This window comes from Amphibalanus amphitrite, unplaced genomic scaffold, assembly GCF_019059575.1.
Source record: "Amphibalanus amphitrite isolate SeventyFive unplaced genomic scaffold, NRLGWU_Aamphi_draft 000014F_arrow, whole genome shotgun sequence".
In the NCBI taxonomy this organism is placed as follows: domain Eukaryota; kingdom Metazoa; phylum Arthropoda; class Thecostraca; order Balanomorpha; family Balanidae; genus Amphibalanus; species Amphibalanus amphitrite.
Window position 1 is genome coordinate 1,929,518 of NW_024881510.1, and position 70,539 is coordinate 2,000,056.

The 70,539-nt window shown below is 51.2% G+C and overlaps 7 protein-coding genes across 7 annotated transcripts in view; 2 read left to right on the top strand and 5 right to left on the bottom strand.

The window, feature by feature from the left end:
- LOC122384972 overlaps positions 1-1,912 on the bottom strand; it is a 52,033-nt gene extending 50,121 nt beyond the window's left edge. The window contains exon 1 of the mRNA XM_043372845.1: positions 1,667-1,912. The gene's annotated coding sequence lies outside the window, so the exon portion shown is untranslated. The remainder of the gene's footprint in view (positions 1-1,666) is intronic.
- Positions 1,913-10,207: 8,295 nt separating this feature from the next.
- LOC122385000 (formin-like protein 20) lies at positions 10,208-17,664 on the bottom strand. The gene is made up of 4 exons (XM_043372901.1): positions 17,141-17,664; positions 12,922-13,805; positions 11,088-12,011; positions 10,208-10,753 (listed from the first exon to the last, which is right to left on the bottom strand). Exons 2-4 carry the CDS (start codon positions 12,925-12,927, stop codon positions 10,679-10,681), a joined length of 1,005 nt encoding a protein of 334 aa, XP_043228836.1. The 5' UTR covers positions 12,928-13,805; positions 17,141-17,664; the 3' UTR covers positions 10,208-10,678.
- LOC122384994 lies at positions 13,355-17,147 on the bottom strand. The gene is made up of 2 exons (XM_043372887.1): positions 16,962-17,147; positions 13,355-15,044 (listed from the first exon to the last, which is right to left on the bottom strand). The coding sequence occupies exons 1-2, from the start codon at positions 16,965-16,967 to the stop codon at positions 13,809-13,811; spliced, it is 1,242 nt and encodes a 413-aa protein (XP_043228822.1). The 5' UTR covers positions 16,968-17,147; the 3' UTR covers positions 13,355-13,808.
- A 5,749-nt stretch (positions 17,665-23,413) lies between the features above and the next one.
- LOC122385006 (microfibril-associated glycoprotein 4-like) lies at positions 23,414-26,532 on the bottom strand. Its single transcript, XM_043372915.1, has 2 exons — positions 25,096-26,532; positions 23,414-23,804 (listed from the first exon to the last, which is right to left on the bottom strand). Exon 1 carries the CDS (start codon positions 26,397-26,399, stop codon positions 25,296-25,298), a length of 1,104 nt encoding a protein of 367 aa, XP_043228850.1. The 5' UTR covers positions 26,400-26,532; the 3' UTR covers positions 23,414-23,804; positions 25,096-25,295.
- Positions 26,533-31,738: 5,206 nt separating this feature from the next.
- On the top strand, positions 31,739-34,809 carry LOC122385014 (adhesive plaque matrix protein-like). Its single transcript, XM_043372948.1, has 3 exons — positions 31,739-32,205; positions 33,560-33,877; positions 34,138-34,809. The coding sequence occupies exons 1-3, from the start codon at positions 32,020-32,022 to the stop codon at positions 34,588-34,590; spliced, it is 957 nt and encodes a 318-aa protein (XP_043228883.1). The 5' UTR covers positions 31,739-32,019; the 3' UTR covers positions 34,591-34,809.
- A 7,071-nt stretch (positions 34,810-41,880) lies between these two features.
- On the top strand, positions 41,881-43,095 carry LOC122385019. The gene is made up of 2 exons (XM_043372963.1): positions 41,881-42,161; positions 42,359-43,095. Exons 1-2 carry the CDS (start codon positions 42,150-42,152, stop codon positions 42,812-42,814), a joined length of 468 nt encoding a protein of 155 aa, XP_043228898.1. The 5' UTR covers positions 41,881-42,149; the 3' UTR covers positions 42,815-43,095.
- Positions 43,096-69,951: 26,856 nt separating this feature from the next.
- The window catches only part of LOC122385024, a 1,311-nt gene continuing 723 nt past the window's right edge, over positions 69,952-70,539 (bottom strand). Inside the window, exon 2 of the mRNA XM_043372977.1 lies at positions 69,952-70,539. This exon is cut by the window's right edge and continues 154 nt beyond it. Coding sequence (XP_043228912.1) covers positions 70,238-70,539 — 302 coding nt within the window. The 3' untranslated portion in view covers positions 69,952-70,237.

Consider the following 70,539-nt stretch of genomic DNA (forward strand, 5'->3'; position numbering starts at 1 on the left):
TGCTGCGGAGTTTTTTAATTCTTCAACTGGAGCTGTCCGTTCGGCTGCCGGCTTTTGGAGAACAGCTGACATTCACAAGTAGTGAAATGGTATTGGGCCGTCTTCCGGGCGAGGAACGATGCCTTCCGACCAGCCAAACGGCTCGTACCGACCGCCTTAGAGTCGCACCGGACATGTAATATGCATGTGCCACCGGGGTCAGACCACCAGCCTTTCCGGGCCGCCTATCCCCGTCCTCCCCGTACCAAGCTCGCGCGGGGTGGGTGGACCCGGCTCACAGCAGCGCGGATTAGGTCGTATATAGAGGCGGGCAATGGCAGGCCCATTGAGCCAGAGGCACCGTGCAGCGCGCCTGACGTCATTGGTGATACGATCTGCGCCACCTGTCGGGTCACAGGGCTGCCCGCGATCGCGTGAGTGTCGGATTTCGGCACAATCCGGGTAACTAGTGGGTAACTCTAGAAATAATTCGGCAGAGCCGTTCTGCATCTGTGCGCAAATGCAAAACAGGGCTGTGACTTAATTTAGACACGTAACCAATATCTCGACGCAGTATGGACTTTCAAATGGCAACGTAGCCCTTCAAGTTCAGACCCACGATGATGCAGGAGTCAAGAGCTGAAGCTTATATCAACATCAATCACCAAAATTGACCTCAACGTAGCCACGACAAATCAGATGGTAGACTGCTTCTCCTCATTCTCTCTTTAAAATGTGTCTGTTGAGTAGGTATAGGCTTCAGCTGTAAAGTCAGAAGTCGCATTCGCAAGCTGGTTCATAAAATATTTTTCCCATTCGGTGCCATTGACCTGGTATTATGACTTTTGTAAGCTTTTCATGCACTTTGTTTATGCTGGCTGTCCCCTTTTATTCGTCCGTCATTGACGTGTCCCCTCCAGTCGAGGTGTGCCAGCCATAACATTTCACTAGACGTGCGGCACTGACACAATCGTAGTGAGAGAGACCTGCCAGTGTCGGCAGACGGCTCTTCCAGTGAGCTGTCACCCTTACGGTGAACCGAACTCGGGTCACTTCTGCATCCCTTCCTCCGAGTCAGTCGGCCCGCCATCTCAGACACCCGGCGGTTCTATCAGAACCGACATCTGACGGTTATGATTCAGAGAAGGACGTATTTCTCAGTTGTTGTGAGTTATACAAGATGGCCATGCTGGGTATGATGAGTCGCGGCACTCCTTGAAGACATTACCTACTGTAAGACAATTCAAACCAGCTTCATCCAGTGCGATGAATCTTGGATGATGGTGAACCATGTGGCGTAATATTACTGAAGTTTCGCCTTCAGCTACATGCTACCGTCCCAGATATTAAACTGAACAGATACTAAACCACTGAAATGGCACTTTCGCCCCAAACATAGCGTTTACTCGGGTTTCATGTGTCGTAACTGACCATGGGCAGCCAAAGAAGTGCCGTTTAAAACTAGGTCATCTGAGAGCGATGAGGGAGGGGGAGAGAACAGTGAGAGACCACCCCGGCGTCGAGCCGTCACCTTCCCCTGCGGCCTGCACACACAGACACACAGAGACACGATCAGAGCTTCGATGGCCCGCGTCTTGCACAAGCGCTGCAGTCGGTTTGATAATAACAGACTATGGCTCGTCTCACCGCTTTACGGCATGTTCATCATGCTTTTACCCTCACTCACCTTCGCACGGCCGACCGCCGAGGACCTTCAGAAGAATCGACTATCGACAGTCCTGTCCTGGTAAAGTCCCATGTCAGGTGTGGGTCCTGAGGGTCCCTCGGCCTCCGAGATAGCACTGCTCCAACCTCACTGACGCACTGAGGGTGGAGCTGCAGCTCTCTCTCCCGCTCTCTCCGAGCACCACACACTCTGCCCCTCAGCGGAGCCGCCGCGCGCACCCTCCCCTGCCGCGGTCCGGCGCCTACTGAGCCGCCTACGGTGAACGTAGGCGGCGTGACGACGGTCCCGTCTGGGGAGCCGCAGCGCCGCCGGAACGGCTGACCCGACGCTACCGAGAGCGACCCACCGCGGAAACAGCGAGACGTCACCAGCCTGTTGTAGTTGAGCGATACAGGCTACAGCAATGGGTCGCTCATCTAATTTTTGTAGTGTCCAATGTTCAAATAGCATATAAATGTCACACGTAGCTATTAGTTATAACTAATGCAATAAATTGCAACCCAAATGCCACACTTAGTCTCCTGACTCCCAGTAGCCTATAATACGCCTTTCATATAGCCGTAAATATCCCAAGAAGCACAGAATAAATAAAAATTTTACATCCTATCATAAAAGTTTCAAATACAGCTGGCGAAGCTATCCGCTAATATTTCGGTGGGGTATTTTGAAGGAGGCAACGTGAACCCAGATTTATCCTGCAGACACATTGGGCAGGATCAAATCCGCACTTAGACTCAATTCTTCTCCTCTGTCCTGTTTATCTGATCGCCAGTAAACGCACCGAAGGGACGATGAGTGACGAATGGGTCTCAGACCGGTGGATGACGGAGCGCCTGCTCCGGGACGCATTCGATGAGTTATTCATGCGCTGGCACGACCTGCCGCCCCTCCCCTCCCTTCCTCACCGACCCAACGAGGACCAGTGAACTTCGCTGAGGCTCAGTCATGAGCGAACTTACCTACCTTTGTCTGAACAAAAACTATATCTCATTGTTGTCACTTTCAAGACCTTCATAATAAGCGTTGCTCAAGTTTGAACTTATACCTACCTTTACGTACGACATCGACGTATCAGATAAAATATATACCTATTTTTCAACATAGTCATGACATACTATGAATTACGCCTCGATAACACATCGCCTGGCAACTATAATTGGTGCTGACAGGGCATATTTTAAGGCACTTACTGCGTCCCATTCTGGGACGCAGCCCCCTCGCCTTGGGACGTAGCCCCTGCTGATTTGACCCACTGCGTCCCTGCCCTGTGCCCTGTCCGGTTCCCTGACCTGTACCCTGTAATGAAGTCGTCTGCCCTAGCTTGTTTATTCACAGCCCGTTGCTGAGAGGCCAACACACCTGAGGGAGGCAACACACTGAGTCACCGTTGAGGTCCAACACTACACCCCTCCTCAGGTCAACACAGGGAGCTGCAGCACAGCCATTAAGTGATGTGGAGCTTGAGGCTCAACACTACATCCATCCTCAGCTCCAACAACACAACACCAGCGGTGGCCGCGCACCTATATGAAGGGGGTTGAAGCGTGGCGAACCAGTGATTACTCGCAGCGCGAAATGTGGGCCGAACGAACATGCATGAGGAAGGCATGAGTACCACGTCTTCGAAAGCTATCCACAACAAAAGCAAAACAGAAAAGACGCTCCCTGAGATAACGCCGAACAGGATAACACCGCCCGACAGCTTGGCCGCGCCAGTACGGCCGTGGCCGCCAATGCCGCGGCGAACAAAATCTGCGCTTCTTAGGTTATATGTGTTGGAAGGGAGGGGGGGGGGGCGGTGCCGCACGCTCAAGAGAGATCGTATTCCGCGAGGTGTGAGGGCAGCCGGCGAGCTCGGGCCGAGCGCCGGCTGGGCGGGGCGGCGGCGGTCGGCGGCGGCGGGGGCAGTTCCGCAGGCCTGGAGGTCTCGGCCGTAGCGTGTGGAGGGCCTGCCGCGCCGTTGACCGTGGCTGGGGGGGTAGGCCAGTCTGATCCCAGACGCGGTTCGTCGCTGTTGCCATGTAGCGTCAGTGGAAAGCGCTGCCGTTTGTAGTTGGGGCGCTGGGGACGGACGATCCGTTTAAACTTCTGCGAGTCCCTGGTGAGGGTAGATCCACCGCGGGTGGCGGTGATCTGCGTTCCCTTCATCTGGACGACCTTGTAGGGCTCTGGGTCGTAGCGTGAGGCCGTCTTGGTAGACCGGCGCTGCAGAAGAACCGTATCGCCTGTTTGAATGTTGTGAGGTCGCACGTTCTTGGGGGTGTCCTTGTAGGCCTTCTGTACATCCTTCGCCCGTGCGTCGTGTTTCTGCACGTCATGAGACGGTGTTCCAGGTGTTGGCCTCTCAGCTGTCAGCAGCCGGGTGCGAAACGGCCGGTTGAAGAGCAGTTCCGCGGGGGGTTTCCCAGTGCTGGGGTGCGGTGTTGCGCGATACTGTCGTAGGAGTTTGTACAACTCCTGTTTGGGATTTTTCCCTTCGATGCGGGACGTATGCCATGTTTTCTTTATGGTTTTCATAAAGGCCTCTGCAAGGCCATTTGCCTCTGGGTCTTCGGGGCTGACCCTGCGGTGCGTGAAGCCAGCCCAGCGCGCGTACATGGCGAAGTCGTGTCCGTTGAATGGGGGGCCACCGTCCGTTTTCACTGATTCCGGGATGCCGTGGGTTGCGAATATCTTGTCGAGGACGGGGATGGTCGCCAGCCCGCTAGTACTAGAAGTGATCTCTACTTCAGGATAGCGGCTGTACTCGTCGATGACGACCAGGAGGTGCTCTCCACTCGACAGAAGACCCCAGAAGTCTGCTGCCACCCTTTGCCATGGGCGTTCAGGCAAGGGGGTCGGTTTTAGCGGGTCTCTGGTTGGAGTGAACGTCGAGGCTTGACAAGCCAGACACTTGGAGATCTTCTCGTCGACGAGCGCGTCCAGATGAGGGAACCAGACTTGCGCTCGCAGCAGCCTTTTGCACCGGCCAACCCCCTGGTGGCCCTCGTGCGCGAGCTCAACCACCCGCTGTCGGAGGCTCCCAGCCCCAGGTTCAGGCTCAGAGGCGGGGATGTAGAGCCTGTCTTCGCGTAGGAGAACTCCTCGATTGAAGCTAAACTCTCGGAAGATTTGGCGGAACGGGTCGAGGTCTGGGTCTCTAGTGATGTAGCCCTGCTGGATGCACTTGATCAGCTTTTGGCTCTGCGGGTCTCGCGCAGTCGCTTCCTGGACTTCCTTGATGTTGATGGCGTCCGGCGTGTCATCCGAGATGACCGCGTTGATGCAAATTTCATCATGACGGTACAGGATCATGTCGTCCAGCTGCGCTGCGTGGTACGAGGAGAGCGGCATCGGATGTCTCGAAGCGTAGTCGCATGGGTTCGCCTTCCCTGGAAGGTGTACCATCTGGTACTGGAACTCTTGGGTCTGCAGTTTGTGCCGCTCGACGCGAGCATTTCCTCGCCTTTTCCCATTGTAGACGGCGAGCAGGGGCTTGTGGTCCGTGACGGAGTCGAACCGTATTCCCAGCAGGTAGTGGCGATGGACGTTCATACCCCACGCCTGAGCCAGAGACTCTTTTTCGAATTGGCAGTATCTCTGTTCGCACGGCGTGAGTGAGCGACTTGCGTGGTCGATCGGTATCCAGGTCCCATCGCTTGTGACCTGGAAAAGGCTGGCGGCGATGCCATCTGGTCCCGCGTCTGTGACGAGCTTGGTGGGCAGCTGGGGGTCGAACGGCCGCAAGGCCGTCTCACTTGTCATTGCTTTCAAGATGGCTTGGTACGCCTGTTCGCACTCCTTGCTCCAGATGAACCTGGCGTGCTTTCTTGTGAGTTCTCGCAAGGGTTTGGTCAGCTGAGCGTACGCTTGTTCAGAGTTGAACATGAAGCGCGCATTGTACTGGCAAGCTTGAAGGAAGCTGCGTACGTCGTCGGTGGTCTGGGGAGGTCCCGCTTCCCTGATCGCTTTGACCTTGCGGGGGTCGGCCGACATGCCGGACTTGGAGAAGACCCAGCCGAACCAGTTCACTTCTTCGGATCCGAAGGTGCACTTTTCCTTTCGCAGAGTTAGTCCTCTTTCTTGCAGTCTCTGGAGGCATGCGTCGAGGTTCGTGGCATGCTCCTCTGCGGTCTTGCCCCACACGAGGATGTTGTCGTGTATAGATGTACATCCCGTCAATCCGCGCAGGGTGGCACTGATGCGGTCGTGAAAGATGTCAGATGCTGGCGACGCTCCAAAGAACAGTACCTTGAAGCGGTGCAGGCCTTCGTGAGTGCGGAAGGCACCCATCTTTCTCGACTCCTCTGCCAGAGCCAGCTGGTGAAAACCGTGGCTCATGTCCAGTTCCGAGAAGACTCTCGCTCCTTCCAACATATGGCGCATCTCGGCGACGGTTGTCACATGTCGCGGCGTTCTCCGGATGGCTTTGTTGGGCTCCCTCATGTCGATGTTCATCCTGATTTTCCCAGCTTCTTTCTTCTCGGTGATGACGACATTGGAGATCCATGGACACTCTTCTTGTGGTCCGACGTCTTCGATTTTTCCTTCCGCTCGCAGCTCGGCTAGGTGAGCACTGAGACGCTCTTGGTAGGCCAGGGGAACAGGACGGTAGGGTGCGACGACTGGGGTCGCCTCCGGATCAATGTGGAAGGAGACTTCATCGTCCTTCAGGAGGCCTACTCCTTCGAAAACCTTCTTGTGCTTATTGACGATTGCTGCGATCTTACGTCTGTCGTCGCCGGAAATATCCTGACTCGTGCATTTCTTGGCTTGCACTGTCACGCCAGCAGCTGCGAGGGTGTCGATGATTCCTGCCACGCCGACAACATGGCCGGGTGGCTCCCCCTCGCGAGCCGATCCGCCGGCGTCGATGTGGAGGATGCCAAGCGCCTTGGCGTCCGCGTCACCCAGAAGCGGCTCCGCTAAGTGTCCATCGATGATGTACACAGTCGTGTGACACTGTGCCCCGTTTCGACTCTGAAGGGTGGCTCGCATCTCTCCCTTCACTCTCAGAAGGGTTGCTGTCCCGTACGGCCTCAGCTTGACGGATGATGCCTCCAGTTTGCCAAGGGACGCGTGGTAGGCGCTGACAGGGATGAGCGTCTTGTTGCAGCCGGAATCCACGAAGAAGGAGGTGGCGGTGCCGTTGACAGACACCTGAACAACGTTTGCATGTCCAGGCTGGATCATGCCGACCTCCACGACACGACCCACGCTGTTCTTGTCGTCCACCTCGAACTGGTACGCTTCCTCATCGTCTTCAGCAGTGAAGCGGACTTGAGCCTTGGTGCAGCTAGCAGCTCCTACGAAGTGATTCTTCTCACCACAGAGAGCGCACGTCTTACCCCTAGCCGGACAGCGGCCCGGCGGGTGCGGTCGGTAGTGCGGCGGGCAGTTCTTGCACCTGACACGTGGGCCCGCACCTCGGCCTCCCTGGCCACTGGGTGTCCTCGTTGGCTGGTTGATGCTGTAGCGCCCTCTGGTGGCTACCCGTGCCACAGACTCTCCCACTTCTGACTGAATTGCGCCGCTGGATTTCCTGGCCTGCTCATATCCCAGGGCCGACTTGACGAGCGTCTGCAAGTCGGGGTCTCTGGCCAGGGCTTCTTGTCTCAGGCGCTCGTCTGACGTACCGAAGATGAAGGCGTCTTTCTTGGCCCGCTCTGGAGTGTAGGGGTTGGTGTCAAACTGGCACTGGGTGGCAAGCGAGTCCAACTCATCGAGGAATTCAGTCACGGTCTTCTCTCCTTGCCGTGCATGCATGAGCCGGAAGACGGCCATGGACAGGTTGACATGCTGTCTGCAGTGCGCCCGGATCTGGACGATGGCGGCCTTGAAGGTGGTGGGAGGGTCTGACTCTGTGTCGACTCCTGCTACCTTAGCGAGCTTCCGTAGGTCGCGGCCTCCCCACAGGAGGAGCAGGTTGAGCTTTTGTGTGTCATCGGTCACACCAAGGGAGTTGACGAGGAGGCTGGCATGTTCAAGCCACTCTTCGAAGATGTCGTGGTATCTGGCGGGGTCGGTTCCCAGGACACAGGGTTTGCCGGCTGTCGCGAGGCCGGCATCAGGGATGAGTGACATCCTTGTCGCCAGTGTAATGATGTCGTCTGCCCTAGCTTGTTTATTCACAGCCCGTTGCTGAGAGGCCAACACACCTGAGGGAGGCAACACACTGAGTCACCGTTGAGGTCCAACACTACATACCCTTTCCTCTAAAATGTCCTGTGTCATGCCCTGTAACCTGCCGTGTCCTACTTTCTGTCCTCCTCATTGCCCTACTCTGTTCCTTGCCCTGTGCCCTTAGTCGTAGCACGTGCCCTCTGCTCAATTTTGGGACGGAGTAACAATTTGTTAAAATATGCCCTGGGTGCTGATGTGGTCAAATAAGATCAAACTAACATCGGTTTTCTTATCAATTGTGCTAACACCACGATGCTTTGATCTAACTATTCAACGGCCGATGTGCATCTGACTGCCCGGTCTTAGGCAGGTAAGTAGGGGTATAGGAAGGTACTCAGTCATGTTGATGCAGATATTAACGATCACGTGTAACCGATATTTCCACTGACACTAATAGCTGTGCCAATGGGCCAATAATGACTATCCGGGATGATGTGTAGGTCGTAATGACCAGTGTTTAATTAGCGGCTCAATCCAAGCGCTCAGCGTTCCACGTGCCTCCCACGGTCGGCGGCGCCAGCTGGCGGCTGCGTGACGTCACTGGGGGGTCACACCAGGTAGGTATCTGATGCCTGTGGGTGGCCACGGCTCATAGACAGACACCTCGTCGACTGGTCAGTCCCTATCGGCGCTATATTTACAGGGACGGGACGTGGCCCACCCACGTGGAATCTGGGCTCGGAAACCAGTTCCGTGCGGCTGTATGGGTGTGCTTTTGGTGAATTTGCCGGCCATTATGTGTTTGAATATGCTAAGCCCAACCGTTAAACTTCACAAATAAGCTTTTAAAAAATAAACTTCAATTGCAACGCGCTGAAATATGAATTCATCTCGACTGTAATCCTAAGGCCAAACTAAGGACAAACAGCCAAATCGTTTGTGCGTTCGGAGACAATCACTTATGGAACTTACTTGGAGTCGAGAATCAGTCGAGTTATTGGTGAAATCGGGATATCAATCATTCGCGCGTACACAACTTTTAATAGAAATTTACCTTCTTTACCTTACTTTTAAACATAAAACTGTCTTTTGATGGCTCTCTTTCTTTCTCTCTACCTCCCTCCCTCCCTCTCGCTCTCGCTCTCTCCCTCCCTCTCTCTTTCTCTCTTTCTCTCTCTCTCTCTCTCTCTCTCTCTCTCTCTCTCTCTCTCTCTCTCTCTCTCTCTCTCTCTCTCTCTCTCTCTCTCTCTCTCTCTCTCTCTCTCTCTCTCTCTCTCTCTCTCTCTCTCTCTCGCCCAGTGTTCTGTTGTCTGTCTGCCCAGCGCCGTGGGGTGTTCTCTGGGAGATCTGTAGCACAGGGCACCAACCCCACCGCTGTTTGTCGGGTATGTAAATACACCAACAGCGCCCCTCCTTCGCCGCTCTGCGGGAACAACAGCACCACTCGCCGGTGCAGACGGTGACAATCGTGACGCATGGCTTGTGCTCCCCGCGCCACTTCCCACCGTGGAAATCGGTCGAACCGTTTAAACGGCTGTAGTGTGCATTAAGTACCTACGAACATAGGCAGGTAGGTATATGCAGTATTTTGTATGCTTACGAAGCATTCGAGTGCATGACTGCACTGCACATTAGACATATATCATTGCTGATGAAAAGCAACTCATAAAACTTTGAACTTTCTCTCATTACATTGTTTAATATGTGATTTCTCGTCAAACGGTTGTATTATCTATCTTTTTTTTTTGCTTAAAGTTGATGCTCTAAGTTTTCGGGCGTATTGTTGGAATTATCTCAGCTTATTTCGCACCAAACAATATTGGCACCAAGTTTTCATTGGCCGCCCCACGCCATTGGTTGTCGTCGTCCGTTTTTGTTTCGGAGGAAGGTAGCTCCTCTCCGGAACTGTCGCACGGGCGGTGACGACGGGGTCACCCCGATGTGTGTTTACGGAGCCAGTTTCGGCAGCCAACACAAATGTGGCGCACTGGCGGCCGACAGTGACGCAGCCTCCCCGGAGAGGATGAGAAAGTGGGGCACGGGGCACAGCGAGGAGCGATAATAGACGTTTTCACGACGGGCTATCCGGCGAATGCACCTGATTTGATCAAATCTGCACCTAATTTCTTTTACAGCAAATATCTTCATTTTATGAATTTATTTCAGTGTTTTAATCGATGATGCTCTCTGATAATATGACAAAGCAGGCATATAAGCAATTAGTACCACCCTAGCTGATAGCTGCTAAGAGACACACTGAACCTGATTTGACCAGATCTGCACCTAATCTGTACCAGATCAGATGTGCACCAAAATTGTGTATCAGATGGCCGTCGTGAAAACGGCTAATATTGAGAATACCTACAGTCAGCACGATCCCTACATTCCAACGTGCATCGGCACTTATAACATCGCAACGATTCTTCAAGCAAACTGAGGTCGTATAATCATTTTATATTAGCAGAAGACATCAGCCGCGACCGTTGAATGGTGGAAGTGGATATCTAATGAAGTCTAATAGAAAGCACTGTGTCTAAAAATTTATCACTACGAAACTATTTACAACCCTTCGCTCCCAACTCCTCACTTATCCCCTCTTCCAACTTCTTCTTCATCCTTCATTATCCACTTCCCACTCTCTCCAGACATCTCTTCCTATCAAATTTCCGTCACCAATCGACACGGACAGACTAACTGATGACAGTTGTGGGGTCAGCAACACACAGACACCGAGTGTGAGACTGAGAGGACCGTCAGAGAGGTCAGCAGGTCAGCTCGGCGGGGTCACCGGGAGGACCTCAGTGGTGACCTTGACGGGGTCACAGGGAGGACCTCAGTGGTGACCTTGACGGGGTCACCGGGAGGCCTCAGTGGTGACCCTTGCGCGGGTGATCGTACGACACGTAGATGCTACTCAGCGGCTCCTCCAGGCTCCACGTAGTATGAGCCGCGCGTTCCGCTGGCATCAATGGTCTCCTGCTTACCCTGGGGAAAAATGGCACCAGTCAGCGCGGACTTAAGACTGACCGGCTAATTGTATTGCATTGTACAGCACACAATTACGAGCACCTACCTACCGCTACGCTGCACAATACTCAGAAAGATGGTAGTGACTGATCTTAGGTGATACCCAGCCGAAAAAGTTATAACAATTGTTCGAGAGCAAACCCCGAAGCGGTTAGGTCAATATGCACCACAGTGTCCACCACTATGTAACGTAACACAAAATCCGTACACTTATAATGCATGTAATGCCATGTGGACAATTGTCCTCACGGAAATGACGCAACTTCGCTTTATAAACCGTTTAATTGCTTACCTGGCTGGCCCAGTACTTGGGGTAGTTGACGTGATAGCGGTAGTAGACGTTACTGCCAGAGTAGCCGGGACAGCCGGGCTTGTCGCAAGGTGGATGGACAGGGGGAGGACAGCCCGGCTTGCCGTTACACGGGGGTTTGGGAGGGGGGACCGGGTAGCCGGGACAGCCCGGCTTGCCGTGACACGGGGGCTGAGGAGGGGGGACGGGGTAGCCGGGACAGCCCGGCTTGCCGTGGCACGGGGGTTGAGGAGGGGGGACCGGGTAGCCGGGACAGCCCGGCTTGCCGTGGCACGGGGGTTTGGGAGGGGGGACCGGGTAGCCCGGACAGCCCGGCTTGCCGTGGCACGGGGGTTTGGGAGGGGGGACCGGGTAGCCCGGACAGCCCGGCTTGCCGTGGCACGGGGGTTTGGGAGGGGGGACCGGGTAGCCCGGACAGCCCGGCTTGCCGTGGCACGGGGGTTTGGGAGGGGGGACCGGGTAGCCGGGACAGCCCGGTTTGCCGTGGCACGGGGGTTTGGGAGGGGGGACCGGGTAGCCGGGACAGCCCGGCTTGCCGTGGCACGGGGGTTTGGGAGGGGGGACCGGGTAGCCCGGACAGCCCGGCTTGCCGTGACACGGGGGTTTGGGAGGGGGGACCGGATAGCCGGGACAGCCCGGCTTGCCGTGACACGGGGGTTTGGGAGAGGGGACCGGGTAGCCGGGACAGCCCGGCTTGTCGCAGGGTGGTGAGGGAGGGGGGACCGGGTAGCCGGGACAGCCCGGCTTGTCGCAGGGTGGCGGGGGAGGCGGCGGACAGCCTGGTTTGCCGTGGCACGGGATCGGCGGCAGAGGCACGCCGGGGTGGCCGTCGTGATCATGGTAGTGCGATTGATACACATCGTCGTCACCCAGCGTCAGGGCCGCCAGGCATAGGAGTACCAGAATCTGCCGGACACACAGAGAGAGTCGGAAGGGTCACCGGCTGTTGCAGAACCACATGGACGCAGAAACACCACGGTCTGGCACAGCAACAGTCAGACAAACGGAAGTAGTGATGTCAATTACGGAAAATCGGAATACCGATACCAAACCAATTGCTGATTATTTAGGGACATATTTGTGTTATGAGGTTATCGGTGGAGCCAACAAAGTGCATTTAGTTATTTAGTTAGTGTAAGTGCATTTAGTTATTTGTTGGCTCCACCGATAACCTCATAACCAAACCAATTATCAAGCAAAACCATGGGGAAATACCGAAACCAAACCAACGTGGAAACATGAGAGAAATACCATTTTTTTACCGATTTCTTACCCTCTTATACAATATACATTAGTGACGATTCATGATACCAATAAAATATCAAACACATTAGGGTTGAAATACCAACTACCACGTTCGTATCGGTTTGGTATTGCCTATCGGTATACCAAAAAGTTGGTATCCGATTGACATCTCTAAACGGAAGGTCACCAACTCTTCCATAAACAGACGCTATAGATAACGGCAGCCTGTTGCAATGACAGACAGGAATATCAGAGCCATTTACATAGCCATCGTGAGTCCATGGCGGACGGGAAATTAAACAGCCATAGGTCACAGACAGAGACCTGTGACGGTCACAGACAGAGACCTGTGACGGTCACAGACAGAGGCGGGGACGCGGTTACTGGGTTACATGGGTAGAAATGCATACTCATGCACGTAAGCAATGGCCAAAAATTAACTAACAGTAAAGAGCAACCTCATCATAAACGTAGGCCCTCCCCAGAACCATTATGTTTTAGTTTGAACATGTTGCAGATTCTGCACATGCACTTGTCGCAGTTGTCAGCACCAATCAGCTGTATTTCTTACCTTCATGATGTCTGCAGTTGTGTTTGCGGAATGTCCGTTGAGTGTGCTGTGCTCCTGCGATCGCCGGTTTCTGTATTTATAGAGCGGTATGTCGCACTGACAACCCCTCCCTCCGTCCGTTTGTAGTCAGGGCGGGGGCACAGGCGTGGTCCCAGATGCCATGTGGACGGTACGGATGGCTGGCGTGACCCGATGGCCAAATACTCGTCCGCGGTTTTCCTGTATCGGGGGCTCACTTCTGGTCATGGCTCTGCAATAGGGGATCATCCCGAAATCGCTAGAAACTGTCCGGACATTCAAGAGGCCCCTCGTGTGTTCGTCGCTTTCCTAGGGGTTGGAATTAATCATTGTGACTTTCCAAACGGGCCAATATATCTGTTATTGCCATACAGGATCTAAATGGCGTTGCGTTCGATACGAATCAAACACCAAACACATTTCAACTCTTAATTTATACTGGCGATCATCTCACAAATTATACATAGAATTCATCTGAAGCGATTCTCGATCGCTTGAATCGGCGTCACTTCGTTCGAATTTCTTTCGCTTCCTTCGATCGTTTTCGCTTCGTTTTCGTAATCGTTCGATCGCTTTCGCACTTCAATTTCATAGTTTCGTGTTCAATTGTTTCGAAGTTTGCCTACGCCATTTTCGTTTGTTTCCTCTTTCTTGTTTTTCTTTCTTTCTTTATCTTTTTTGAATTTTTGTTGATTTTAAGATGCATCTCACGCATTTTAATGAAACTAAGTAACCTCTTGCAGCCAGATTTTTTCTTGTGTTTCGGGGGATCCCTCACTCCAAAATAAGCAATAAATCGATGCTGTTGCCGCAACAACACCCTCCCCTTGAAACCTCTGTCCCTGAGGTTTCAACCTTGTCATATACTGTCAGTTCAGTTTCACAATCTTCGTCACTGGGCGCTGCAGCGTTGTGCCCCGGACTTGCAGTTCCACAGAGCGAACCAATCCATCAGCGCTGTGTTTCACCCTAAGTACTCGACCCAATGGCCATTGACCTCGTGGGACACTTTCGTCAACCACTACCACAATATCGCCCACACCTAAATTTGGATTAGCTCTACTTAAATGGTGTGGCCTAGCCTGGAGCAATGGCAAATATTCGGCCCGCCAGCGTTTCCAAAACATATCCGCGTAATAAGCTGCCTGCTTCCATCTCTTACGACTGTTGCTGTCTGTTTTGTCAAAAAGATTGACGGGAACGAGGTCGTACCCTGCACCAGCGAGTAGCAGGAGGTTTGGAGAAAGTGGCTCAGTGTCAAGGTGATCAGTGGAAACTGGTGTCAGTGGTCTGCTGTTTATAATTGCCTCAACTTTGCACATGAAAGTCACCAAAGTCTCGTTTTTCATTGATGTGCTGGTTGTCATGCCTTCTAAAGGTCTTCCCAAAGACGAATGATATCTTCGCTTGCAAAACAAACACGTGCTCAAACCCCTTCGTACCGTGGCATTTCTTTCCAAGAACCACATTACATCTTGCACATCAGCCAAAACGTGTTGCCGTCCAGCGTGTCCCAGCCTTTTGTGCACGTCTTGCATGAGCATGAGCATCTCTGTGTTCTTCTCATGGGACAACATTATGATGCGATGTTTCGCGTTATAAGCAAGGTCAGCATTCTGTAATCGTTCTCCAACGCAAGATACAATTGTACAAAATAAAATCACTAAAATCACAAAATAAAGAATGTTCGGTAATTTGACATGATCGTCCGTTAAGTGCAGAGGGACGTTGTACTGACCACCTTTGTACGCAACAGAACTTTCCACCTTCCTCATCCACAAACGATCTGCGGCGGACAACTCTCTTTTCGTGCAATGCAAATGTTCCGCGTATTTATGGTTGTTTGATGACTTGCTCATTTCTTCCAGAGATTCACCTTCAGTGACAGTTGTCTTGCAAACCGTTGTAACGTCAGGTGGGCCTGCCGTCTGATTCAAACCACATATTACCCATCCGAATCTGGTCAGCGTCGCATACGGGCTACCATTGACACTTGGGATAACCCTTAATGGCTCCATTGCCAAAAACGCATTAGCACCCAACAGCAAACCAACTTCTGAAATTTCTGGTTGGGGTAAAACGATATCCTGCAAATGATCCCACTCCTCCAAATCTTCTGCTTTGGGAAACTGGCCTGCTTCAACTGGTAAGTTTGGTAGTGTATATAGTACTGGTAATGACAGATGATTTTCGCCCTCCAAATCCGTAATAGACAGGCCAGCCACTACTTGAGTCGGTACGGAAACGGCCCGATCCACTGTCGTCAGTGTCAGCTGGCGACCGGGCAAATGTCCTAAATTAAGCTTGTGCATAAGTGACGTGGATATGAATGAGTGCGTCGACCCGCTATCGAGAAAGGCGAACGTTGTGCAGTGGCCTGATGCACTCTTAGCCTTTACAGCCACAATGGGTAAAATGGCTCCACACTTCTGACTTCCCGTTGAAATGCGACACGAAGTGACCTTAGCCCCATCAGCTTCGCCTTGTGTTCCCGGCTGTTCTTGAGGCGGCACGCCTCGCAGATTCCCTGGACCATCGTGTTCGTGTAAAGCAGTTGGATGACTTCGATTGCACGTGCGACATCTTGCCGGTCTCCGGCACAAATTTTGCCTGTGACCTCTGCGAAGACACCCAAAGCAAAGCGAGTTTCTCATCACAAATGACTTCTTTTCTTCTGTAGACATTTCCTTCAGCTTAGCACACTCGGGGAGGTAATGCGAGTTGTCCCCGCAAAACAAACATGTCGAATAATCATGTGCTTGTGTCGCTGACACTAGTGACTCTTGATTTTGTACCATAGAAAATGATCCATTAATTTGCTTCTTACCGTTTCCTCGACTGCCATCGTACATGTGCTGCCCAAAAGATGCGTTTGTAGCGACTCTCGCCTCTTTCATGACAAATTCGACTAGGTCTTCAAAAACTGCGGAGCGCCCATGAATTTCTTCGAGATCATCAACACGCCTGCGCCATCTATTTAGAAGTGAGCTGGGGAGTTTTTCTGTAATATTCCGTAACGTTCGCGGATCACTAATTAAATGGCATGCATTTCCCAATGCATTTTTACAGCTCATCAGAAGAAGCGCAAATTTGTCCAAATCTTCACCATTTTCAAATTCCATCCGTTCTTCGTCATTAATTTTATCCATGAACGCCGCTGCAATAGTGCTCGGTTGACCATAACGTTTGCGTAGAATTTGCATTGCCTGCTCATAGCCATCCTCAATATACATACAACTGGCAACGATAGTGTGCGGTTTGCTTCCACTGACCAAATTTTGTTCTAGATAATGCAACTTTTCGCTGTCGTCTTCTAGCTTAGACGCAATCTTCATCTCAAAACTGCGAATAAATTGTGCAAACTGAGTAATGTCACCGCCAAATTTCTTAATTTCTATAGGAGGAAGACGCATCAATGCTGCCGTTCTTTCTCTTTCTGCCTTCAGCTCAGAATGCACATCATCTCGAGAACTTTTTAGATGCCGTTCGTTCAGCGGTAAATGGAGGCTAGGCTGTGAGCCGAGGGTCTTATCTGTCTGCGTTATGTGTGACTGTTGAATTGGGCACTGTGTATGTGTATGTGGTTGGCTCGCTGGTGCTGGGCTTACGCCGCCATTTTGACTCGTATAAGCCTGAAACGCCTGCTCCCTTGCAGCTAACTCATTTATGGTTGACTGAAGTTCTAATAATTCCTGCCCGTGACGAAGTTCGGCTATTTTACTCTCGATATATTGTTTATCTCTCAAAGATCGCATTTTTTCAACAAGTGCAGCCCTATCAGCTGCTTCTTCTGCGCGCCTAAGTTCAGAATTGGCTGAATTACAACTAGAGGACCGATTTGACACAGTAGATCTAATCTGGGATGCACTATCATCTGGCTGAATTGCAACATGCTCTGATTGAGACGCAGAAGTGCGTATCTCTAAGGCGTCGCATAATCGTTTTAGAAGTGTTTCCTTATTGCCTTTACAACTTATGCCCCGAGACCTTAAGATTGTTTTAAGTTCTGCAACCTTCAGCCCCTCCATAATACCTACTACCGAAATTTTCACAATTAATTTAGGTAGACTTAATAATTAACACCTCTGGACAACCCACGGGACGAAGCACAGGATGAAACACAGTCTGATCGGATATGGACGCCTGTAGCCGTAATGTCAATTCACAATGGTTTCTTCTTGTGCTCGTTTCAAGACCTTACCTCCTGTGCAGACCATAGGTAGCCAGACAAATCATTGCATTCTTGATACATGTGAACTTAATATGCTTAGTAAAATCAACAAGATGCCGCTTGTGGCTCGGTAAAACAAAGTGTAGCAAATCAAGCAATCGTGTTTGATCACAATATCATTCTCTTCTGAATCTTGGGAGTTTGTCACTTGCAATCTTGCTGTGAATATCTTTAGTTCACGTAAATGGGCACTTCGAAACTGCTATTGCCATACAGGATCTAAATGGCGTTGCGTTCGATACGAATCAAACACCAAACACATTTCAACTCTTAATTTATACTGGCGATCATCTCACAAATTATACATAGAATTCATCTGAAGCGATTCTCGATCGCTTGAATCGGCGTCACTTCGTTCGAATTTCTTTCGCTTCCTTCGATCGTTTTCGCTTCGTTTTCGTAATCGTTCGATCGCTTTCGCACTTCAATTTCATAGTTTCGTGTTCAATTGTTTCGAAGTTTGCCTACGCCATTTTCGTTTGTTTCCTCTTTCTTGTTTTTCGGGGGATCCCTCACTCCAAAATAAGCAATAAATCGATGCTGTTGCCGCAACAACAATATCCAATATTTTCCGCGTTGCAAGTTTCCCAGCATTTTTAGCAGAATCACTTGCTAATAATGGACTAGAGATTGTGATCGGAAGGGTCCAATCACCTGCGACCTATAAAATGCTACAGTGGCTCGTTTATGACTAGGAGTTTCCCACTTAGCATTTTGTGGGGCTTCCACCAACTTTTCCTCGGTGAGGGGCCACGGCCATTGCCAGCTCCAACGTCATACCTATGTTTTCCATAATTGTGATTTATAGGCGCATGTCATGCATAGTGTCAGATTAATTCGCAATTTTTCTCGTCGTATACGTTGCATCGCATAGGCAGGTATGAGACTAGACAAAGTAAACATGGAACATAATTCAGCCCTTTCACACCTGACACAAAGAACCCTGACACAGCACAGGGGGCTGCCGCCCCCATAGTTCTTTTTTCGCGATAGCTCCAAACACGCCGGACATAAAGAGCTAAAACTTGGCATACCACGTCCATCAAATGAGCAGCAGATTGATAGGTATTCGCGAATATCAAACTAAAAATTCGATATTCGGACGGGGAACACAATAACTCAAAAACCAATGAACCGATTTTGATGAAAAGACCCTCATTCGATTCCTCGTTTCAGCGATTTCTAGTGACCTAGAAATCGCTGTCAACCTGTAATAGGGGTCGGGGAATCGATTGAGACCGTTTACAAGCCAATCGGACGGTAACTTTAGGCTGTAGAGCGTTCCCTGTCCTGTAACCTTGACCTAGACCTTGAAGGTCATGACCTAGTGACCTAGAAATCGCTGTCAACCTGGAATCGGGGTCGGGGAATCGATTGAGACCGTTTACAAGCCAATCGGACGGTAACTTTAGGCTGTAGAGCGTTCCCCGTCCTTTGACCTTGACCTTGACCTTGAAGGTCATGACCTGAGGGTCCCTCATTCGATTCCCTTTGAGGGAAAGACCGTCATTTGATTCCCTTTGAGGGAATCGAATGACGGTCTTTTCATCAAAATAGGTTCATTTGTTTTTGAGTTATTGCGTTCCCCGTCCGAATATCGAATTTTTAGTTTGATATTCGCGAATATCAATCTGCTGCTCAATTGATGGACGTTGGCATACCTGACCTTTAATTCAAGCCGGATCTTTTGAAACCAACCGCATTTTCAGGTCAGGTCAGGCCACTGATCTATGACGTCATAAGTGAACCTCTGCACGGCCTTCAGATGTCGCAACTTCGCAACGCCCTCACTGCCAGAGGAGCTTTCACAGGGAAATGAAACTTGCAGGACCTAGTATCCATCAGGAGTCTCACAGCCTGTATATCTCGGCCATTTTTCCTAAAGGTCATATGAGGTCAGATCATTTTCATGACTTCACCGTTAGGTATAAGTAAATGGGGAAAAATGAAAACTACTATTCTGGCGCCGGGAACAATCTCCAACTAACTCAAGCACACAAAATCGTGATTTCATGCACTCCTTGCAAGCTTCAATGCATCAATTTTGCAATGTTGACCTTGCGTGACGTCATTTATGACGTCATTAGGGTCATATTAGTGTTTCGTCAATAACCTCCCGATCAAATTGAGCTAGCCAGTCGCGAAAGCCACCAATGGACTCAGGAAGACCTGCCGAATCGAAAAATATGCGACATGACCTCTTTCAACCAATTTAGTGACCTGGGGGCGCTGACCTGACCGTGATCCGAGGTTAGCACCCTAAGTTGACCTCACACAAACAAATAGTATATCATTCGACGCACCTGAGCAAGGCGAACACGATGCTGCCAAAATAGCGGCTCTGCGGCCGTTTTTTGCGAAGTTATTCACCAAAAACGGAACCATACCTTGGGGCAATTGACCTGACCTCAGAGGCCACCGGTTGACCTAGGACCTTAAAATCGGATACCAGTAAAACGCCTTTTGGGCAAAGAACGAGCGAGCGAGATAGTGAGCCCTGCACGTGCGCAAGGGCGAGAGGGTACTTCCAACGTGCTTGTGCAAAGCACCCTTCTAACCGGTCGCTAGCGGTGTGCCAAATTTGAACGCAATCGGCCCAGCCGTTCCTGAGATCTGGAAGCGGCATTCTGCACGTGCGCACGTGCAAACGGGGTCCAAAATGACTTTTGCACGGCACCCTACTAACCGGTCCCCAACCGTGTACCAAATTTGAGCGCAATCGGCCCAGCCGTTCTCGAGATCTGGAAACGCCCCCTGCACGTGCGCACGTGCAGTAGCACCCTAACCGCAACACATGGGAATTCATTGCCTGGTGGGTGCCTACCTGTATGCCAAGTTTCAGCGAAATCGCCCCAGTAATTACCGAGTTACTGAAATGGGAACAAATTTGGCACCTCTTCTTTTTTATTTTGCACGTGCAGTGGGGGTCACTCACATAGATCAAGAGTATCCGACCTTCGGTAGAAGGGATGCAGCTACCCTATAAAAATTACCGCAAGACAATCGCTCAAGCCGCTGCTGAGATATGGGCCTCTCAAAATCATTACTTTTGCAAAACTGCTTGAACACCCTTGACTTTTCACGTGGCACGTGCCACGACGGTCACTGAGATGTATCAAAAGTAGTCAATTACGGGGTAGAAGGGATGGGGCTACCCAGCAAAAAAGACCGCAGGCCAATCGGTCCAGCGGTTGCTGAGATATAAGCCTCTCAAAAGCGTTACAGGCCGGGCCGGGCCGGGCCGCTCATACTGAGATTTTTCCGTTATATTGAAAAGACATCGCTTCGCTCGCTGCGCTCGCTCGCTCGTAATCAATCCCTGCGTCTCTTAACGGCGCACACGCTCGTTTTTTCCGCGAAGCGCTAGCTCCACCAGGGACGAAACGGCTGGGGGGGGGGGTTCGTACTTGCCCCCCCCCCTCGGCCGGCGCGTATACCTATAGAAAACCAATAGGCCCGGCGAGGGTTAAAGGAGGATATATAGTTTGGTGACTCTGATAAAAGAGTGGTTTGTTAAGTGGACTAGCCCATCGCGAAAAATTGTGAGCATTATTTTCATTTTTTCACTTATAGCTATGGTGACGCATAGTTGCAAATTACGCCAAGTGGCTGGGACATGGCCTTCAATTGGTCCTGAACTTAAACGGCAGATACAGTATTAGAACTCTTCTTATGTTTGACGCCTGTTACCAAAAGTCTAATACTTTGTTCAGCATGCACGGTCGTATGTCGTTGCGGTTAAATAGTAAACTGGTTCTCGAGCACATGCACTGATCCGGATCGCAAGTCCCGATTGAAGGAGGCCGTCACTTAGCCCCTCCTTCTTGTTAAGCGGGCCTCTACTGAGGAAACCCGCGGACGGTGTCATGCGACGCCAAATCACGTCAGCCCCGGACACCGTCCCCAAAGTCTCTGGGGCCCCACCCGGTGCCCCGCCCTGACCACAAACGGACGGAGGGAAGGGCTATCAGCGCGACATACCGCTCTATAAATACAGAAACCGGCGATCGCAGGAGCACAGTGAACTCAACGGACACTCGATAGACACAACTGCAGGCATCATGAAGGTGAGAAATACAGGCTACAGCCAACCGATGCTGACAATCCCATTCAAGTTGCAAAGGCAAAGGCTTATGGGTTCTGAGGTAGTCATCTGTACCTTCGTCTTTTTCATCTTGGAATAGAAGCGTTTTCATTCGTACATCTGACCCACTAGCAGTGGCCACTGAGTGATCGTTTTATACAGTCACGAGACAGCTTTTCTGTTTGTGAACGTGCCGGGCCATGGTCTTATTGTGGGATTCCATAGCAGTCGGCAATTCCTCTGGCTTTGTCTCTGTCTGTTTCTGACAGGCTCTGGCCCTACCAAGCCGATATGTTTCGTGCAAGTCGGTCTCTGACCTTCTTGTCTCTGCCCCTTTCTGTCAGGTCCTGGTTCTTCTGTGTCTGGCTGCTCTGGCGCTAGCTGATGATGGCGGCTACTACGGCGACTATAGCGTGCATGTGCCGCCGAGCCCGTGTCACGGCAAACCCGGCTGTCCCGGCTACTCTGGCAGTAACGTCTACTACCGCTATCACGTCAACTACCCCAAGTATGGGGCCAGTCAGGTAAGTCACATGCTAATCTCGTGCAATTTAGCATGAGGAAGTTCGCAAAAAAGTGACATTTCGTACACTTTTAAAATGCTGGTGAAATAACACATTGATATCTGATGTTTGAGGTTTGGTTACAAGTTTGTTGATACATACGCTCCGACAATTGTCATCACTTGGCTGGCTGACAATTGGCTGCCGAACATGTGGGTATCGGTCACTTGTCAACTTTCTGAATAGCACAGTAGATATAGCACAGCAGGTAATACCACAGGTACAACACAGTAGGTAAAAGCACAGCAGGTACAGCGGAGGTGTAGGTAGTGAAGTAGGTTGGTACTGGTAATTTCACTTTAGGATACCTAAAATAGCCGTTTTCACGAACGCTATCTGGTACATTTGGTACGCATTAGGTGCATATTTGGTCAAATTAGGTTCATAATTGTTTTGTAGGCTTCCAGCCTAGGAAGCGTTGATCACTTGAATGATTTCTCAAGTAATCAGAAATAAATTTTTATTAAAACATACCTAAGTTACGTTGGTTCGCAGATGTCTGTAGATACTGCGCCAGATTCATATGAAATAGGTATATGTGCGGCCGTGGCGGCCGTGGCACAAATTATTTGGCTTGGAATCATTTGTGACTGCGGTAGTTGAATTGCATATTGTATGTTTTTCAACTAACTTATCCTCAGTTCATTAATTTCGTTTAATATTTTAATGAAAAATAACGTCAGACAGCTTTATACATTACATAAATGATAAGCGATTACTTAGGTACTAAGCTGGAAACTTACTAAAAACAACTATGAACCTAATTTGACCAAATCTGTACAAATATGCACCAAATATGTACCAGATAGCCGTCGTGAAAATGGTTAATACAAAGTAACACGCAATTAAACAGCCGATCAGTCTCTATCCACGCTGACTGGTTCCATTTTTCCCCAGGGTAAGCAGGAGACCATCGATGCCAGCGGGACGCGCGGCTCCTACTACGTGGAGGAACCGAACAACAGCATCTACGTGTCGTACGATCACCCGCGCTAGGGTCGCCACTGAGGCCTCCCGGTGACCACGCCTGGGTCACCACTGAGGTCCTCCCAGTGACCCGGCAAGGTCACCACTGAGACCTCCCGGTGACCCCGCAGCGCTGACCTGCTGACATAGACCTGGAGAATTGTGCTGGACTGGGGGTGCTCGAGCTCTTCCAATTCCACGCCGGATTGGCTTTGCGCCCTACGGCGGATTGGCTGCGCCCGAGCACCCCAACTTGGCACAATTCTTCACCTACTCGTATGCCTGCTGAGTTGACCTCTCTGGCGGTCCTCTCACACTCATTGTCTGTGTGCTGCTGACCTGACGGCTGCTTTACCAGTCAGCTTGTCCGTGGTGTCGGGAAACTGATACTTAGAGACGTCGTCTGGAGGGGGTGGGGAGCAAATAATGAAGAGTGCAGCTTGCAAAAAGAGTTAAGAGAAAACAACGTGGACTGGGTGAAGTGCTCAATGTTCTTTCGCATAATTTCTACGCATGGTTAAATAAACGGATCTCTGGCGCGGATCTCTGATCCGTCAATAACAAGTCGAAGGATGCCTTGTGAAAATAAAACAAAAATGAAGCGACAGCTGATGGAATGATATCATAAGATTTTTAACGTTTACGGCTTAAAGCTACTTAAAGAGTACCTAAATTGGTCGTGAGACCTATTTACTCTCATTTTAAGCAACGTTACTTCGGGCAAGCCTGCTGACTGTAGTCCTAATATCTTCGTTCCTCGCAGTATTGATTAATTCCACAATAAGTTTAATCACAGACTTTCATATAAGAGAAGTCTGTGGCATGATCATTCTCTCGCAACATGTCTGCAGCAATTATTTCATACATGTCTGCTTTATATTTCTGTTCGATTTTTTTTAAACAATGTTTATTCAACATGCAAATCACAGACGAACGTCGACCTGACGCTACACTGGCGACAGCGATGAAACAAAAGATTCAGAATAAACCAGCACAGAAATCAAGCAAAGCGACACAAATACGAGGGGGTATCGGAAAGTTCTGATCATCACATAGAAGATGTAGACCGATTTTGATGATTTTTGGTTTGTATTATATTTGGTTCTTAAGAACAATGTTCCCGCAAAGAGAATCCTGAGAAGTGGTTTTATCTTATGTAGGAGAGACTTAGAAGTAAAAAAGATGAGTATTGGGCCCATTGAGGACCGAACCGTCATCCAACTAATGCATTTGAAACGGTATCACACTGAGAAAATACATCAAGAACGTGAAACCAGTTTATGGCGAGGAAAGCCCATCTCATGCACTTACCGAAAATGAAGAAATAATTTCCAACTTGGTTGCATGGCCCTTGCAGGGGAGTCAAGAAGTGAGTGGCTACCAGTGACTGACAAGGTGGTGACTGTGAAGGAAGTGGAGGACCTCATCCTTACAGATCGTCGTGTGACCTTTCAGATGATTGTGCAACAGAAAGGTCTCAATGCTGGCAGTGCCTGAAAATATTATCAGCGAAGAACTACAGACGATAAAGGAGTCAGCCCGCTTAGAAGTTCGTGTGTCTACTTTGTTCAAGAGAAAAATGCGTCTTGGCCCTTCGAAATCAAAACTAGGTTTTTTTTAGGAAATTGAAGACATCTTCGATAATTTGATGACTTGTGACGAATGCTGGGTCTATGTGCATGATCCAGAGACAAAAAGATGATCAAGAAGTTTAAGCACGACACATCTGTCCTTCTTAAAAGGCGAAGATGCAGAAGCCGATATGGAAGGTCAATGCTATCAGTGTTCTGGATCTGGCGTAGGATAGTCATTACCGACTGTCTTGATTATGGTCGGATAATGATAAGCAAGCACCACTGCACACTTTTGAAGAAGTTGCGAGATGGCCTCAAGCAGAATCGCCGCAAAAAAGGCCAAGAAAGATGTTTTATCCGCACCGACAGCGCTCCCGCCCATTCGTCCTGAGCTGCGATTGAAGAGTAAACATGTTGTGGACATTAAATCCTACCGCATCTAAGAAATTCACCTGACCGGGTATTAACTGACTCTTGATTGTTACGGGAGATGAAGAATCCGCAGTATGGCCGGTGATTTAAGGACAGAAATGACGTCATTGATGAGATGGAGCAGTGATTTACGGGACAGTGCGAAGGTCCTACAATGACCGCCTGAGGCAGCTCAAGAAACGATGCAATAAGTTTGCGGTCGTGTGTGGTGACTTCTAAAGGAGTAATGAACATTATGTAAAAAAATCAAATTTCTATCGCATCTCATTCGTGGTGATGATCAGAACTTTTCGATACCCCCTCGTATATGACCCCAACTGACAACTACCATGCCAAGCCAGGACAGCTGCTATCTATTCTCTTGGCAGTGTTGGCACCCGCGGGTTTCGTGCCCCTGATTGAGCCACCTGACACCTCGGAGAGGCCATGTCACTGCAAAAGCGGCACCAAGATGAAGCAATAGTTATTCGAGGAGAGATTGGAGCTGTTTCAGAGTTCTACCTCTATTACAGTTTTTTGGTGGGTCTAATTTTCATGGTCACTGTTTTCAGAGAGTAGTGGTAGCCCCTCCACGCTTGCCAGTTTACACCGTCTGCAGAACTATCGTGCTGTCCGGCCAGGTAAGGGCCGTTGAGGTTTGATGAATGACAAGCGCTGAACCACCAGCCGGCTTTGTGGTTCCGGGCGCAGTTACCAGCGCTGTGCGAGTCCTGGTCGCGGTCCACCGTCGAGAACTTCATGCCGGAGTGTCCTCCGATGCTGTCGCCGGCGGTGCCCGTGTAGTTGACCGCCCGCAGCCGGTAGCCGTCCTCCTCAGAGGAGATGCGGAAGCCCTGGTACACGGCGTGTCGCCGAGCGCCGTCAAAGTCCTCCAGGCCGACACGGAGCTCGTAGCGCCGGTCTCTGGCGGCGGTGATCGCCCGCACGTGCTGCAGGCCCCACCAGAACTCGGCGTCCAGCTCGCCGAACCCCTCCCGGTAGGCGGCCCAGCCGCGGAAAAAGTCCTCCCGCGGGGAGATGTCGGCGCGCCGCTGGATGACGGTCCAGCCGCCGCCGTCGGCCGGCAGCTCGCAGTAGGCGGCCACCGGCCTCTGGGAGGGCTCCAGGCCGGGCTGTAGCAGGTGAACACCGCTCACAGAGCCGCTCTCCAGGTCACTGCAGTCGCGCGGCAGGCGGACTCCGGTGGTACGACCAGCGCTGATCTCGTCCAAACGGCCGGATAGCTCGGAGAGACGGCCAGACAGCTCAGAGAGACGGTCAGACAGCTTCGTATCCAGGTTGTCTGTCCGGCCGTCTAGCTCAATCTTCAGGGAGTCTATACGGCCATCTAGCTCCGTCTTCATGGAGTCTATCCGGCTGACTAGCTCCGCCTGAGAGGCTGCCACCCTGCCGTCCAGCTGCGTCTGAACTTCCTCCAGCAGGCTGTCCAGTCCGTCGGTGAGGGCCAGCAGGGCGGACTGAGCCGCCTGGCCGAGAATGGCGGCCGACCGGCTCAGGACAGAGCTCAGGGAGACGTTGTGAGTTGGTGGACTGACACTGGAGGCAGTAGGTTGCACCGAGCCCAGACAGACGAGCAGCAGTAGGACAGACACCAGCACCGTGGGCTGCATGGCGCGGGGCGAGGGATGGCAGACCGTCTGGGGTGGATCGAGAACAGAACAGGAGACACACTGTAGTAAGACTGAACAGGGTGCAGCTTGGCGAGCAAGACGGATCAGACTGCTGAAGCTGAAAGCTGGATTTTGGTCTTATATACCTGCACTGCAACGGCAAACTATAAACAGAGTGAACTGTATATTCAACGGGCGCCAACGCGACTGATGCGCCCAAGGCGACTGTATACGAACATGTCTCGCCCCAAACTCGGTTGTAACCAAACGGACTAATGTCAAACGGCTCTGTGATTTTTTTCGCTAACGCTTATATGGAAAAGCCAGCTGTCTGGCCCGAAAGTTTACTGCAAAATGTATTGCGCGCATGAATGTTTTGCTACGCAATGGTCTTGGAAAAGCCGTTACAGACAGTCAATGACTCATGCCTTATAAAGTCATACGCACGGCAGTGGTACGTCAATTCGATCATCAAAATTCAAATCAATCGTTCATGAGCATAGGTAAAAGCTTAGCTGCATTCATTCTGGCTTTTATAACTACCAAATGTAGGTAAGAGAGCTACTCTCAAGTTAAGTATTCTGTAACTCGTGGCACAAGTGCCTACGCGCTATCTCTTATCATGGCCGGGTATGGAGGTACAGCCCACCGCTAAAGTAATGGAGGGTTTTACCAATCTCAACGGTTGGCTTTGACTGGCGATTGTTTAATGCGGAGTGATCGAAAAGAAGATGTCAATAGCTAAAGTTGCAGATGCAAGGGTGACGAAATATATAAGCTACATTCAAAGTTTGATTGCAGTCTGGCTAATCGTTCCTAAGCTTCAGAAGGTCATCAAAGGTCAATGACTGACTTGACCTTCCGGTGACCTTGACACCCACCCTAATGCATGGGAGCATGGGAGCAACATTAGCCGTTTTCAAGACGGCCATCTGGTACACATTTGGTGCACATCTGGTACAGTTTAGGTGCAGATCTGGTCAAATCAGGTTCAGTGTGTCTCTTAGCAGCTATCAGCTAGGGTTGCACTAATTGCTTATATGCCTGCTTTGTCATATTATCAGAGAGCATCATCGATTAAAACATTGAAATGAATTCATAAAATTAAGATATTTACTGTAAAAGAAATTAGGTGCAGATTTGGTCAAATTAGGTGCATTTGCCGGATAGCCCGACGTGAAAACGGCTCAAACATATTAAAATCTAAGACCGGTGAAAAATTAAGAGTAGAAAGAAATTCAGTGAAAAAAATGAGTCATGATGCAAAGAAAAGCAAGCATTAAATACCCGACTTGTAAGACGCTCCTGAAAACGAGTGAAAATCTTATCTGTGTAACCGCCCGGCCTTTTTTTAGAGTCGGGTCCTGGGGCCGATTCGAGATGGCGCACTAGGAAGGTAGTAAGACTAGGCGGCCAAGTGACACTTGAATGTAGTGACACTAAGCGGCATTTTACACCAATCGGCCAGTGGCTCAGCGCGAACCGAAATCGCAGGTGACGCTTGAAATCAAGTGTCACTAGGGCCTTAGTGCGCCAACGCGAATCGGTCCCAGGTCTAACGAAACCTTTTCAGAGCCAGAAGGCTAATGGAAATTAGGGAGAGACCTGGGCAGTCACCCTGGTGAGCCGCCGGGGCCTGGAGCGAGCATGGGCACTGGGCAGGCCAACCCAGGGCCAACCGGTCTCGCAAACGGTCACCCCACCGCACGTGAACCTGCTCCTGAGGAGGCATTCACATAGTATAACAGTGACCGTCCAACCCGGATCAGAGGCTTTTGGCGTGGAGTAGAAGGATCTAACAAATCTGAGCGATGGAAACATACGGAAGGCGTGATTTGCCGGTGTGAGCGGTAGGGAAGAACATGCACAGTGCACACCTGCCCGCCTCTGGCGGCGGAAGGCAGAACTATAGACGCTGACAACGCCCACCAGGGTTCTCCGGCATGCGGGATTATGCAGGATTATGGCCCGGCGTGGGACGACTGACAGCATTCTATGCTACCTACCTGATACCACTGGGCCACTGGCCACTGATCGCCTAAACTAACTATGTAGGATTACCCGGGGAAGTCGAGGTAACACACCTCACCAATCAGTGGCGGATCCAAGGGGGAGGGGGGGGGTTACATGGGTCATGATCCCCCTTAGGGCCCAGGGGCACAACGGCCTGTCAGGGGCACCAAAGGCTTGTCAGAGTCACCGCAGGCCTGTCAGTAGCACCATCAGCCTAGTAAGGGCACCACAGGCTTGCCAGGGGCACGAGAGGCCTGCCAGGAGCACCAACGGCCTCGCAGGGGTACGTACCTTGGACCTGTCAGGGGTACCACAGGCCTGTTGAGGGCACTTTAGGCTTGTCAGGGACACCACAGTCCTTTCAGGGCCCAGGGGCACCAGCGACCTAGCAGGGTCACTATACAGGCCCACCAGGGGCACAACAGGTCTAGCAAGGGCACCATAAGCCAGTCAGGGGCACCACAGGCCTGTCAGGGGCACAACAGGTCTAGCAAGGGCACCACAGGCCTGTCAGGGGCACCAGAACCACCAGAGTCCTAGCAGTGGCACCACAGGCCTGCCAGGGGCACACCGGCCTCGAAGGGGCACCTTGGGCTTAGCAGGGACTCCACGTGCCTGCCAGGGGCACCACCGGCCTAGCAGGGGCAAAAAATGAAGAAAAAAAAAAGGAAAACTCAAAATAATGCACCACCAAAATTAGGTAGTCGAAATCCTTAAGTTTTTAATTTTGGATATAGGTAGGGGCAACACTTCGATTCATGGCCCTCCCCAAGGAGGTTTCCTGGATCCGCTCCTGTTACCGACGCATCCCAGAAATGGGGGAAACATCTATAGACAGTGTTTAGGTACAGTGTTTACAGAACATCTCTGTAAATCGCACACTCTGATCTAATTAGGCTGGAATAAAAGTATTTATTTTTTCATTTATTTCTTTTCACATCGTGAGAAATTCCGTCAAAACAAACGGCTATTACTTGCTCGTGTTATCGTCTCAATTATGATGGGTTTTTGTGGAGATGTAGGTATCCAAAAGAAGTAAGCCATTGGACTTGTTTTTGTATTTCGTTGCCTGATTATGCATCAAAGCGTTCTTTAATGCAGTAGTGCAGTATCTACTAGATACAGTGGCGGATCTAGGATTTGAGTTTAGGGGGGGCAAACATTGCGCCGCCAGGCAAGTCCGCGAGAATTTCAAATGTCCAGTCTTAGGAACAAAAAAAAAAAAAAAAACGAGCTACCCCTATTTTTCTCCTCGGATTTCGGGAATTACTATTTTTTTATTTTTTACATTTTTGTCAGTCCGGCCAAGCCAGGGCAGCGCAAAAAAAATTGCAGCCACCCTGACTCCGGGAGATAGTTAGAGAATAGCTCACCGGCGCTATGGACGGTCCGTCCTCTACCTCCCGCATCACCTCGGCAAGACCTCGTCCGAAAGGTCCGCCCGCGCCGGTTCTCAAGGGCTTCTGTATCCGGAGACCGATAAGGGTGGCAGCAGCAGGTTCATGTGTAAATGCCCACGAGTACGACCAAAGGCCACATCAGCGTACGTACCTGCGATACTATACGCAGTCAGGGTTGCCACGTAGTTAAACGTATTAACAGTTGTTTCCGGTAATAGAAAATGAGATCAGTCGATTAAGAATCCCAACAAGAAATAGACGAACAGCGCATTTGTTTTCGGTCCTGCATTTATTGATGCAATTACAATGAACATTCCTTAACTTTGGGACTAAACTTCGCGAGCTAGCAAAATTATACAATAAGTGTTACTTTCGAGAGGAGATAAACGATGCTTCTACAGACTACATAGGACCACAGCGCAACAGCCAACGGAATCACACTGAACAGCGTTCCCACAACATACTGAGCTTCTCGAACACCTCGCAAACCAAAAGCTCTGACTGAGCCCTTCTGTGTTTGTCCCCGTTACACGGCCTTTACACTGCCGAATTTTGGTACACGAGTGTGCACGAATATGCAAGTCATCCTATGTCGCGGACCGATTCGGGATCTTTCTTCCACGGTCTTGGCATTTCGCAGACCAGTCGGTGTCCACCGCGCGACTTTTACGGTTCGTCACGACCGCCACGAATATTTCATGAAAAATGAAAATTTCGTGGCCGTTCGCCGAATTTATAATAAACGAACATGATCGCCAAACAGTCGCCGAGTCGCCGCCGACATGTCGCTGCGTGCGTCGACTTGTTGCCAAGGTATCGCCGACTATTCGCAACAGATTCGCCATTCATTCGCGATGTTCGCCGAATCATGGATCAGCTTCGACCCGCGCACGATTAGGGGGGCCCCCCACCCGTTTTCTGCAAATCGGGCTCTGTCGGCGAACTGTTCGCCTCTGTCGGTAAACTGTTCGCCGATTTCCTACACGACGTGATTCGGCGACAGGGTCGTGGCCAAAATTCGGCAGTGTAACACGGCCTTTATAGATAACGGTATGGCTCATGAAAAAGCCGCGATTGGTAATCTTCTTTACGTTATTCCTCTCAGAAACCTATCTCGCACTTGTTCTCAAAGGCACGCAGTACACCGTTCTTTCTGGCCATCACTGAGTGACACAGCGGCAGTAGCTCAACCATATCGTTCAGTGGAAATGCTAGGTACTAATGGATATTTAAACCCACCAATATTTTTTCAGCTCCTACGACCTACATCCATGCTATCTAGCAATAAAATATTATGCAAACACTTCTTATATACCCATGCAAACCCACCACTGTCCAACCGCTCACCAGTTGTGGTGACCCCTGACCCCACTGGCGTCTGGCGGTCTGCTGTTGACGGTTTGTTTACTTGGTTCAAGGTTTCAATAAATCGCGTTATTTTTTTTTTTTTTTGGTAGCAGTAGCAGTAGTAGCACTGCTGATGGATGATGGACTGACATTCATGGGGCGGAGGACTTTTTATCAGCTCACAACTTAATATCACGAATATGACAACCTTCTAGTCCTCCATTTATTTCACATTTTCTTTTCAAACACCATATTTTTAGTATTCAAGTTGTAGTTTTTTAGGGGGGGCAAAAAGATATGTTTGCCCAGAGGTTTTCCGTTTAGGGGGGGCAATTGCCCATTTTGCCCCAACGTAGATCCGCCACTGGATGTCAATCGGATACCAAATTTTTGGACTAGGAGGATGACACAATGTCAGTTCCCTCTGCAGCCCACACTGCGGCTGCACGCAGCCACAACCTGTGAAGAAACGGCGGAGACGAGACGATAGGCGATAGATAGACTGTGCCGCAGAACACAAGTGCTGCGGGACAGCCTACCTTCTCATGAGCTCCCGACGCACCGTACCGCAGGAAAACCGCGATTCAATATGTACTAAACCCCGGTGATAGAGCAAGGCTATAACGACAGCTCGCTAACTGTCCGGAGCTGCGTAAGCTCACTGCAGCTATCTGTGGCTGTGGCAGCTCACCAACTGTGTAAGCTAGGGCACTTCACCAGCTGTCCTGAGCTGTGGCAGCTCGCCGGCTGTCTGCGGCAGCTGACCAGCTGTCCGGAGCCCGCTCCGCCCGTCAGGTCGGTGACCCTGTATCGGTGGCGAGAAGCTGACAGCGGCGTCGACCACGCCCTCCACGCGGAGGATGTTCCGGCTCCAAGGTCAGAGCCGAGCAGCGGGCTGGCCGCAGGATGTTTTACCGAGCCATCCCGGACCACCAGTCCGCCGCAGGGCCCCGGAGCCGGGTATAAAACGGGCACCGGCCCGTCGGCAGGCACAGCTCAGGACCGCCGATCCTCGAGACCGTCCCCCCGCCGCAATGAAGCTGCTGGTGAGTACCTCCCCGACGGCGGGCTGGCGCTAGCTGGGCCTGTTGTTGGCCGATAAGCTGGCTCCAAATAACTATGATTAACTGTTCTGAATGTAACTCCACTAAACCACGTGTCAGGCTGATGACTTCTCTCCAAGGACAAACGTGCCGTTTTAGGGAGAATTAGTTCCCACGCCGACTCTTAATGGGTCTTTAACGCTTTAACTTTTATGTCATGCGGTCGAGGATTGATGCATGTGCGATTTGCACAGTTTCTTTTAGCTCTGAACTTTTAACTCATAAAACATCACTTTTTGAGTTAATTCGCAAACCATACATGCCTATATCATATCTTAACCCTCGCCCGTAAACGGCGATCTGCCACCTTCGCCCATGCAGGGGGGGGTTGGTGCGACCCCCCCCCCCTTGGCGTTTGAAAACGGAGCGTCGTAGAGCTTAGCGGAAAAGACCAACGGATTGCTCTCGCCGAGATCTCGCGATTGGTGGTATATTTTTTGGTCCTAGGTCAACATTTGACCTACTTTTGACCGGTCAAAGGTCACATTTTCGGAAAAATAGACTTTTTCAAATTTTCCGCGGCGATTACGGCAAAACGGTGGGAGATATCGACTTGAAACTTTCACTATCGTGTTCCTTGCTCAATTCTCTATCGTTTGGTATGTATTTCGTTTCCCTAGCTCTAAAAATGGCGCGTTGGGAGCGCCGGAAGTCGGCAAGGTCACAGTCGGCGGCAGAAATTCGAAAAATCAAAATTTAAATTTTTGAAATCTGATTGTATTTTTTGGATTTGAGATGTCCATTTGCTCCCTATAGAAGCTAATATTGCTGCATATTCCCATTGAGGTGACAAGAATTAGCAAAATAGTGGTTCGGGCGCTTTTCAAAAATAGTACCGGACGTTGTTCCTCTTGTGACGTCATAGCTCCGTGACCTGACCTGACCCGGTCAAGTTTCTTATACCATATGATAGCCAATACTTGCCCCAACATGCATGGGAAGTTTCATCACGATCCATAAACCGATGTCCGTACCACCGGCAGGAAACCTCGGGCGTTGGCAATCAGTTTGTGAAAATCCGGCCGGAGGCTGTTCCCTTTGTGACGTCATAACTCCGTGACCTGACATGACCCGGTCAATTTTTTTTTATCAAAAGATGCGCAAGGTTTGCCCCATAAGGTACCCAAAATTTGGCGGCGTTGCGCGCCGCCGTTTTTGCACTATTTCCGAAAAACCTCAGGGGGGGGGTTGCACCAACCCCCCCCCCCCTACATGGGCGAGGGTTAATTTTGTTGCAAAGTCAACGTTATGTATCTGTGTGATCACCGCTCGTTCCGCGCTCCCCTTTTGCCGTCAGGTTGTTCTCGCCGTGCTCTGTGCCGTCTCGGCCGAGCAGAAATTCCTCTACCACGCGGGAGTGGTGCCCTCCTTCTACAGCGGCCTGGCGCCCTTCCCGTACGCCAGCCATGCCGTCACCTACTCGGACAAGCCGGCCACTGAGGCGGTGAAGCAGGTCACCTACGCGGCCCACCCGGTGACCTACGCCGCACACCCGGTGACTTACCCGGTGACGTACGCCGCCTACCCTTACATCCACGGCCTGCCGCTGAGCTTCAAGCCCGCTGAGGAGAAGGCGGCAGAGGAGAAGGCCGCCGAGGAGACACCCGTCGTTGAGGTATGATGGGAAATAGTTTACGTTAACTCATCAGGGATGTACCTACTGATATATTGGATAGCACGTTTCTAGAAACGTGGGTTACTGTACGAAAAGAAAGCCATAACGAAAACCGAAAGAGCCGAATAGCAATTTGACTTTCCGAGATAATTTCGGCGTTGCTTTATTGAACTCTTAAGCACATCCTCTTGTAGGTGTTGTTTTTAGGTTGAGACTTTGACTACCACATTCGTTTCTCACCAGACGCCATTTTGTTTCAGTCTCGCTCCAAGCGCTCCGCTGAGGAGGACCAGAAGGCCGAGGATGCCACTTACGTGTCCACGTACGCGGCCCACCCGTACCCGCTGACCTACTCGGCCGGCTACCCGTACACCTACCCGACCGTCTACAGCGCCGGCTACAGCCCGCTGGCCTATCACGGCTGCACCTTCGGCATCCACGGCTGCACCGTCTACAACGGCGTCTACCACAGCCCCACCGTTCCCGTGGTGCACTCCATCAAGAAGCGTGGCGTGTCGGACGCCGAGGACCAGCAGGCCGACGAGGCCACCTACGTGTCCACCTACGCCGCCCACCCGTATCCTCTGACCTACTCGGCTGGCTACACTTACAACTACAACCCGACCGTGTACCGCGCCCCGGCCGTCTACACCACCGCCAGCACTGCCTTCCCCTACTCCGGCTTCGGCTACCCCTACCGCTATTACATCTAAACGACACAGCGGCTTCTGAGCAGCAGCTGAGGCGGACGCGCTGACTGGAGAACCGACCCTAGGGAAGGGCGGCTGCCGGTCGGCGGTCCGCCCAGCGCGGCCGATCGAGGATTCGGAGTGGCCTGAGAGCTGTCTGACAGCGAGAGATCGAGCTGTATCGCGTGTCACTGGCAAACATGTGCATGTTCGTCTATCATCGTCAATAAAATGTAAAACCCATTGTTTGCTAATGTCGCGGTAGTAACAAATGGAAACGAACCGATACCTATTAATTAAACATAAAATCGTCATAAGACTTCGAGAAAAGTTACTCTTACAGTAGGTACCATGAGCAGTGAGCACCCTCACACTGCACTTGCACGACAGGAATTAGGTTGCGCAATTTGTACGTCCTACCTATCTATGTCAATGCATGCATTTGTGGGAGATGTGCAGTATACAGATTATTATCCCATTCAGATCCCATTAAAATCTGTAACATCGAAACTTATATTATAGATAGCCTCGACGGATCTTAGAAAGTAATTTCTTCGATTTCTGCCTAAGTAGCCAAAACTTACTTATGTCCGTGTCCGGTTGAAAGACTCACTTGTGTCAGTTTTCAAACGTCCTAATAAACATCTTAAAATTCAAACGTCTTAACAGCACCAAAGTGTATCCGCCAAGTCACGGACCAGACTGTTGATTTTGTTTTACTTTTTACTGTCATTCTGAAAGTTCACGATGAGAGAAATCGAATGGCTTTCATCCCATTAACCCGCGCCCTGCTGGGGGGGGTGTTTGAACACCCCCCTTGTGGTTTTTCGCGAATATCTCAAAAACGGCGGCGCTCCGCGCCGCCGTTTTTGGTACACTCTATCATACATCAATTCTACACATGTTGTGAAAATTTCAGACCAAGGTCATTCAAAGTCAGGTCACCAGGTCACTTGAAGTGACCTCACCTCATAAAAAGTTTCAATTGTCTGTCATAGCTACACCGAGTGACCGATCGCTTTGAAACTTTCAGCGATTGCTAAGAGCAATAGCATGTACAAAATGTACATCTCAGAATTTTGATATCGATGACCTAAGGTCAGGTCAATTTTGCGACCTCCCCATTATAAGTCAATGGGAGAAAATTGAAAGGCGCCTCTTTTGGACGAAGGACATTATAAACACTCCCAAACACCGAATTACAAGTGGTTTAGACACACTGAACATGAAAATGGTGTCCGTGACCCTTGTTTATGCCCTGAGGTCATCTTAGGTCACGAATGGTATCTAACAGTTTTTCGCAAATAACTTTTGATAGAGGCATGCTAGAGCAATGAAAACGCCTTAGATGTGTTCAGCTCGACGATACGGATCGACTGATATGCAACATGACCCTTTCCGGTCAGGTCATGACCTTGACCTGAGGTCAAATTTTCAAGTTGACCTTTCAAGGTCAAGGTATAGTTCATTCGATGCGTCTGGACGAGAGGAACACGATGCCGGTAAAAGTAAGCTGGTACAGGGCTTGGGTCAAAAGTTATTGCAGAAAAACTGTTTCCGAAAAAATCGGCTATTTTTGCAGTTTTTGCCCCCTGCAGGCAAAACCGTTGACGTTAGGTCAAATCTGAGAGAATTACTCAGAAAGGGCGTTAATAGGGCTATCGAATGCGCTTTTCCGCGGCGCTGTAGCTCTATTGGTTCCCAAGTTATGCGTTGGCTTCTTGGAAATTTTCGACATTCGACCTGGAAATCGGCGAAATTTTGCCTTCAATGACCTCTGGTGACCTGACCTTTGACCTGACCAAAAAATTGACTGAAGTGATTTCGTCATTATTTTTGACGCTCTTTCGAACGCCGCCTTCCGCGTATCGCTACGTGACCCAGGAGCCGAGTTACAAGGGGGGGGTGTTCAAACACCCCCCCCCCCCCAGCAGGGCGTGGAAATCCAGGACCCCCAGCCGGGCGCAGGTTAAAATCGGTCTGCGATTTGCATTATGCATATATTTCAATTCTATCTCCACCTAGCTCTCCGCCCTCGCCAGTTCTGCTCGCCCCCTCGCCCAACCCTGCTCGCCGGCCCTCGCCCTGCTCGCCGAGCTGCCACGCCCGTCTCGGGAGCCTTCCTGGGCGGTCACGGTGCACAGAGTACCCGTTCGGGGAGGGGCGGGAGGGGGGGGGGGGGGCGGTGCCCACCCCTCCCTCCTCGGCCGACACCCCTCGATCGCCAAGGTGAAGTTCAAAGTCATGGCCGCGCGGTGCCGCGCCGGTGCGTGCCCGGGCAGCGATCCGTCTGGCGGCCTGCACCGGCAGTCGGACGAGACACCGCCGCCGGGCGCCACACGGTACATGGGAGACGCCGTACTCAGAAGTCAGAACATCAACTGCGGGCGCGAGTAGCAAGGGTCGATTTTGAGCTATGATCGATTTTATTGGGTGATCCATAAGTAGGATAGCACTTGAAACTGAATAGGTTTTTGAAATAAGTCGATATTTTTCATTCCGTTCTCACCCCAGAGTTTTCATAGCAAATTGGCCTAAAACACAATTTGTTGCTGACATTGGGTTTCTGGCTCAATGTAATTTCATCTTGTTTCATCATTTTGAAACTTCAACTGTACCGCACGGTAAAGCAAACGTATTTGGAAACTTATGCCTCAGTTTACATACACCACTTTGCTGTCCTATTTCCTATTCGAATTCGTCATGCATTTTGCTGCACTAATCTCGGTAAGCCAGCTGCATGTGCTAAAATTACTTAAATAATGGACTTACGAATTAATAAGCTAATATAACACATCCATTCAGTGTCTTAATACTCCCGTGGCACACATTAACCGCGATACTGCTGTAGTAAACCCCTGGTTATGGTGCGATGAACGTGTAACTATACCAGCCACAGCTCTCGGTATATTAGTAGACCGCAGTGGAGCTGCTTAGGCATCTTACTGGTTACCAAATGGCTGGCACGACCCCACGGGAGAGAGTTATGTGTGCCATGATATTACCGAGTGGGTTCCTGAACCCGACCGCGGGTATACACCATCCATTTGAATGCTACACCGCGGTAAAGCTACTTACTCCCCTCCCAAATGAGTGTCACGACCCCCAGTACTATCAGGGATTCCCTGGGCTGGATCTCGGTCACAGGGTTCATACTCCTCACGAGTCACGACACACGATTCACGTAACTACTACTGGCTCCGACACCGCGGCATGGGACGCTCGAGGACTGCAGAGTGCAGATTGAGGTAGTCACACTGCTCCCAGTTGCTGGATAGATTACCGGCGGCACGGCGACAGCGCAAGGTCGGGGCATGGTCGGGGTAACGGCGAGAGAACATCAGGCTTCAGATGCAGCAGTGCAAAAGCAATGCATGATATATGCCTTGTTGATAAATACATTTTTCTCAGCTGAATTTCTTGAGGTCGTCTTTGTTAAACAAAAAACGAATCGATTAATCGTTAAACCAAATCGATGTTGAATAGCTGCGGATGCAAATGTTAGCCGTCTCTCTTTCTCTCACTGGAGTCCTCAGTGCTATGTTGAGAAAAAGGTGAAAATATGTAGGTGAAGTAATACGGGAATACTTAAAATTTCATTTTATCTGCTTACTGAGCATGACTATATTTAAACCAGAAGTAAAACATTTATAACGTAAGACTCAAATAATCCATAAAACAGCCTTCTGCTAACTATTACATCGGTGAATTTTTGTATCGCGACAATGAAGCGCATATTTCTCGCTGAATCTACCTAATCAGAAGCATTTATCGACATTCATGTTGCAGCACGAAAGGAATGATCGGTGTAATGAGTTCTTTGTGCCTTGGGAAAAGGCTGACCTTGAGAACTTGCTACAGGTAAAACAATCCCAACAAAAGCATCCAGCAGCCAGTTGCCACCCGTGGGGCGGGTCATAAACGGCCCAGCGGCGTCAATGTGCAGCGATTCCGATCAATCCATCGCCGTCCGTCCGGGCGGGCGGGCGCGGAGCGCCGGCTGCACGGACCGCACCCTGTCCCCGGGCAGCGCCGGAGGCGCCGCCACAAGTCGACGACCGCCGGCCGGAGCCGCAGCGGCCCGCCGTGTCGGCCGGCCCCGTCAAGGTCACGGCGGGAGGCTCACCGACGCGGAGCGGCCGCCCGGTGGGCGTGGTCGGACCGGCCGCGGGGCGGGGCCAGGGCGCGGCCGGTCGTCGCCGCCCCCTGGGGTGGAGGTCCGGGAGCGGCCGGTCATCCGCCGGCCACCGAACGGGCGCAGAGTCGGTCCCGGACTCTGAGAGGCCACACCCGGCGCCGACACCGGTAGATAGAGGACCAACAAAGCGGGCAGAACGGGATCGGTCCCGGACGCGGGCCGACCACGCCCGCCGGAGATGGAGAGGATCAACACAGCGGGCCGACAGCAGACGCGGCGGGGAGCCAGCGCCGCACTCACGCGCGGGGCCTCTCACGGCCACACTGAGATCAACGATCGCGGAAGATATCTTCAGAACTATGAATCCGGACAAGCAGAACCAAAAAAAAAATACTTTAAACCAATGCTGTAAAAAATGCTAATCCTGTCGGATGACTGACCGTAACCCATTGCCGATGAGCCCATTGGTGACACTCACCCTGGGGGCCGTTTTTTCCTCGATATCCTCAGGCAAATAAGATAAAATTTTGTTTGAAGATGACCAACATAGTGCACCTCGAGTCGAGGTCAGGTCAAAGCACTTAAGGTCGCGAAGCTGCTCGAAGGAGGGCATATCGCATATCGATCGATTCGGCAGGTCTTTCTGAATCATTCGGTGGCTTTTCTGACTCACGAGCTCAATGAAATCGGCAGTTAATGACGCAATACCCTAAAATGATCTCAAGTGACATTAATGACGTCATATGATTTACGAAAAGTTCACGATGCAAAAACTAGGCATCCGAGCAATGCATGCCAAGAGGATATGCACTATGCAGCCAAGATACCTACTTATAAATTGCAATGTGCTTGAGATATTCTTTGAAGATTGATCATTTCCGGTGCAAAAGTAAGTTGCCATTTTCCGTCTGACTTTTAACCCTCCAGGCGGTTGGGGGCAGTTTTTGCCCCCCCCCCTAGTTTTTTTCGATATACTCCAGAACCGCTGCACCGATCGTCACCAAACTTTCAGTACCTAGGCCCTCCCGAGTCCCGAGCATAATTTTTTACACATTGCGATCAAATAATTTTCCAAATACCTATAGCTTTGATAATACAGAGAAATGTTGATACATAGATTGTGTTGAATTACCGGGGCTGCTATAGGGTAAGGTGCCTAATTAGCGACCCCCTTAATTTGAACCGTCATTGCTCACGCTCTGTGGGTGCCACTGTATTACTGGCTTGATTTTCGGAGAGGTCGTTCATTTTTCTATTAAAATATAGTCATTTTCTGCCCCAATATTCACTAACTTATTTGTAGTGAGCATTTTAGCAAACCATTGCAAAAAACGCTAATAGGGAACTCTTCCCGATTAGCGACCGGGGAGGGTCGCTAATAAGTCTATGGGTTTCCCCATATTAAAAATGGCAAAAAATGCGACGCCTGAAAAGATGAAATATTATCTCAAAAAGGTAACCTATACGCAAAGCACTCAATCAGTCGAGCAGGAACGTTTATCCAACACATATATGTAAGTAAAAACTGATCACGTGATGCACCGACGGCGAAAAGAAGGCGGAAACCCAAATTTTGCGGGCTGTCTCGTATGATATTCGAGGTCCGCGCTGAATTCGGCACCCCTGCAGTCGGTGACGACATTTGACATCCCTTGCCACACACTGCAAGCTTCAGCAACACCTCATTTTCATTTCTCTCTTTTCCCCTTTCTTTCCCTTCTTGAGCTATTTGCGACCATGTCAGGCGCAAATAGGAAATATGAGTTGCGACACATTTTTAACCGCCATGCTGTGCACAGTGTTAAGCGATTCACTATGGGAAAACGGCAATCAATTGAAAAAGGAATGTCGATTCAGAATAAAAAAGGTGCATCGTCCTAATGTGCATCGCTTTTCATCAGAGAGGGCCCAAACACACACGTTTTGGGTAAGAAACTCGTCATTTTCATTTAAACTCACCTGAAACGTCCCACCAGAAACATCGACAACCATAAAATAATTTAATTTGATAACCAAAGTATGACTGACCTTTTGACGATGTGTTTACCCTGTTTTCTCCCGCCAGTTTTTCTGTAGGGAGGTAGGTCGCAAATCGGAAAGGGTCGCTAATTAGGCACCTTACCCTACTGCTATCTCAAAATTTTGAAAATTCTGGAATTTGACCCCCAAAAATAAAGAATTGCTTTTCACAAAACCGGCCCATACCTCCCGGGTCTCCCCTTTTAGAGTATTCAGCCGAAGCCACCTTTGACCTTGAAGGGAGGGGTAGATTCTGCCCCCGTCCAAGTTTCGAACGTATGGTCTTGGAAAGATTGGGGAAACGGCAATAGAAAACTCTCAGAACGACCGATCTTTGGAGTAGAAGTCTTTTTTTACATTATAATATAGTGGGGGCGCGGGTTAAAAGGGCAACTTTTACGCTTAGGAGCCTAATTTCAGGCTCTCAACTTTTGCGTGTGAACTACCAACCAGAAAATGTTATGATTCGCAATACTAAGCTGGCCTGTTAAACAATTACAGTTTATCTTAGTTGTACTTCAACCCAATCAAATGTTGCACCTACGATCTAGAAACGCATGTTGCCACGCCTGAAATGCCTGCCGCCTCTAACTTTTAACATGCAATTAAAGGGACCCTCCCACCTTAACATTAGATTTGAGTTGAGATAGCCAAAATGGGGTCCCTGGCTCACAATTACCGGTTTCGGCACTCACAACATTGAGAAATGCCTTAAATCAGAAATATTGAATTTCAAAATTGCAGCATTTTGATTCAGAGGGGCTAATGCTTAGGAATACCCCTCTGAATGTGTGACGTCAGCGCAGATATCTAACGATTTTTAAATGTTTGACTAAAACGTTTTGTAGCACGCGGTGGTATATGCTATTCGCGCGCAACATCTGCCGCAAACGCTGCACTTCTGAAATAAAGTCGCTAGAAACAGTGGAGATCCCAAAAAAAGTAAACAAAAGTAAAAGTCTAATATCTTGAAAACCGGTGAATATTTTTCGGTGAAATTTGGTAAATATTCGTTTTCGCTCTTTCTGAGCCGAGCGACATCACTTTCATGCCAATTCATAAACTTTTTTGAAGGTGGGAGGGTCCCTTTAAGCTACGCTCAACGGCGCATGGCTCGGGCGCCGTTTGACGGCGCAAAACTTCCCTCGCAGCGGACAGCGGCCTCACCTTGAGGCGGCGGCATGAGGCCTTTGGGCGCCATCGATGCGTGGGTGTGGTCACCCCACCCCCACTCCGTGAGGTCGGACCGCATCCTGCTCAGGTGGGAGGAGCACTGTCAGGCGGCAGAGTGCAGCGTCACTCCCGGCGGCACCGGCCGCCGCCCCGGCAGGCAGAATCGCCGCCGGCGTCCTCCGGCCGTATAAAAGGCCTCGCTGCCGACCGACCTGCACACAGCTCTTCACGCAGCTCTCCAAACACTCCCAACATGAAGCTCCTGGTAAGATGAAGATCCAATGAAGAGTATCTTTAGGAATAACTGGCTTCAAAGGGGCTAAAGGAAGAACTTATTTGAGGTGTTGTGGGATACATGCTTTCTCGGGACTTTGTGCCTCGGTCTATGGCTTGTCATTCTCCATCACCCCTCGGTTGCTCGTGATCCTTGTTCTCACTGTACCTCCCTGTCCGCCGTTGCAGGTTGTGCTGGCCATCCTGGGAGTCGCCGCTGCGGCCGAGGACCAGAAGGCCGACGAGGCTACCTACGTGTCCACGTACGCGGCCCACCCGTACCCGCTGGCGTACTCGGCCGGCTACCCGCTCACCTACAGTGCCGGCTACCACGCCCCGGCCGTCTACAGCGCCGGCTACAGCCCGCTGGCCTACAACGGCTTCTACAACGGCGTCTACCACGGCTACACCGCCCCCGTGGTGCACTCGCTCAAGAAGCGTGACGTGTCGGACGCCGAGGACCAGCAGGCCGACGAGGCCACGTACGTGTCCACGTACGCCGCCCACCCGTACAGCCCGCTGACCTACACGGCCGGCTACCCGTACCGGGCGGTGACCTACAGCGGCCTGAGCACGCCGGCCAGCACGGCGCCGCTGGCCTACACCGCTCCGCTGGCCTACCCCTACCGCTACGGCTACTTCTAGACGGACCGACCGACCGGAGCGACGTGCCGGGCCGGCCGCTGCCGGCTGCAGGAGACCGGTGGCGCTGGGCCGAGCTGGGAGGCGCACCGGGACCCGTTGGTGTGTGCCCGGCGTCTCAGCTGCTCGTGCTACCAGAACACGCCACCGGTGCCGGATCGCAGCGGCCTGCACGTGTTTTGACCCTGCCTGAGGAACTGTTGGACAACTCATTTGTACTGCATTGTTGGGTCAATCAGAAATGATGGTAACAAAATTATGTAGTAATAAATGCATAAAATGTCGCTTAGCTGTGTATCATTGACGCTTCGACAAGCGCATCAATTCAAACTTCCCAGCAAACAATCATGTCCGCATTTCGAATTGAATTTAGGTACAATTACCTACCTATTCCCAAATCATACTCGATGAATTCAAGACTATTTCGAATGCTCAGCAGAATCAGACACTGTAAGATCAAAGGATCTGGGTTTGACACCGGTCAGGATGCATAGTCGGCTTTATTGGCATAAAGGTCGGCAGCTTCAAGGGCATTTAGACAAAAGGTTTGAAAGGCAGAAGGCATTGCAAGAGATGCACAGCGCCGGTGATAAGGTCTCTGTTTGGTCATAATGAGCAGATTGTGCCCCATGATGGCTCCTGACGTTGACAAACCCACAACAAATCATCTTGGTGACCGCCGACTGACTTTGCATGTATACATCGAACCACCACTGTCGGGCAGAAATGTGCTGCAAGCCGCAGGAAAGCAAAATAACACAATACAATATCAGCGAGAAGTAAAACGATAATAAACTTCAGGTGTGGAAAGAAAATGCATCACAGAGACAGTGTATCGGTATGGGTTAGGGATAAGCACTGCTGGCACCTTCACTCGTAAGGCATCGAATAACATTTGGTAGCCAACTCTTCTGGATTCAATGTTCTCAGAATACCCATGGGGCAAACTAAATGTTCAGGATCCGGGATATTCAGGATCTTACACCAGACAACAAAACTTCCAGGAAGCATGATGGGTAGGCTTGGGATTCACCAACCAGTGCTAAATTTTGCAATAATAAAAACCGTCAACCGTCTCAAATTCAATGCTCACAAAGACTCATAGGCGGATCCAGAATAGTGGTCTCAAACTCTGCGGGGAGGAGGACGAGGGGGCATATCTACTCCCCCAAATCCCCCAATTCCCAACTCCTCGGATTTGGATTTCTCACGCATTCTTGTGCAGCTTAACGCAAGATTTTTCCGTCCCGTAGCTCAGTTGGTAGAGCATTGGACTCCTTGTAGTGAGAGCCCGGGTTCGAGACGCTCCGGCGCTCGATATTTGAGACTCATGACGGGGATGGTCTGCGGTTGGTGGGAGCAGCCGCAGCCAGTTGAAGTCAGTTGAGTGGGACAGGCCGTGTCCGGCTTTGAAGGGCACGATAAACTTTGGCATCTAAATTCTCCCGATACCCGGAATCGCGCGATCGGACGGTAGGTGTCGGGATCGCAACAAGCTCTGCTTAGCGTGGGCTCCGGCTCTGTCAATCCGTCCATTCAAACATTCGAGCTAAATTTGTAAAAAAAAAAAAATGGGAAAGAAATTAGGTTATGATTAACATGACACAAATGAATTATTTTAGCAATTGAAATGACCGAAATACGGAATAGGTCTGTAAATATTCTTTATTTCGGTCTTTTCAATTGCTAAGATAATATGTACATTTGTGCCATGTTAATGATTAATTTCTTACCCATTTTATTTGGTTAGTTCTCTTGCTATGCTATTCTAGGAAAAAAACGAGACATATTTTTATCGATCTCGGGTGCTGGAAGGTAACGTTTGCCCCAAATACCCCTTGGATCAGTCAGTGCAAAAACTAGCCAGTCATGAGGTAGGTACTAAAACACCAGGACGGGCGGAGCCGTGTGAGGTGGTCGCCATGGCATCCAGGCCCATGTCACTCCACTTTTGATGACATCATAAGGGGGCCTCGGGACAATAATGGCGCGCGCCACAATCGCTTCAAAGCTACTTGCCAACAGCTGCCATTTTTGAAAATATTATTTTGAAATGAAGTTCCAAGTAATAAAAATATTGTAATAAAGTTGTTGATAAAATCGATACCATATCTAAAAACTTACTGAAAAATGATTTATTCATAGTAAAAATATAAGCTCGATGCCTTTTCACGTTGCTTTCCTGCAACTGCAGAGGATTTTTAAATCGTCTATATCTTCAAAACCGGCCATTTCTTAGCATATTGCTGCTCTTTTTTATCGCTGGAAAATTAGTTGGACTTTCCAATGACATCAACGGTTGAGCGATATGTGTGGAGTGTCACCAACAATCTTCAAATGAAGTTAGTCATTTTTACGTTGTAAAGGAATGGCGTACCCCTTGCGAGCATCAGGGGTGACGTCACTCAGGATCTGTCTCTGATTGGTCGGAGGGGGAGTGACTGTACCTTCTATAGATGGCCTTGATGGCATCTAGACCGTAGTGCTACTGTAGTGCTAGCTTCCTGTGCCAGACAGCCGTTTCCTGTGATTGGTTTGTCGTTCGGTTATTCGACTCTAGCCCTCACAGTTAGCCGCGTCAACGTTTTTGTGGACTTCTGCCACCGTTTACGAATGGTTCTGATGAAAATTTATGCAGAAGCTTTTCCTATACGGTTTCATATCCGACTTTTTTCATATCCGATGAAATGTTACCTATTACACTTGTTTGCGATACGAAGCTGCCGTCTGCCGTTCTATCATTTCCCTTTCCCTTCGTTCCAATTCCTTCTATCTATCTATCTATCTCTCTCTCTCTCCTTCTCTCCTCTCTCTCTCTCTCTCTCTCTCTCTCTCTCTCTCTCTCTCTCTCTCTCTCTCTCTCTCTCTCTCTCTCTCCCTCTCTCGAGCGCGGGTGTTGTTGAAAACAATGTAAACTGTAGAACCAGTGCAGTAAATTGTGTGGTTAGATCTGATCTGCATGCGGTTTGACATAACTCTACATCTTCCGTCAGCGGAAGCTGATATATAGGAAAAAAAAGTGAAACCAGCAATCATAAATGCGGATATGGATTCATATGTTCTACCAAAGAACAGCTGTATCTGCTCAATTATTTTTATTCGTTTATGGAAGCCCTGACAAATAATGATGATGCAAACGATAGGCATGCATTGTACCAATGCCAGATCATTTCAAAAGCAGTTGTGCCACCAGTTCCTCAGGCAGCCTGTTAACACGTGCAGGCCCCTGCGATCCGGCACCGGTGGCGTGTTCTGGTAGTTAGCACGAGCAGCTGAGACGCCGGGCACCACTGACGGCCGGGTCCTGGTCTAAAAGTCGCCGTAGCCTTAGGGGCCTTAAGGGGCCTTAGGGGCCAGCGGAGTAGCGTAGACCAGCGGCGCCCTGCTGGAGTACGCCGGCGGCCTCATGCTCAGGCCGCTGTAGGTCACCGCCCGGTACGGGTAGCCGGCCGTGTAGGTCAGCGGGCTGTACGGGTGGGCGGCGTACGTGGACACGTAGGTGGCCTCGTCGGCCTGCTGGCCCTCGGCGTCCGACACGTCACGCTTCTTGAGCGAGTGCACCACGGGGGCGGTGTAGCCGTGGTAGACGCCGTTGTAGAAGCCGTTGTAGGCCAGCGGGCTGTAGCCGGCGCTGTAGACGGCCGGGGCGTGGTAGCCGGCGCTGTAGGTTAAAAAAAAAAATTAGTCCGAATGGTTGAATGGGTGGATTTGAGGAATCAGAGCCCGCACTAAGCATAGCTTTTTGTGCTGACCCTGACCCCACCACCCGATCGCGCAATTCCAGTTGTATGGCATAATTTAGTCCGAACGTTTAACGTGCCCTTACGACTGGACACGGCCCCCTCCGCTCACTCACGTTACCTGGCCTCTGTGCGGCCCCTGCCACAGACACGCACGCCATTACACGTAGGAGCTAAATGTGGCCGCCCGCACCGGGGCTTGAACCGGGCCCTCACCACCGGCTAAGCGTCGAATTCCGGCGCTTTTATCCACTCGGCCACGAAGGGGACACGAGAACTTGGGTAGGTGAGCGGGAAGCTCGGCCGCGGGTACGGGTGGGCATCCTCGGCCTTCTGGTCCTCGGCCTTCCTAATTTCCATTGCAGCTGCGGTACCCAGCACGGCCAACACAACCTGGCGTGGAGAGAAATAACATTTCCGGTCAGATAACATCTTCGGTCAGACCCAGTCAGCAGGAGACAGACGAGCTCAAGCAGTAGCGGCGGAACACCTTCAATTAAGGGGGAGGGGGGCACTGCCGACTTTTGGTCCCATTCTTTCCATGCAACACCCATAGGGCTAATGTTAAAATGCCAAAATCAAGGGGGGGGGGCACCGTGCCCCTCCCCGTTCCGCCGCCTATGAGCTCAAGCCGGATATCGAAACGGAAGCAGGCCGTTTGTTCTATGTGAGCGACACTCACGTCACTGAAGTGACATTGGACAGGGTGCTGCGGGCGTCGGCATACATACGTCGGCATGCATAAGACATACATATGTATGCTTATTGCTTTCATACATAAATGAAAACAGACAGTGATCACGTGCGACCGGGGATGATGGAGAATAATGAAAAATCACCGGCGAAATGAGAAATAAATCCACCGACTGGCGACTCCAGTAAGTACTACAACACACCATAACCCAGGTGGGTGCACCTTTTTAGACCTGTTATCAAGGGAGAGCATATGATAACATTCGGCACACATCTATCAAGTCAGTCTTACCAGGAGCTTCATGTTGAGAGTGTTTGGAGAGCTGCGTGAAGAGCTGTATGCAGGCCGATGGCGGCGGCGCAGCCTTTTATAGGTACGGCCAGAAGACGCCATCGGGGGTCACCTTGGAGATGGGCAATAGCCAGAGCTTCGTGCAGTGATGCCGCACTTTTGTCGCATGGTAATGCTCCTCCCACCGTGCGAAGAACTGCACAGGCTGTAAGCTTCATGCATTTGAAATTATAAAGCAAGGCTCGGTGGCCAAAAACGATAGGTGCCAGGAGGGCCATCAAGGTGATTCCAAACGACGAGGCCTGCTCAGCATTAATGAGCATTCATAATGAAAATGCTGCATCGTTAAATGTCAAAGAAGGGGAGAGTGGGGTGGGTTGCATCAGTTTTTACTCCGAGACCCATAACCTCGTAACTATCCATGATAAACTCATTATTTCCATACTATCCCCTTCCTTAACCCTCGCATGTGTGCGGCGTTTGCCAGCTTCTAATGTGTAGGGGGGGGGGGGGTCGGTTGGACCCCCCCCCTTGCCGTTTGGCCCCTGATCGAGCTAGAGCTTCGCGGAAAAAACGAGCGTGTTGCCCGTGACGAGAGGAAGCCGATGATACCCAATTCTAAGGTCCTAGGTCATTGGTTGACCTTCCAGGTCAGGTCAATGACCCAAAGTCGGGAAAATCGGGACCTGTTAGAAAGTCGTAAAGTGTGGCTGCTAAGGGGTTTTTCGGGGTGCTGATCACGAATATCGTGTTAGTTTTGATCACAGATGATGTCTTGAAGCATTTAGACCAGGTCGGGTCAGGTCAGGTCAGGTCAACCAGTAGGCGTCGTGACGGGTATTCGTAGTACGTGTCAACCGCCTCTGACAGCTTCGTAACATGTTACGAAGTCACCAAAACTACTTCGTAAATGTTCAAATGGTTGCTAAATTCGAATTCAGCTCCAAAAACTAGCCTAGAAACATGTAAAACTCGAAAAAGTGAACCGAGGTCACCCGAGGTCACCAAAGGTCAATGACCTGACCTGACCTTCAGGTGACCTTGACACACACGGGAGTAGCATCAAATCACATGTTTGAACGTTTGAAACCACGAAAAGCTTGCAAACACGCGGCTAGTGCGAGCCGACATACGCGAAATCGCGATTCCGGCCAAACATGGTCTCGGAAAAGAGGTCACAGGTCAAAGGTCATTTGGGTCAGGGTCATGAAATTTTCAGGGTAGGTGTAAAATTGATCAATGCGAGGGTACTGAAAGTTTCGTCGCGATCGGCCGCTTTTTACGCGAGTTATTCGCGAAAAACCATGGGGGGGGTCCATCCGACCCCCCCCCCCTACACATGCGAGGGTTAATTCTTCTGCCTTTTTGTGCAAAGTAACTTTTCCGCTACCTCTACCAGTTTTTCTTCTACGGTCTGCCGAATAGAACAATGTTTTTTGATACAACTTGCCCCATGGCTTGGGTGAGTTGTATCACATGGTGGGGTAATTTGTATCACTATTTCACGTTTCAGGGAGTGTGCTTGCTACTGGTTTTGAACATAACAACAACATTAAATGGGGTTAATACAATGTATAGGTATGCACAAAGGCTTCACTTTATTTAGACCAAACTTAGGTCAATGCAATCCGAACGAAACATCAACAGACGGCTACGGGCTAGACGCAAAAGTGGCCCGTTAAGAGCAAAGAAGCCAACACATTGTGCCGAAATGGAACGAGCATTGACTAGCTACCTACAAACGCGAGCCAGGGCTTAGCTTTCGCGATCAAAAGCAACATACCCATGCATACATAGGGGAGAGTGGGGTGGGTTGTATCAGTTTTTACTCCGAGACCCATAACCTCGTAACTATCCGTGATAAACTCATTGTTTCCATACTTTCCCCTTCCTTGATTCTTCTGCTTTTTTTGTGCAAAGTAACTTTTCCGCTACCTCTACCAGTTTTTCTTCTACGGTCTCCCGAATAGAACAATGTTTTTGATACAACTTGCCCATGGCTTGGGTGAGTTGTATCACATGGTGGGGTAATTTGTATCACTATCTCACGTTTCAGGGAGTGTGCTTGCTACTGGTTTTGAACATAACAACAACATTAAATGTGGTTAATACAATGTATAGGTATGCTCAAAGGCTTCACTTTATTAGACCAAACTTAGGTCAATGCAATCCGAACGAAACATCAACAGACTAGACGCAAAAGTGGCCCGTTAAGAGCAAAGAAGCCAACACATTGTGCCGAAATGGAACGAGCATTGACTAGCTACCTACAAACGCGAGCCAGGGCTTAGCTTTTGCGATAAAAAGCAACATACCCATACATACATACATTACATACATACATGTTACAACATACCCCACCCGGCTCTGATACAACATGTACCTAGCCGCCATCTTGGAAAAAACATCCCCGTGCTAAAAAAACAGCGGACAGCTGGAGAAATCCGTTTTCACTCACGCAGCCTTAAAACCTACCCTCACCACCGCTACGGAGATCTTTCAAATTCGTGCACATCTAAATGCCCAGAACACATGTTTTCTTGCAACTTATTTTTTTAGAATGACATTAAAAAACATAAAATCGGCTCTCACCTCGAGACGCGTCCACTCAGCCACAAGACAGAACAGGGAAAGATGGCGCCCGGAAAACCTCGTCGGCTGGTCGTGTCGCGAGCGCCATCCATTGGATAAGTTTGGCACAATTCGCCCTGACACAACTTGGACATGATACAACTCTCCCCGCTCTCCCCTACATACATGTTACAACATACCCCACCCGGCTCTGATAGGGGAAAGTGGGTGTATTGCGCCCTCCTAACCAATTGCGCCCACCGACATTCCCACGGATTCAATGGCATGTTTTGAATTTTGTGTTCGAAAACATTATTTTCCCCACTGGATAGTTCCTTTTATGGCCCAAGCTCGCCGATGAAGCCAATCAGCAAGGCTCATTACGCCATCAAAGATGTTACGGCGTTTTCTTAGCTTTTTTGCAGTATTTTGAACCGTCGGCTATAAAAATATGTGACACTTGTGTGATTTTCAGAGTGATATTTACTAGGTCGTTCAATAAGTAAGGTAAAATCACACGTATTTCAGTCCACATTTGATGCAACGACACAAAACTAGCAACATATGTTCATTGAAATATCGTCTACAAATTGGCTATAAGCATTTGTTAGCAGGTCTCTTCGGACAGCCTCCCAAGCCTTCGGAACTGGCACCTACATCCAATCACCGTTCAGGCGCACGCGCTTATCCCAGCACTCCACCCGGCGTTGAAATCCTGCTTGGAAAACTCCTTATTGCTATTCCAAAGCCATGTCTTGATTATTTTATCGATTGCCTGATCAGTTAAGATTCCGGTGATCCAAACAGGTTCAAGTGGGACGGCGCCAGATCACGGCTGTACTTCAGCTTTCCTGTAGGTACTGCTAAAGCAAAGCCGATCCCACACTGATGTCTCGCTGGGCGTCCTTCTGTTGTTCAGTGAAGCTCTTTGGCTCTATTAACCTCGTGATGACCTTGTAAATATCAAGCATATCTGATGATGCCTAGAACTGTTCCGACATAACACTTCACCCTGTTAATGAAAGCAGTCACACAGATGCTTCGGGTCTCCATAATCAGCTCCCCGACTTTACAGATTGTGCCAAGTCTATAGAGAGGCCTGCGGGCAAAAGTCTACCCTGCTCTAGAACTTTGTCTCTTACACTGCTGTGTTCTTGTTGAAATCGTACCAGCTGTTCACCAGCAAGCATTGCTAATGGCAATAGCGTCATCAGGGTCAACTCACTCATTTTGAGGTGAATTTTGGCTCGCGTGACAAACCGGGGATTTTTAGAACGGAACTCTGCTGCATCAATGTTTTCACATCGATCGTGTTCGGACAATGAGCCAAACTCCCAAAAACAGTTTCGAAGGTTGTGTAGAAAATTGTTCAAAGATTCAGATGGCATATTTCATTTTGCTTGAATTCCTCATATAAATGAACTATGGTACATTTTACCTTACTTATTGAACGACCATGTAGATAGAAAAACCATTTTTCATTATATTTCACTGAAACAGTAAACTTCCTTCAACATCTTTATGATAACTTCTACGCTTTTATTAACCAGTAAAACGCCTTTTGGGCGAAGAACGAGCGAGCGAGATAGTGAGCCCTGCACGTGCGGAAGGGCGAGAGGGTGCTTCCAACGGGCTTGTGCAAAGCACCCTTCTAACCGGTCGCTAGCGGTGTGCCAAGTTTGAATGCAATCGGCCCAGCCGTTCCTGAGATCTGGAAGCGGCATTCTGCACGTGCGCACGTGCAAACGGGGTCCAAAATGACTTTTGCACGGCACCCTACTAACTGGTCCCCAACCGTGTACCAAATTTGAGCGCAATCGGCCCAGCCGTTCTCGAGATCTGGAAACGCCCCCTGCACGTGCGCACGTGCAGTAGCACCCTAACCGCAACACATGGGGATGCATTGCCTGGTGGGCGCCTACCTGTATGCCAAGTTTCAGCGAAATCGCCCCAGTAATTACCGAGTTACTGAAATGGGAACAAATTTGGCACCTCTTATTGTTGTATTTTGCACGTGCACTGGGAGTGACCCACATACATCGAGAGTATCCTATTTTGGGTAGAAGGGATGCTGCTACCCTACAAAAATTACCGCCAGTCAATCGCCCAAGCGGCTGCTGAGATATGAACCTCTCAAAATCACTACTTTTGCAAAATAGCTTGAACACCCTTGACTTTTCACGTGGCACGTGCCACGACGGTCACTGAGATGTATCAAAAGTAGTCAATTACGGGGTAGAAGGGATGGGGCTACCCAACAAAAAAGACCGCAGGCCAATCGGTCCAGCGGTTGCTGAGATATAAGCCTCTCAAAAGCGTTACAGGCCGGGCCGGGCCGGGCCGGGCCGCTCATACTGAGATTTTTCCCTTATATTGAAAAGACTCACTTCGCTCGCTGCGCTCGCTCGCTCGTAAAAAGTACCTCAATTCTAATTGCGCCCATGGCAATTGCGCCAGGGGGGGGGGGGGCAAATAGAATAATGCTGTAGCTATTGTATCACGACAGTATGAATGCATCATTAACTGATTGCAATAAAGAAGGAGTTTAATGTCAGGCAGGGGAGCAAACCGCTGTCGTCAGTCCGCAAATTATTTCTCTCGTCAAACTTATAATGTAGCTGCCATTTAGGCTACGAACTTGTGGTGTAATTGACAAAATACGACATTTTCAACATGGACTCAGGCGTGAGAGGTGACAGCTATGATAAAGAAGTAAAAATTGATGTCATAAAGCTGTCGAAACGATAAAAATTACTAATTTTAAGAGAAACGATTGAAAATGTAACCGTATTGGCGCATACGTTCACATATATCTAGTCGGTTACAGTAAACGTTTTCGTTACACTTTTACAAGCGTGCGGACACATGTAAAGTTATCTACCTGGGCAAAAAAAAACATCGTGATTTACACCTACATTTATTATTTAGCCAGCGTAAATAACATTAGTGTCATGTGGGGCAGCTGATGTAGATAGCGCAGGTGTAGTTACCTACCACCTACCTTGGTTGTTTTCTCTTTTGGCGGAAACACGGTCTCGACTTCCCCTCCTCGCTCGCCCAGGTGTCTGCGTCTGCCGATTCCTTCTTGCGTAGCTGAAAGACGCCCCGAGCGGAGGGGAAGGAGACTTGGGAAGGAACGGGGTGACGGTGGGGCGGTGGGTGGGTCTGTTAGGATCCTAGTTTTACTCTCGCTGATGCACGTTGGTGTGGAACTCGTTCGGCGTAGGAAGACTATGGTGGTGATGTTTGCCAGCGTTGCCTTTCTTTCACGGATTTGTTTTCTTGTTGGATTTTGCTGCTCACATATCGATTCACACATCACTCGCACTCAAGACTGAACAGTGAACATTCAACTCGACTAATGTGCCCCGCGCCCTTGCCGACGGCTCGCCGGCGGGCACCCGACTCCGTCTCCCGGCCGGCCCGGGCGCGGCGCCGCGGCGCGGCCGTCCCGGTTACCTGACCCGGCCGGCCAAAGGTCGGACCGGCTCCGTCCGCCGCTACCAGCCCGCGGCGGGCCCGGGGAGGGGTACTACACTACATTCTTCCATTGTCGTGGTAACATGCTTGGTGAGGGCAAACATTGGCATGATTTCTTTCCCATTAATATTAAAGTATTGCCTGATTATCTCGTCTAGCGCTGCCATCTGTCGAATGTTGTTCTCCCTAGTTGTTCTTCCTAGGGGTCGCCGCAGTCTGCCCCGCCGCAGTCTGCCCCGACACTAATGTTCCGTGATTGTCGCCGGCTCTAATACGGTCCCATTAGTGTCATGTGGGGCAGCTGATGTAGATAGCGCAGGTGTAGTTACCTACCACCTACCTTGGTTGTTTTCTCTTTTGGCGGAAACACGGTCTCGACTTCCCCTCCTCGCTCGCCCAGGTGTCTGCGTCTGCCGAGTCCTTCTTGCGTAGCTGAAAGACGCCAAAGGACCGCCAAAAGGATGTACTCGGGCGTGGGATGACGTCACCGATGACGCAGCGCTGCGTGCTCAGCTGGACTATGTTGCAGGCCGCTTGAATGGTGACGACCCAGCCCGCGGCACGTGGTGCGTTGAGGGTGACGCCATGGCTGTTTGGACGGGCGCCAGCTCCCTGGCCACCGGAGTCGTGCTGGAGTCAGCGGACGGTGACGTCATCGAGGACGCGTGCTGTCTAAGACATAACGAGGCCACGCACATCAACATGGCCGAGCTGGACGCCGCCAACCGAGGCGTCAACCTGGCTGTCGCCTGGGGAGCGCGGACAATCGATCTCCGCACCGACTCGGCCACTGTTCATCGCTGGCTTGATGACGCCATCAGCGGCCGCGCGCGCCTCAGAACAAAGGCGCACGGGGAGCTGATGATTCGGCGACGTGTGGGGATCATCCGTCAGCTGGTCGGTGAGCTGCGGCTACGACTGTCGGTGACGCTCGTGCGGTCGGCTGAGAACCGAGCTGACGCACTGACGCGAGTCCCCAAAGACTGGCTTCGTAACGTGAGTGTGACTCGAGAGTGCGAGTCTCCATCGCCCGGAGTCAGTGCGGCGGTCGTCTCCGAGCCGCCGCCTCTGGCCGGTGCCGCCGCTGGGCGTGCCGACAGCGGTACGGCGGACGAGCTCCGTGCAGCCGTGTGCCAGTCACACGATCGGGCCGGCCACCCCGGTGTCCGTCGGACATTGTACTTTGCCCGCCGTGATGTGTCGCGTGACGTCACCCGGGCTATGGCTCGTGCTGTGGTGGAGAACTGTGACGCGTGCCGCTCGATTGACCCGGCCCCGGTGCGGTGGAGACATGGCTCGCTCGGCGTGTCTGTCCCGTGGCAGCGCATATCCATCGACGTCACCCATCACCGCGGACAGAACTACCTCACCGTCATTGACTGTGGGCCATCGCGCTTCTGCGTGTGGCGCTCGCTGCGTCGCGCCAACGCCAACGAGAGCGTTGGCCACCTAGAGCAGCCATTTCTCGAGCGCGGAGCCCCTGAGGAGATCCTGACAGACAATGACACGGTGTTCCGTGGCCGTCATATGGCTGTGCTCGCGGCGCGGTGGAGAGTGGCTCTCAGATTCCGAGCTGTCCACGAGCCAGGCGGGAATGGTGTGGTGGAGCGGTGCCATCGGACAATCAAAGTCATCGCCGCGAGGCGCCAGTGTACCGTGGCCGAAGCGGTTCACATTTACAACGTGACCCTGCGCGATGGAGTGACGGCAGAGTCCGCCCCGGCATCCGGGGTGTATCAGTACACCGTGCGGGATTGTATTCGGTCCGCGCCGTCTGACGCCGCTGAAGCTAGCGAGCGGCACTCACTCGTGTCTGACGACCGGTGTCGTGTTAGGCCGCCGCTATCTGACGCCACGGAGGCTGTGGGGTCACCCCCACTTGTATCTGACGGGGCGCGTCTCAGAGTGGGGGACAGGGTGTGGGTGCGCCGACGTGGGACACGCTGCACAGATATGTCACGGCGCGGGACGGTGACGGGCTTGGTGTCGCGACAGGTAGTCGAGGTCGATGGGGTCCCATGGCACGTCAGAAACGTTCGTCACCGATGTGACCGGCAGGACAGCGACGGGGACAGTGACAGTGTCGATGACGGCGACGGGGACAGTGACAGTGTCGATGACGGGCCGCCATTGTACGTGGACTGTCACTGGGAGGCAACTGAGGACGGCGCTGACGCGGTTATAGACAATGGAACGACCGTGCGTGCTGTGCCTGAGACACTGCAGCACGCTACGGAGCAGACGGGGACTGAGCCCCCTGCAGCCGAGCCGGCTGTGGCTGAGCCTCCTGCAGCCGAGCCGGCTCAGGTCGAGCCGGTGCTGCTGCGGCGGAGCGCCCGCCTGCAGAGTCGGATGGTCCGTTAGTGGTGCGTACTGCAGTGGGCGGAGACCTGCCGGCCCGGCGGTGGCGCGGCCTGCGATGGACGGTCGACGGCCGGGTCTCGGGAAGCATCCGCCCGAACTAACCGAGATGTCTGCGTCGGCGGGAGAGCCACGGCTGTCGGTGTCGGCTGCCGTAGCCGGCCTTGACACGAGAGCGGGTTCACTGGCAGTGGGTTGAGGCGGAGGGGGCGCGGCCGTCTGTCGCCTGGATAATAAACGGGAAGAGGGAAGTCGCAGTTGGTGGCGAATGGCGAGCCGGCTGGGCTGGCGGGCCGAACTAGCTGTGGAGTGAACATTTATGTTAGGTTACCGCCCAGCCCCAGCGACAGGCCAGGTGCAGGGTGCACTGCCACCTGGTGGCAGCACAACTCGAAGTGTATGGTGGCATTCTGTAGTTGTCGTAAGTACATATCGGGCACTGGTACTTACAGGCTAAAGGATGTGTAACGGGCCACCCCACTGAGGGTGTTAATTGTGGAGCACCTAACGGATAGTTTTTTGGCGAGAGCCAGACTGTGAGATCACAGTGAACGGCAGTGAATGGTCACGAGAGCCGTAGGTGACCAGGGGCCGTATTCACGTCGATCATTTTCGTAAGAATTTCCTTAAGTTTGACCTACTTCTTAAGTAAATTTTTTTAATCGCGTGAACTCCGTCGATAAAAACTTAAGGAGTGTCGACGTGAATACCAAATTATACTTACGAAAGAAAATCGACTTACGAAGTCGACGTGAATACGGCCCCAGGTGGGTTATGCGGACAGCCTCCATGTCTAAGTGGGCAATCGCGGACAGCCTGGTGTAGCACAATGTGGGGGCTATCGCGGACAGCCGGGCATGTCTACAGGTGGGGCTATCGCGAACGGCCCTGCATGGATGGATGTGGGGCTATCGTGGACGGCCCGGGGCTATCGCGGACAGCCCTGCATGTACGTAGGTGGGGCGATCGCGGACAGCCCTGCATGTATGTAGGTAGGGCTATCGCGGACAGCCGGGCATTTTTTAGGTGGGGCTATCGCAGACAGCCCTGCATGTATGTGGGCAGGGGGTAGCGCGGACAGCCTGACCTGTCACAATGTGGGGCCATCGCGGACAACCGTCCACGTCTGCAGGTGAGGCCATCGCGGACAGCCGTGCACGTCTGCAGGTGTGACTATCGCGGACAGCCGTGCAATGTGCATGTCTGCAGGTGAGGCTACCGCGGACAGTCGTGCCTGTAGCCTCGCTATCGCGGAACGCCGGGCATGTCTGGAGGTGAGACTATCGCGGACAGTCGGGCATGTCTATAGGTGGGGCTATCTCGGACAGCCCTGCATGTATGTAGGTAGGGCTATCGCGGACAGCCTGACATGTCATAATGTGGGGCCATCGCGGACAGCCGTCCATGTCTACATGTGATGCTATCGCGGGCAGCCGTGCACGTCTGCAGGTGAGACTCGCGGACAGCCGTGCATGTCTGCAGGTGAGGCTATCGCGGACAGCCGTGCCTTTTTGTCGCCTCGCTATCGCGGACAGCCGTGCATGTCTGGAGGTGAGGCTATCGCGGACAGCCGGGCATGTCTGTAGGTGGGGCTATCTCGGACAGACTTGCATGTATGTAGGTAGGGCTATCGCGGACAGCCTGACGTGTCACAATGTGGGGCCATCGCGGACAGCCGGCCATGTCTGCAGGTGAGGCTATCGCGGACAACCGTGCCTTTTTTTAGGTGAGGCTATTGCGGACAGCCTGACGTGTTACAATGTGGGGCCATCGAGGACAGCCGTCCATGTCTGCAGGTGAGGCTATCGCGGACAGCCGTGCATGTCTGCAGGTGAGGCTATCGCGGACAGCCGTGCCTTTTTGTAGGTGAGGCTATCGCGGACAGCCGTGCCTTTTGTAGGTGAGGCTATCGCGGACAGCCTGACGTGTTACAGTGTGGGGCCATCGTGGACAGCCGTCCTTGTCTGCAGGTGAGGCTATCGCGGACAGCCACGCATGTCTGCAGGTGAGACTATCGCGGACAGCCGTGCATGTCGGCATGTGAGGCTATCGCGGACAGCCTGACGTGTTGCAATGTGGGTTTATCGCGGACAGCCGTCCATGTCTGCAGGTGAGGCTATCGCGGACAGCCGAGCACGTCTGCAGGTGAGACTATCGCGGACAGTCGTGCATGTCGGCATGTGAGGCTATCACGGACAGCCGTGCCTTTGTAGGTGAGGCTATCGCGGACAGCCGTGCACGTCTGCAGGTGAGACTATCGCGGATAGCTGTGCATGTGTGCAGGTGAGGCTATCGCGGACAGCCGTGCCTTTCTTATCCTCGCTATCGCGGACAGCCGTGCATGTCTGGAGGTGAGGTCTCGGACAGCCTTGCATGTATGTAGGTAGGGCTATCGCGGACAGCCTGACGTGTTACAATGTGCGGCCATCGCGGACAGCCGGCCATGTCTGCAGGTGAGGCTATCGCGGACAACCGTGCCTTTTTTAGGTGAGGCTATCGCCGACAGCCTGACGTGTCACAATGTGGGGCCAACGCGGACAGCCGTCCATGTCTGCAGGTGAGGCTATCGCGGACAGCCGTGCATGTCTGCAGGTGAGGCTATCGCGGACAGCCGTGCCTTTTTTGTAGGTGAGGCTATCGCGGGCAGCCTGACGGGTTACAATGTGGGGCCATCGCGGACAGCCGTCCATGTCTTCAGGTGAGGCCATCGCGGACAGCCGTGCATGCCTGCAGGTGAGGCTATCGCGGACAGCCGCGCCTTCTTGTAGGTGAGGCTATCGCGGACAGCCTGACGTTACAATGTGGGGCCATCGCGGACAGCCGTGCCTTTATCGCGGACAGCCTGACGTGTGACAATGTGGGGCCGTCGCGGACAGCCGTCCATGTCTGTAGGTGAGGCTATCGCGGACAGCCACGCACGTCTGTAGGTGAGACTATCGCGGACAGCTGTGGATGGCGGCATGTGAGGCTATTGTGGACAGCCGTCCATGTCTGCAGGTGAGGCTATCGCGGACAGCCGCGCACGTCTGCAGGTGAGACTATCGTCGGTATGTGAGGCTATCGCGGACAGCCGTGCATGTCTGCAGGTGAGGCTATCGCGGACAGCCGTGCACGTCTGCAGGTGAGACTATCGTGGACAGCCGTGCATGTCGGTATGTGAGGCTATCGCGGACAGCCGTGCATGTCTGCAGGTGAGGCTATCGCGGACAGCCGTGCCTTTTTGTAGGTGAGGCTATCGCGGACAGCCTGACGTGTGACAATGTGGGGCCATCGCGGACAGCCGTCCATGTCTGCAGGTGAGGCTATCGCGGACAGCCACGCACGTCTGCGGGTGAGACTATCGCGGACAGCCGTGCATGCCATGTCGGCATGTGAGGCTATCGCGGACAGCCGTGCCTTTTTGTAGGTGAGGCTATCGCGGACAGCCGTGCCTGTTTGTAGGTGGGGCTATCGCGGACAGCCGTGCATGTGTGTAGATGCAGCTATCACAAACAGCCCTTGATGTCTGTAGGGGAGTCTAAGTGGACAGGTGAGGGGATGGGACAGGGCCACTACTGCAAACAGGCGCCGCCGGAAGGGGTGTCTGCCGACCCCATATTATTTCTCAGCCTTGGCGCCGGGTCGGAAATGCATCTTTGCGTCACAGTCTGGCGCTGCCAACTGGTGTCAGGTAGGTGCGCGTTCCGTGTAGGTATACGGTCGGTGGACAGGCTCATGGCGGCAATGCAGCATAGCAGCAGGCATACGTGCATCCACAGTGTGGCACATTGCCAGCAGTGACCTGACCCCCAGTCGGTCCGCTTTAGACCGGTGAAAGGCAACACCCCCGATCAACGGCAGTCCGACCGCCGGCCACAGGCCCGTCATGGCCTTTTCAAGGGCAGCTGACGTCACGCCGGATGAGTCACCCGGCCGCCCCCGGTGCGGAGGACGGTCAAGTGTCACACGCCCGCGCCTGCGCCGCTGGCAACCACGTGACCATCAGTAGCTATTGTTGCTGCCGCCGCCCGCGGCGCTACCAGCGTTGGAAGTGCCACGTAGAGCTGACGTCACGATCACGCTATGGCTGGTCGGACCCGCCAAGATGGCGTCAGGGCGACAGGGCATTGGGCGTAGGCCATGGACATCAATACTGATGCCAGGCAAGCAAAGAGTATATAGGGCTAAAAATGCACGGCAGGCTAAGAAACGTCAATGACTGGGGCCAGGCAAGCAATGACATTGGTGGAAAGAACCATTGTAGGTACGGAAGAGGAGGTCATCCTGGTTGGCCGGGCACAAGATAAATGTACAGAAAGTCACAGGTTCATAGACTGAGCAAATCACACCGGGGTGAGCTGCTCCCCAGGCACATTGCAGGTGGTGAGACACCTGATTGCAGTCAGTGTGGGGCTCGTTATGGTCAGTAATGTGGCGCACGGCGCCCGGCCTCGGCTAGGGGGGGGGGGGGCGCGATGGGGGCAAACTCTTATCATGTATGCTATATTGAATCGCCGTTAGCGATCACGTGAGTGAGTAAGGTGCAAGTGGTAATCACCACCGGCGTGTTATGGGACGCGGCGAGGAACGGGCGAGACAAAATGGCGCCCGGCGCCGGGGGGGGGGGGGGTAATCTCCCCATGCACGCGGTGAAAGCCGTCGACAGACCTAGTTAGGTAGCAGGGAATGTCCAGTAACATACCTGCAGTTTTGTGCGCTGGCGAGGGGCCATCGCGACCACAGTAGGATCCTAGTTTTACTCTCGCTGATGCACGTTGGTGTGGAACTCGTTCGGCGTAGGAAGACTATGGTGGTGATGTTTGCCAGCGTTGCCTTTCTTTCACGGATTTGTTTTCTTGTTGGATTTTGCTGCTCACATATCGATTCACACATCACTCGCACTCAAGACTGAACAGTGAACATTCAACTCGACTAATGTGCCCCGCGCCCTTGCCGACGGCTCGCCGGCGGGCACCCGACTCCGTCTCCCGGCCGGCCCGGGCGCGGCGCCGCGGCGCGGCCGTCCCGGTTACCTGACCCGGCCGGCCAAAGGTCGGACCGGCTCCGTCCGCCGCTACCAGCCCGCGGCGGGCCCGGGGAGGGGTACTACACTACATTCTTCCATTGTCGTGGTAACATGCTTGGTGAGGGCAAACATTGGCATGATTTCTTTCCCATTAATATTAAAGTATTGCCTGATTATCTCGTCTAGCGCTGCCATCTGTCGAATGTTGTTCTCCCTAGTTGTTCTTCCTAGGGGTCGCCGCAGTCTGCCCCGCCGCAGTCTGCCCCGACACTAATGTTCCGTGATTGTCGCCGGCTCTAATACGGTCCCATTATGAATGTTGAAGTAAGCAGCAATGACATTAGACTGCCGGGGTGTATGCATTCCGTCTCATTCGCTTAGCCATGTTAAAGTATAGGGCGCAATTGGGTTCTAATTGCGCCATCCCCAGGGCGCAATTTACAGCAGTTGTTGGCAAATGCGCCCTTTTACATGTTTTTGAAAAAGCAGCTGTCAGAAGCAAACGAAACATTCTTAATTGATCGGGAGGCTCTTAAATCGTTGCTAATGAGTTCCTCTTTGAAATGGTTACCAGTGCATGCTTATATCTCCAGCGGTTTTCTTATAATTAGCGTTTTTCCTTAAGGTGGCGCAATTCATCCTCCTTCCCCTACAACATGTACCTATCCGCCATCTTGGAAAAAACATCCTCGTGCTAAAAAAACAGCGGACAGCTGGAGATTTCCGTTTTCACTCACGCAGCCTTAGAACCTACCCTCACCACCGCTACGGAGATCTTTCAAATTCGTGCACATATAAATGCCCAAAACACACATTTTCTTGCGACTTATTTTTTTTTAGAATGACATTAAAAAAAACATAAAACCGGCTCTCACCTCGAGACGCGTCCACTCAGCCACAAGACAGAACAGGGAAAGATGGCGCCCGGAAAACCTCGTCGGCTGGTCGTGTCACGAGCGCCATCCATTGGATAAGTTTGGCACAATTCGCCCTGATACAACTTGGACATGCTACAACTCTCCCCGCTCTCCCCTATGCCACGTCTACAAGCCCCGTAAATGTAGAGACATGGCTAAAACCCACGAGAATATTGGAGAAGAGAAGCTGGTCGAAGATAGCCATATTGCAATGCATATCTTTCGATCCGGCGATTGGTCCTGAGCAAAATTACTTTACCACTGGTCCCACTGAACTCTATAATGTGGAAGGCGCATCGGCCGCCAGATGGTGTCCAACGGTGCCGCCATGTTGCGCAGACCAGGAAGCGGCCGCCTCCTGTGTTGGGGAATAGGGAATTCGGGACCTCGATTTACGTTTGCGGTCGCTGCATCCGTTACGTTCAAGCTATGTAGACACGGAACCCGGCATGATCTTACGCAGAATTGAGTGGAGAATAAGATGAAATCCTAAAAAATTATCAGCTTCAAGGAACTAATACGTTAAACCCTTACAAGTCAATGCACAGTGGCCCTTTTTCAGAATTAGCACGCATTAATTCCCACATTACCTAAAAGTGGTGCAAGACATCACCACGTGATCAAGGACGTATTCCCTGCCAATGCAAAGAGAGAAAAAGAAACGAACTGCCCAAGGAGATTCGGCCCAACAGCGAAAGGCCGCTCGGCCCAAGCTTTGGCGCACGTTCGCACGGCTCGCCCGCCGGCCAGGCCGCTCCGAGCGCAAGTGTGGCGAGCCCGCCAGCCGACCGCGCTACACTGACCGCCAGGACGCCCCAGGGCGTCACGTGACCGCATCTACAGCTGTTGCCAGCCACCGTTAGTATAATTTCAATTAGCACATCTTATGGCAAAAGTCAAGCCACATTTAGGCGCACACCAGGTGACACCAGTTTCGAGCCAGGTCAATGAGCTTAGTCGTATCGACTCAGGAGCCACAGCCGCTCGCGGACTGAACTGGCTCACGTTATCCACCGTAAAAGCAAAATGGCGCAAAATGGCGCGATGCCCTTTGGTGGACATGGTCAGAAGAGATCGGCGATTCGAACGATGTATAATACGACATGTGCTGGAGTGTGCTACTTAACATAAAGCTTCATATGTATGCCGCCATCTCCAGTTAATAATTGTCCTGTTATTGTGTCCACAATATTCGGCAGAAGTCGTCTATTTAAGCTTATATAATGAAAATAGTGGTTTCTAGGGCTTCTACGTAAACTCAGCTTCACATCCATGCCACTAATTTTTAATATTTTCGCATCGAAAGTCTTACAAATTGATGTTCATTCTACTCCACTTTTTAGGGTCCGCCGGTGGTGTCCGCGCGCTTCTCAACAAACTTCGATTTTGCGGTCAGTTTTACCAAAGATAATTATTTTTTTAGGAGGTAACAATGGCACCATCGGATAGTTTGGAATGTTTTGCACACGATTAGACTGCTTTTTACTCAAAAGAAGAGAAAAAATATTTTGAATTTATGCGTGCTAATTCCGAAAAAGGGCCACTGTGCAATGGGGAAATATGAAAATTGCTATTTTGGCGCCGAGACTGATCTGAAACTATCTCAAGCATATAGAATCATGATTTCATGCACTCCTTGCAAGGTTCTATGCTTCATATTTGCATTGTTGCCCTTGCGTGACGTCATTTGTGACGTCACAACTCACAAGGGTCACAGTTTTTCTTCAATAACTCCCGATCAAATTGAGCTAGCGAGTCGGGAAAGCCATCAATGGACTCAGGAAGACCTGCCGAATCGAATGATATGCGACATGACCTCTTTCGACCAACTTCGTGACCTGGGGGTGCTGACCTGACCTTGACCTGAGGTCAACACCCTAAGTTGACCTGATCCGAACAAAAAGTATATCACTCGATGCGCCTGAGCTAGCTGAACACGATGATGCCAAAATCGCGGCTCTACGGCCGTTTTTGGCAAAGTTATTTACCAAAAACCAAACCCGTGCCTTTGATCACTTGACCTGACCTCAGAGGTCACCGGTTGACCCGGGACCTTTACAGTGGGTTCCACCCAGTCACTCTGCATTATACTTTGTCGCAAACGACCACTTTACCGCTTAATTCTAGTTTAATTAGCGGCGCATTAGCGAGGTGGGTTCAATCAACCCCCTCGGCCGGGGCAAATGTAGGTCCGGCGAGTGAATTTGAGGACTTCTGAAGATACGATCGTGTTCCCCACTCAATTCTGCGTAAGATGCCGGGTTCCGTATCTACGTAACTTGAACGTAACGGATGCGGCGGCCGCAAACGTAAATCGAGGTCCCGAATTCCCTATTCCTCAACACAGGCGGCAGCCGGTTCCTGGTCTGCGCAATATGGCCGCCACCGTTAGACACTACGGCCAATAGGGTTGAAGCGACAGTGCTCCCCTGTAAACCCACGAGAATATTGGAGAAGAGAAGCTGATCGAGGATACCTATATTGCAATGCATATCTTTCGATCCGGTGATTGGTCCTGACCAAATTACTTTACCACTGCAGTCCTTAGTCCATTGGTGGCTTTCCCGAGCACGCTTTCGCGACTCGCTGATCGGGAGTTGAGTTGACGAAAAACTCCGATGACCTTAGAGATGTCATATATGAAGGCATAAGTTTTCTAAGATCAGCATGGCAAAAATTGAACACCGGAACTCGCATTCAATGTATGGAATGCCGTTTCAGTGTGCTTTAACCCGCGCGGGGCTGGGGAGGGGTAAATTTTACCCCCCTCGCGAATTTTTGCGATATCTCAAAAACGGCGGCGCGCAGCGCCGCCAAACTTTCAGTACCTTTTCTTACATCAATTTGACACCTTCCCTGAAAATTTGAGCGAAATCCGTCGGAAAATTTTTGAGAAATTGACGTTTTAGTGACGTCATGTTCGCCATTTTCGCCTCAAAAACGGCAAAAGTTCAAACGCCGCTAACATCTTCATTTTTAAAGGAATCAAGACGTAACAAAAAAGGTTATACGTAATTTTACTTTGTCTATCAAATGGCTATCTTGGTTTTTTGAAAATTTTGGATTTTGGCCTAAATTTTTTCAAAAAACTGATTTTTTTGGGAAAATCATTATAAAATCCAAAATTTTGAGTCTATCGAAAAAACCGGAATATATGTCAGAGAAGTGGTCTATGTGCACCTACATACCAAATTTTAGAAGAATCGGTTCAAAAATGTGGGAGTTATTCAAAATTTTATGACGTCACGACACACAATTTTTTTGAAAAATGACTTTTTTGGAAGTTCTAGACCTCGTACGGAAACAAAAATAGCACCATTCGATTCGCCGTGAAAAACTACATCAGATAGACACCTTTTTAGGCCTTAACAACCAACTTCAAAATTTGACCTCACTTGACCTGACCTTGACCTGACCTCGACCTGAAATTCATCCAGAGGTGGTCCATATCACTTATTGAGTGTGCCTATTGAATTCTATGAGTAAAATGACCCATAAAACATGTGTCACACATGCCCTTTTCTATATTTTGTTTTTTGGTGACCTGACCTGACCTGACCTGACCTTGACCTTGACCTCTGAATGATATTGTATGCAACTAATATTGTCTTGGTAGCCTAAGAACACGTTTTGGGCGATCAGTCTCAGTCCATGACTCCATTCTTCGGCAACTACGGTGCAAGGCCGATACCACGGAATATATAGTCTACGACATGGAATGGACAAAACGAATTTTTCCTGTAACTGCTGAGTTTTTGGCTACCTGGCAATTTGGGTGTGCTGCTGTGGTTTTGGCACTTCCGTGCTGATGGACGAGATGAGTTTTATCTAATTAAATTACTTATTGTTGAATAAAGTTAGACGTTGTTTTCAGCATAGTACACATTACAAGACTGAAAAGAAATAACCTCATGCTTAATCGAAATGAAAATTATTAATCCAAAAAATATTTTCGTGAATGTCACTTCGGTCGGTGACATTCACGACACGGAGGATGCGAAACACTTTGCTTAGCTTTCCCATCAATTCTGCATGTTAATCTACTGACGAAATGACATTCACGAGAATATATTCTGGATTAACAATTTTCGTTTCAATTTAATGAGCGTGAGGTTATTTTTTCACTCTCATAAATTAAATTACTATTATAAAACTCTAAAACTATGCATGGATGTATGTGAGTCTGTCTCTGTTGGCGGGTTGTTGCTCCGAAACTGTGCGAGTTGCGCCGGTGAAATTTTTAGACAAAGTCAAAAGTCTGCAAAAATTGTTTGTATTAAAATTTGGAGCGCTCACGACGCTCCAAACGTGGCCGAAAGACTCATCACCGTCCGGCCGCCCGGTCCTCCCCAGCAGGTGGTAGCCAGCTGGTCAGGCTGCGCCGTCGTCCGGCACAGGGCCGGCTGACAGCGGCAATTCCGCCAGTGCGCTAGTTCGGCGTCTTCCCGTAGGCCTCCCGCGCATGACCGGCCGGACCTCCACCGCTCGACAATTGGGTACGGTAGGATAACACCTCTTACGCTGCCCGCTGATGTCTGAGCAGTCGTCTGCCGTAGGTATGACCTATTAGTCACCGGTGCTGCAGCTTTGCTAGTTTCTTCGTCGCCGCAGTCTTGGGGCGCTGAATCGTCTTGGTAGCTTTTCTTTTCACCAAGTTTTTGCACATGCGGTGCAGCTCCATACGCATGTATGTTGCCGCCATGATGCTTAGCACTGCAGGATGGCACATCTCCTGCGCTAGCTGCCGGGCCTCTTTTGTTTCCAGTGCACAGCTGACCAGCCGTTTGCAGATCTGTGCTTCGTGAAAAAAGTGTTCAGCTTGAGCTCGGAACTGTTGATGGCACGCTATAATAAATGCGTCGCAGTCTTCTGTAGGGCGCAGGAGGCTACCTACGTCGGTAGTACTGATGGATGTATACGACTTTAAGGCCGTAAATATCTCTGAATCAACCAGAGGCATCGCTTCCTGTTTGATCACTACTGCCCTGCACCTGTCGCAGCTGATGCGGGCAGTGCGAAGGAGGTAGCCACAGACGTAGGTTAATACGTTGCGGGTTTCCATTTCCACTGGGCAGTTCCCCGCTGCTCCAGACGGTGTGTTAGGGGACGGGCGCGGTGGCGCCGTCACTGGCTGTTCGTTGGTTTCCATCGTCACCTGCCTCAAGACCGCGATCAGCCTGTCTCCGTCGTCAGCGCAGTTTGAAGTTGCTGGTACCAACAGGAGGTCATTCAGGGACGCGTGCTTATACAGATGTCGAAAGTGGATAGGATCTGGGTTGTCCGTCCCCCCACCTCGCTGCCGCACGATGCCAAGCAAGTTTTCCAGCGCGTCTTGGTTCAGGCGGCGTGTGCACAAAAATGTGCATCCAATGTGCATGCCAAAAAAGTTTTCCAGCGCGTCTTGGTTCAGGCGGCGTGTGCACAAAAATGTGCATCCAGCGGCCTGACACAATTTCCATACTTCTTGAACCCCTCTGATCGTCTGTATCAGACCACGCACGGAATCGATGCTGGCGCCGTCTCCGACCGTCCACCGCCGAAGCCAAGCTTCGCCGTCTACGAGAATTTTGATGTGTTCTTCTGCTGTCACTGGGTGGATGCTCGAAATCGCACGACGCATAGAACAGGTGTTGAACCGGGTAGAAGAGTTCAGGACATCTAGCAGGTTGTTGAGGCGCAGCAGGAAAGTAGCAGTCGGGAGTGATGATCGCGGGAGTTTGTTGAAGGTTGCATACATAGTAATCGCTGCTGATACTGTTCTGCTCATAACTTGTACGGCGTAGCGAACCTTCATCTTCTCGAAGCTGTTGGGTCTGATATGTCGTTCAGTTAGTTTCGGTGCAGCCCGTGGAAAAGAAGCGGAGTCAACCTCAAATAGTGCTTCCAGATATCTCCACGAAGATAGCTCACCGTCAACTTCAATGTCGTGTTTCATGAGGGCGTTTCGAAGACATTTGAAAAGGTGCGGCACGTCATACAAAGCGATAATATTTCGCCCATCTACCGTGAAGACGCCGCTATCGGCAGCTCCGAGCAACCTGTAGGTGGACTGATTGTTCGTGCCCATGTCACACGTTGTTGCCAGCACCGTCAGTCCAGCCTCAGTCACACGACGGATGCACTGTACCAGCAGCTGCTGCTGCACGGTGGCTTTGGTGGTTCCAGCGCTCAGGAAGAATCCCAACGGCTGCTTCCAGCGTTTGGTGATGCCCCGCACCATCATAACCAGCGCATGGTCAGCACAGGCGTTCGAGCGGCCGAGGGGGCCGTGATCAGCGAAGCCCTCTATTATGTCGTCACTACGCTGGTAGGCGAGCCGAGCCTTCGGCCACTCCAGCGTCCCAAATGGGAGACATCTCCACCGCCGGCTCGGTAGCAGTACCAGCAGCGGCGCCCTGCGGCCCTTCCAACAGTGCCGGGGCCACACAGGAGGCCGATGCCGGTGCCGTCTGCACCCCGGACCGTTCGTTGGCGATGGCGGCGACGGCGACAGCAGCTAGCATCTCCAGCGGCGACAGATTAACGCCCGCCTCAGAGGCTGCCAATATGTCAGCAGCAGCCGTCGCTCTAAGCGGCGCTTGCGATTCGCAGTCTGCATTAAGGTTTTCTGGACGTCCAGGGCGGCCCACCCCGGCCACGGGCAGCCACGGATGTATTCGTTGGCAGTGCCGTGCCGCATTAGACCACTCTTTACAAATTTTACAGTAACGCGTTTTAATTTTCATTCTAATTTTAGACCAATGTTAAAACGGTAATGCAACGAATATGTATGAATGCTGTAGTAACAATCTGTGCTAAACTTCCCAACAAAATATACGGTTACCATTTCAAAGTCACAGTCACAACTTCATTTGGTCACGACGAAGATGAATCATTCGAATCATTCAATGATTGTTAAGAAAATCTATATGAAAAATTTATATGAAAATTTATATGAAAATGTAAACCCACGTGGAAAAAAATTCATCCGCATCCTTCACTAATTGGGATATTCATCCGGCAAATCCTTGATTTTTGGTTACACACGTGGCAATGCTAATCGAAGCTCCTGTCCATTCCATGTCGTAGACTATATATTCCGTGCCGATACTGTAGAAACTTGCAATTTGTACCCTTGACCTGACCTTGACCTTGACCTCAAACTTTAAATTAAGTACATGTTTTTAGTAGTTCGTGATGAGAGCTTTCGATTGGCGTTTGAATTTTCCAAATCGGACCATTAGTTCGGGAGATAACAGGGGGGGTAAAATTTACCCCCCCCCCAGCCCCGCGCGTTCGGCTGGAGACCCCAGCTCCGCGCGGGTTAAGAAGCCTAGGTGTCAAAAAGCAGTTTCCATATTTTCCCCATTGTTACATATAACGGTGATGTTATGTTATCGACGCCTTGCTCAAGCCTTGGGTGACTCGTCGGAAAAAATCCGGGATATAGTTTACGCTGTGAAAGCCTGAAAAGTAACAGTTACTATGTCCTGAACGTTTCGGTTCCCGGTGAAAGACCCCCTGACATTGAAAACGTTGCGAGGTTGCGACTTTTCACTTGTTCAGTAGGTATCGTGCAGAGACTCACTTTGTCGTTATAGTTTAGTGACTTAAGTTGGCCTGAAAATACGATTAGTGTCAAAATACCCGCCTTGAATCAAAGGTCAGGTCTGTCCACTCTCAGCTCTATTGCTATAGCGCATTTGGTGCAATCGAAAAAAGAACCGTCTGAGGGGTGGCACCCCGCACCCTCGCCCTCCCCTTCCCCTCCATGACCAGCAGGGTTTAACTGCTATAGAACGCATGCATCTTCACGTTTAGGTTTTTAGCTCAACTAGGAGCAAGACAGCGATGGAGATTGTACCCGCCAACCCTTTCCGCTGGGCGTAGGTTCGAGGACGTAGGGGATTCGATGTGTTGCCATCAGTGTTTGCCTTTCCACTTATTTCGCATCTCCGACGGATAACGAGATAAAACTTGTGATTTGCGCAGCATTTTAAAGCGTTTTTTTTGTTTATGTCACCTGGATAGGTATGTTCCACTTTCTCCAAGGTAGTTAGACCCCTTATATGTCCCTGTGAAATGTTGCAACAAATAACGTATCTGCTCAATGATTTTTATTTGTCAATGAAAAACCTTCACAAGCAATCATGAAGCAAATGATACCAATGCCAGAAAAGTTCAATGCCAACAGTTCCTCAGGCAGGGTCAAAACACGTGCAGGCCGCTGCGATCCGGCACCGGTGGCGTGTTCTGGTAGCACGAGCAGCTGAGACGCCGGGCACACACCAACGGGTCCCGGTGCGCCTCCCAGCTCGGCCCAGCGCCACCGGTCTCCTGCAGCCGGCAGCGGCCGGCCCGGCACGTCGCTCCGGTCGGTCGGTCCGTCTAGAAGTAGCCGTAGCGGTAGGGGTAGGCCAGCGGAGCGGTGTAGGCCAGCGGCGCCGTGCTGGCCGGCGTGCTCAGGCCGCTGTAGGTCACCGCCCGGTACGGGTAGCCGGCCGTGTAGGTCAGCGGGCTGTACGGGTGGGCGGCGTACGTGGACACGTACGTGGCCTCGTCGGCCTGCTGGTCCTCGGCGTCCGACACGTCACGCTTCTTGAGCGAGTGCACCACGGGGGCGGTGTAGCCGTGGTAGACGCCGTTGTAGAAGCCGTTGTAGGCCAGCGGGCTGTAGCCGGCGCTGTAGA

Bases quoted from the DNA above. Each gene is read 5' to 3' on its own strand.
- LOC122385014 (XM_043372948.1), top strand. From the start codon at position 32,020: ATGTTCCGGCTCCAAGGTCAGAGCCGAGCAGCGGGCTGGCCGCAGGAT. The intron at 32,206-33,559 runs GTGAGTACCTCC...TTTTGCCGTCAG, and splicing joins CCGCCGCAATGAAGCTGCTG to GTTGTTCTCGCCGTGCTCTG. The intron at 33,878-34,137 runs GTATGATGGGAA...ATTTTGTTTCAG, and splicing joins AGGAGACACCCGTCGTTGAG to TCTCGCTCCAAGCGCTCCGC.
- LOC122385006 (XM_043372915.1), bottom strand. From the start codon at position 26,399: ATGCAGCCCACGGTGCTGGTGTCTGTCCTACTGCTGCTCGTCTGTCTG.
- LOC122385000 (XM_043372901.1), bottom strand. The intron at 10,754-11,087 runs GTAAGCAATTAA...ATTTTTCCCCAG, and splicing joins CCAAGTACTGGGCCAGCCAG to GGTAAGCAGGAGACCATTGA.